The sequence below is a fragment of the Populus nigra genome, chromosome 18 (genome assembly GCF_951802175.1).
Source record: "Populus nigra chromosome 18, ddPopNigr1.1, whole genome shotgun sequence".
Classification (NCBI taxonomy): Eukaryota; Viridiplantae; Streptophyta; class Magnoliopsida; order Malpighiales; family Salicaceae; genus Populus; species Populus nigra.
Window position 1 is genome coordinate 2,764,142 of NC_084869.1, and position 69,881 is coordinate 2,834,022.

General features: G+C 32.9%; 8 protein-coding genes across 15 annotated transcripts in view; 6 read left to right on the plus strand and 2 right to left on the minus strand.

Moving 5' to 3' along the window:
- Positions 1 to 1,278, plus strand: part of LOC133678529 (uncharacterized) — a 3,957-nt gene extending 2,679 nt beyond the window's left edge. Inside the window, exons 3-4 of one of the 2 annotated variants that reach the window (XM_062100858.1) lie at positions 719 to 861; positions 904 to 1,278. In XM_062100858.1, the coding sequence (XP_061956842.1) occupies positions 719 to 861; positions 904 to 994 (234 nt within the window). In that variant the 3' untranslated portion in view covers positions 995 to 1,278. Of the gene's footprint in view, positions 1 to 718 lie in introns of both variants that reach the window. The other variant, XM_062100857.1, reaches the window with a different exon arrangement.
- Positions 1,279 to 1,936: 658 nt separating this feature from the next.
- Positions 1,937 to 16,594, minus strand: LOC133678528 (probable cyclic nucleotide-gated ion channel 20, chloroplastic). 3 transcript variants are annotated; one of them, XM_062100854.1, is made up of 13 exons: positions 16,185 to 16,592; positions 14,303 to 14,786; positions 11,901 to 12,092; positions 11,361 to 11,459; positions 10,735 to 10,872; positions 9,548 to 9,796; positions 8,896 to 9,168; positions 7,080 to 7,225; positions 6,107 to 6,184; positions 5,527 to 5,656; positions 5,033 to 5,279; positions 4,726 to 4,888; positions 1,937 to 2,296 (listed from the first exon to the last, which is right to left on the minus strand). In XM_062100854.1, exons 2-13 carry the CDS (start codon positions 14,768 to 14,770, stop codon positions 2,170 to 2,172), a joined length of 2,310 nt encoding a protein of 769 aa, XP_061956838.1. In that variant the 5' UTR covers positions 14,771 to 14,786; positions 16,185 to 16,592; the 3' UTR covers positions 1,937 to 2,169. The 3 variants fall into 3 exon arrangements, with proteins under 3 accessions (XP_061956838.1, XP_061956840.1, XP_061956839.1); XM_062100856.1 differs by lacking the exon at positions 16,185 to 16,592 and adding an exon at positions 13,314 to 13,354 and having other exon boundaries at positions 14,303 to 14,482; XM_062100855.1 differs by lacking the exon at positions 10,735 to 10,872 and having other exon boundaries at positions 16,185 to 16,594.
- A 1,960-nt stretch (positions 16,595 to 18,554) lies between these two features.
- LOC133678337 (mitochondrial import inner membrane translocase subunit TIM14-3-like) lies at positions 18,555 to 20,847 on the plus strand. The gene is made up of 4 exons (XM_062100632.1): positions 18,555 to 18,920; positions 19,090 to 19,167; positions 19,947 to 20,125; positions 20,500 to 20,847. Exons 2-4 carry the CDS (start codon positions 19,165 to 19,167, stop codon positions 20,654 to 20,656), a joined length of 339 nt encoding a protein of 112 aa, XP_061956616.1. The 5' UTR covers positions 18,555 to 18,920; positions 19,090 to 19,164; the 3' UTR covers positions 20,657 to 20,847.
- A 2,872-nt stretch (positions 20,848 to 23,719) lies between these two features.
- Positions 23,720 to 29,293, plus strand: LOC133678714 (bifunctional D-cysteine desulfhydrase/1-aminocyclopropane-1-carboxylate deaminase, mitochondrial). Of its 3 annotated transcripts, none has more exons than XM_062101175.1 (10): positions 23,720 to 24,146; positions 24,251 to 24,445; positions 24,530 to 24,640; positions 25,380 to 25,471; positions 25,805 to 25,897; positions 27,383 to 27,440; positions 27,521 to 27,634; positions 28,181 to 28,278; positions 28,709 to 28,958; positions 29,065 to 29,293. In XM_062101175.1, exons 1-9 carry the CDS (start codon positions 23,781 to 23,783, stop codon positions 28,911 to 28,913), a joined length of 1,332 nt encoding a protein of 443 aa, XP_061957159.1. In that variant the 5' UTR covers positions 23,720 to 23,780; the 3' UTR covers positions 28,914 to 28,958; positions 29,065 to 29,293. The 3 variants fall into 3 exon arrangements, with proteins under 3 accessions (XP_061957159.1, XP_061957160.1, XP_061957158.1); XM_062101176.1 differs by having other exon boundaries at positions 29,075 to 29,293; XM_062101174.1 differs by having other exon boundaries at positions 29,101 to 29,293.
- A 2,957-nt stretch (positions 29,294 to 32,250) lies between these two features.
- On the plus strand, positions 32,251 to 36,642 carry LOC133678536 (glutamate decarboxylase-like). Its single transcript, XM_062100878.1, has 6 exons — positions 32,251 to 32,849; positions 33,425 to 33,629; positions 33,969 to 34,169; positions 34,984 to 35,452; positions 35,621 to 35,673; positions 35,983 to 36,642. The coding sequence occupies exons 1-6, from the start codon at positions 32,764 to 32,766 to the stop codon at positions 36,472 to 36,474; spliced, it is 1,506 nt and encodes a 501-aa protein (XP_061956862.1). The 5' UTR covers positions 32,251 to 32,763; the 3' UTR covers positions 36,475 to 36,642.
- Positions 36,643 to 39,504: 2,862 nt separating this feature from the next.
- LOC133678234 (mitochondrial import inner membrane translocase subunit TIM9) lies at positions 39,505 to 40,542 on the minus strand. The gene is made up of 2 exons (XM_062100491.1): positions 40,353 to 40,542; positions 39,505 to 39,887 (listed from the first exon to the last, which is right to left on the minus strand). The coding sequence occupies exons 1-2, from the start codon at positions 40,445 to 40,447 to the stop codon at positions 39,695 to 39,697; spliced, it is 288 nt and encodes a 95-aa protein (XP_061956475.1). The 5' UTR covers positions 40,448 to 40,542; the 3' UTR covers positions 39,505 to 39,694.
- Positions 40,543 to 46,941: 6,399 nt separating this feature from the next.
- On the plus strand, positions 46,942 to 56,250 carry LOC133678316 (eukaryotic translation initiation factor 5B). Of its 3 annotated transcripts, none has more exons than XM_062100604.1 (13): positions 46,942 to 47,125; positions 47,312 to 49,505; positions 49,602 to 50,176; positions 50,280 to 50,387; positions 50,470 to 50,570; positions 50,690 to 50,780; positions 50,867 to 50,977; positions 51,059 to 51,124; positions 52,573 to 52,632; positions 52,776 to 53,333; positions 54,792 to 54,911; positions 55,625 to 55,744; positions 55,839 to 56,250. In XM_062100604.1, exons 2-13 carry the CDS (start codon positions 47,369 to 47,371, stop codon positions 55,902 to 55,904), a joined length of 4,113 nt encoding a protein of 1,370 aa, XP_061956588.1. In that variant the 5' UTR covers positions 46,942 to 47,125; positions 47,312 to 47,368; the 3' UTR covers positions 55,905 to 56,250. The 3 variants fall into 3 exon arrangements, with proteins under 3 accessions (XP_061956588.1, XP_061956587.1, XP_061956589.1); XM_062100603.1 differs by having other exon boundaries at positions 47,343 to 49,505; XM_062100605.1 differs by having other exon boundaries at positions 47,343 to 49,505; positions 49,614 to 50,176.
- Positions 56,251 to 58,686: 2,436 nt separating this feature from the next.
- Positions 58,687 to 63,787, plus strand: LOC133678283 (DNA polymerase epsilon subunit B). Its single transcript, XM_062100564.1, has 13 exons — positions 58,687 to 58,921; positions 59,005 to 59,206; positions 59,503 to 59,656; positions 59,749 to 59,880; positions 60,314 to 60,391; positions 61,337 to 61,441; positions 61,566 to 61,646; positions 61,749 to 61,879; positions 61,993 to 62,087; positions 62,171 to 62,270; positions 62,535 to 62,649; positions 62,757 to 62,867; positions 63,282 to 63,787. The coding sequence occupies exons 1-13, from the start codon at positions 58,759 to 58,761 to the stop codon at positions 63,420 to 63,422; spliced, it is 1,608 nt and encodes a 535-aa protein (XP_061956548.1). The 5' UTR covers positions 58,687 to 58,758; the 3' UTR covers positions 63,423 to 63,787.
- Positions 63,788 to 69,881: the final 6,094 nt, after the last annotated feature.

Consider the following 69,881-nt stretch of genomic DNA (forward strand, 5'->3'; position numbering starts at 1 on the left):
TGTTGAGTTAGAGGGATGAATTGAGGGTAAAAAGAATCGCTCCCTGTTGCATATGTTTCATACCATTAATATGTACTTCTCCTACTTCCATTCTTTTTCCTAGTCCATCATTCTTTTAATTCTTACATTGCTTGTACACAAAAGTACATCTTTCATCTCTTAGATAGTGTTCGGATACTGTCGGGATAAAAGAGACAGAAATAGTGAGGACAAAGAGGACATGTCTCCTGTATTTCATGTTTTGAAAATATATAAATTCACTCGAATATTTTCTCAAAGACAAAACTATTTTATATTTTTGTCTATGTTTCTTCAATCAAATATATTTTTGTCTCTTTTGTATATATCATTTACGTTCTGAGACACTAACCAAATGCAACTTTAAAGAGTTCTTATTTTTACAGCAGCCTTAAAGAGTCCTTATTTTTAGAATGCCTCAATTCTACTTTTAACATTTTGAGAGGTGTATCTATGGACTTTTATCTCAAAATGAAAGCTAGTTCTTTTTACATATTTAATTTTGCCAGGTCATATTCCTGATGCTTTTCACATCTTCTTGCTTTTCAATAATCATTTTCACTGTTGCTTTTCAATGATCATTTTCACTTGTTTGAACCTAAAGTTAAAACTTATGTTTTTGTCCCCTCATCACCCTGCCAGGTGGCGTTTCTTAGTCTGATTCTATCCAAGGTTGGAATAACGTCCTACTGATGTGCAGGAGGCCACATTTGATGATTACCTTAAGCCAATCAATAAGCAAGCTGAGATTATAATGAAGACACAACTTGAAGGAGAGGAGAATTCAATGAAGGATATGATGAAGGCTATGCAAACACGGGCTTTGCTTGAGAAATATGAAGCAGAAAGAAAAGCAAATGTGAATGATGCAGATGCAGAAAGAAAAGAAAGAAAAGCAAATGTGAATGATGCAGATGCAAATCAAAGTAACAAGGAGACGGAACCCACCACCAAGCAGCACGCACAGATAAGATGACTAGATCTGGTTTTTGTAAATGCGTCTCTCTCCTTCCTTTGGTGACAATTTTTGGATGTGCTCATGAGTTTTGATACAATCACGTAAACCAACGTAAACCACCCTGACAGTCTGAATAATTGAGCCAGCATTTTATGACTTCTAGTTATCCTTATTGTACTTGGAATACATAGCAATGATAGGTGTTGCTACAAGAATGATTGTTGTGATTGATTTGCGTCTTGGGACAAAGGATTACGCTACAAATGATTGCAATGTGATGAATATTATTAGTTATGGACAAAGGGTGTTGCTATTGCCTCTCCAAATTTTACCTTTTATTATTATTGAACTGATAGAATTGCTCCCATATAGACAAGTAGACTATGAGGTATTTATTTTAGATTTGATGTCTTGATTAAAGCCAAAAACAATTACTTTGCTACTCTGTCTAAGCTAAAGTGAAACAACTACTTAGATTCTCCTTTTCTTTTCCATCTAAACACCCTCACCAGAGTCTCCATCAGTTCTTGTCTTTGATTCATCAACATTCTCGCAATGTCCAGGTTGATTATTGTCAATGATAACTCATGCCCAGATTTCTTAACCAGGTTTTTCTTTTGTGAAAGTTTTCTTACCAAGTTGTCTTCATGAAAGATAGAGAACCCACATCAAAACCGCTGCCTTGTTTGGTTTGAGATTTGTCTAATCATATATGTAATTGAGTCAGATTCTCAACAAGCCTTTATTTTTATTTGAAATGATACTATTTCAATTCTTTTTATAAAAAAATATTTGCTTTTGATTTTATGAAATGTGGACCAGGTTTGATAACGGCAAGTTACCCGGGTATAGATCGGTCTATATTTTTTTAAATCACAAGTTTGTTGAATGATCAAATCATAAACTAGAAAACCCCCAGCAACCTAAGCATGTTGACTGCAGGTTGAATATGAGGACATCTTTCTACAAGAAAAATAAAATTTTTAATAATATGGTTTCTAATACATTCATTATTCTGTTCCTATTGTTTCCTATTTCATATGTTGCCTTCAATTTTCATGGAAATGTTTTACCTTTAAGTACATCACGAAATTATTTAATTTTATTCTATTATATGCTAACCATATACATACATACATACCTATATATACATACATACCTATATATATATATATTAAAAGATACAAGAATATCTAAACCCTCGAGTTTGAAGAATGGTGTGATTGAGAGTTCTTGCTATGCTTCAGACGTTTCTGCCGATATCTCCAGGCAACTTGAATGAGGGTAGCAGCACGGGCTCTCCAGTATGGAGATTGATACCTGTCAGTCAGACAGAAAGCAAAACAAAGTCTGAATGAACAGAAGAAACCACTTGCTGTTTTAAGAGTTCTTTTCGCAACCATTGTTTTAAAAACAAATCCCCCCCCCCCCCCCCTGAAGTCTTAACTCAAAGCAAAATCATATTTATTCAATTTTTTACTTGAAATAAATCTTTGATTATAACACAAAGTCATGACAGGTAACTTCAGAATCTAGACTCTAATGCTGTTGGAACTTTAGAACCTTGGCTGATAAGTTAATCTGACAGCGATCCTAGCATGAAGATACATGATCAAGGCTGTGATTGTAGAACCATAACACCTTCACTGAAAGTTGAAGCCAGTACCATAAGCACTTTCCCTGCTTTAATTTCGTGATTATTCTTTGATGTTTGATTGACTCTTCTTTACAGGGAAAGGCGGCCACACACCCTCTTAATAAAGAAGGTGTTTACAAAACCTAAATCAGCAGCCAAATTACAGAAAATACTAAAAGATAAAGACATCAGACTTTTATTATGTACTAGACATAAAATACTGTAAATTATAACTGTGTAAATATGTTTTTACCCTTGCCAAAAAAACTAAGTAGGCCTGCATTTGGGGGTACAATTGTCCTTTCCAGATGATATACCCGTTATTGCAAAATTGATTGGGGACAAAATGATCCGGACATGTTTTTTTGTTACAGTATAATGATTATTTTGCCATCAAAAACAAAAAAAAAATTAAGCTTTTGATGAGGGGCTCGTCTTTTTTTTAAAAAAATTAAACAGTTAATTTATGATCATACCCTTAGAAGAGAGAAAATTAACAAGACCAAAGGGGCTTCTTTGTCTTCTTTATTTTTTAAAACAGTAAAAATGACAAAATTACCATTAGATTTCAAAAAAAACAAAGCTTGTTTGCAAGGATATTTTCGTCCTTTTGATATGATTTTGTTGTAGTTCTCAAGTGGGGTTAAGAGTAATTGGCTATTTTAACATACACAAATTATTAATTAAATTCAGAAATAGCTGGCACGTGCTAGCAAGTGAGCACTGCATGTGCCAAATTGCACCGAACACTACCTTTCAAGGCGGAGTTCAATATGCCTCATTATTTTCATCATAATGGTGAGGCGTGTGTTCGTAACCGTCACGTGGAGGAGCTACGACCACAAGTTTATCTCTCTCTACCTCTTTTCTCTCTCCTCCTAGAAAACTATGTTAGCCATTGCAAAAAAAAACAAAAAAGTCTGGCTATTTGTTTGTTAAGTTAAATTAGATCCACATTCTTTTGATTGCAATATATTTTGTCTTGAATCATTTATTGAGTTATTTTGTTTTTTTCAATTTTATCTTTTGACATTTGATTTTTATATCACATTAGTCCACATTTTTTTTTCAATTTCATCCCTCCATCTTTTAATTTTTTTTTTTATTAAAGCTATGTTTTCATTTCAATTAAACTCTCCAATCCCTCTAATTAATGTTTTTTTTCTCACCCTCATTTTTTTCAATCCTTTTATGTAATTAATTTGTTTTCTTGGCTTTATCTTTCAACATTTAATTTGTTGGAAATTCAGTTTCGTACAATCTTATTATTATGCATTAGTTTTTTTTTTAATATTGATTTTGTGATTATCTTCAAGTTTTTTCTATGAGTTTATCCCGATCTTATGACTTAGCTTATAATTTTTGCATGCCTTTTTTTTAATATAAGCTTTTTTTTAGTTTTCTTTCTATTTTATTTTTCAAGGTATTATTCTAATTCATCTATAATTGTTTTTATACAAATTAAGTTTATTTTTTAAAATAAAAAATGTTCATTTTTAAATTATATTGTTGAAGTGTTCAGTCTTGCATAATATTTTTTATAGTGTATATTTATTCAGTCAGTTTCATATGTTTATCTTTTAAATCATAGGTTTTTTAGAGTGTGAATTTATCTTTTATTTATTTACATAAATAAATTCAGTAAACACAATTGGATGCATATCTCATTTTTATGTTATGAAATATTTTGATCTTACTTGCATGGGCTTTTCAATTTCCATTCTGATTTTTTTATGTAAAAAAACACATTGAAGCAACTTACATACTCAGTAGTTTTTGAAAAAAAAAATTATAACCTGTGGCAAAGCACGGGTTAAATGGCTAGTCAAACTCTAAAATAACATCCCTTTTCTCATTCTTGTTTCTAAGTTTGTACACCAATGCATACTAACATGAAATTTTCTCCAATAAATGCATTTGATAAGCTCATCTACCTCCCCACCCCAAAAAAAAAAAAAAAAAAAAAGGAAGAAGATGTTATCTTTCAAGAGCATGCATAAGCCTCAAAGATGTTATAATCAGCATGCATGCAGTGCTTTCCTTGTAACAAAGTCAAACTGCTAAACTTATTAAACATGTATGCAAAAAATATATGTAAAGGCATCGAAATAACCTTATGGCTCCTTGGACGAGTGGATGGCGCAAGTTTCTTTCAAAAACGCTGGTGACTTCTTGAAGGTCTGCGGCACTGAGTGAAAATGCTTCTACATTTGTTAGGCACCTTACTGTCCTGCTACTAATCAAACGCTGTCCGGGAGTTTTGATTCTCCTTCCATCTGTGGAAAGAACCAAAATTCCATGCTCATGCTCTAATGGTGTTTACAGACGCCAACTACTGGAAGTTTGGCTTCCGAATAACTTAAAATGGTCTACAAAGAACTAAAATAGAATTCAATTTACTCTTAAGAATCATGATATACCTTTGAACACTGAGCTATGCTCAAGAAACCATGTGAGAAGTTCCTCACCACAAACATTCCCTTCGCCTAAGGCTACTACAGTGCCATCATGACCGATGCTTTCCAATTTTCCTCGCACGATAAAAACCATCTTCTCAACCAGTCCACCAACATAAAAAATCTCACTTCCCTTGATGTATATTTTTTGTTTTAATTTCTCACGGACAGCATCTAAGACATGGTCATCCATCAGGTTAAAAATCCAAACCTACACAATTTTGCAGATAAATGCATGGCAGGTTAGTCCAAAGTTTATGATTATGAAATCAGAAAGTCTATTTAGACAAAAAAAAAAAACTTGTCTTGCTCTTTTCCGGAGACAAACTGTTGAGTTTGATTGCAACCCTCAGCCAAATCAACTCAACAAGTTAGCAGCACTAAGGATCAGAAGGAATCAATGAGTATGAAGTACATAGCAAATCAATTTTATTGGCTTGGGATGTTTTATATCTTACTTTCTTGAGAAGTTCGAAGAGATGCCTTCTTATATCCCTCTGAAGGTCTTCCGGCAAATTCTCCATAAGCATTCCCTCATTTACACCTCTAGTAGCAGCCCAATGATACCGTTCAGCTTCTAACACTCTCCTACATGACAGCAATTTTATAAGTTACGAGATCCAATATCTAACATATGCCAAAGAATGCAACCATGCAAAGAAGTAAATTCTTACAAGCGCACAAGAAAAATAATAGGAATATTATAGATGGAAATGCAAAGAAGCAATAAAAGGGTATAGCAATAGGCATGACATAAATGAAAGAATATTTGCTTTGACACAGCAAAATGGTCCAGGAGGAAAAATATCACGAATTCCATTTCACTGAGCAAGGGTTGATGGAGATTACAAGGGTTTCTTTATTTATATGGAAGTGTATGGAATTTCATTACATTTCATCACAAAATCCATCATGTCAAGAAATATATTGTTAAAGTGTGTGTGCGCGGGCACGCGTGTGTGATGGGGAGAGAGGAGTTTACCCAAAAAAAGGGTAGAGAGAGAAAGAGATGAGAAGTTAAAAGAATATACAGCAGACCTTCTTAGTTCTTGTGGCAACCGCCGATGTCTCATCCACTGCTCAACGTCACGTCGTCTTAACGACATTTCTGACCTCCTAGAAGGGAGAATAGTGAACTGTTAATAAATAATGATTAATCAAGCAGATGGCATTCTAATCTACTTGCAAATACAAAACTAGGAATAGAAAACTAATTGGCGAATATGAATTGCATCATAATGCCGCCGCATCAAAATTGGCATGGAGGTTTTTTAAAATTTTCTTCTCAAGATGTAAATATTATAGACATCTATCTCATTTCTCACCCATCACTTTTGTCTTTGGAGATTTAAATTAAAAACAGTGTATTCCAGTAATGATGAACTTGTTAGAACAACAACAATTTAACAGCAGTAGCAGATGACATGGGCAGGAAGAAATAAAGAAGAATACCTGAAGAAAGAAATTGACAGGAAAAACTGCTATAGTTAGATAGTATAGGCAAGCTTTTAACGCGTCAAAATAAAGTTGTAACAGAGTTAGTTGGAAATCAGTTAGTTAGTTAAAGAATTGATACAAATAAGAACAATGCTGTAAATGAATGATCATTTTGGAAAATGAATACAATTTCTGCATTACAAAACTTCTCTATTGAGAGTTGGTGTTCAGCAGTGAAGTTATTTTGGTACTGGTTAATAATCCTACCTCTGGTTATTTTGAAAGAAACCATCACTATATAAAGAGTACATAAAATTTGGGAGAGATAGTGATGAAAAATATCTTTAAATCTGAACGCAGGATAGTCAGTACTTCGTCAAGCACAGCCTACAAATTTCTTCCTCGGTCATTTAACATGCACACTCTAGCCTAGGCCATCCATGCTTTCAAATAAGAACACTATTGAAATGGATGCACAATAATAACGTTTTCAAAAAAAAAAAAAAATCAAGTCATTATGAACAACTGAAGGTTTTTGGGTGACATTTGAGAGGATAAATTTCATAAATTATACCTCCGACCAAGAGATTGGAGAAAGTTCTGTATGTTTCCTATGAGAAAAGCAAAGAGCAAGAGGCCAAGTCCAATGATTGCCATGGTAAAGAGGACTTCCCAAACAAAATAGCTCGGTACTTGGTTTCCAGCAAGAGTACTGATTTGCTTCACAAAATTAAAAATATAATATTATGTCAGCAGAAAAACAGTTTAATTTGCACCAATATTGACACAATTATAAGATCAAATAGGTGTGTTACATGAAACGAAAGAGTTATTGAGAAGTAGCCCAAGAAATCAAAGGTTTCAAGATAACAAGGATTAAAATAAACCTAGTTTTGTAAACTCAAGCAACACCACCAAATGAAAAAGGAGGTGTTCTTAGCTTAGGTTAGAGAAGTGCATCAAAAGTGATTGATTACACCCATAGTTTCCACAAGCTAACCCGCACTCCGTCACAGGTCTAATAGTTTTTTTTCAATAAAAAGAAATTGAATACATGTTATTTTTAATTTTTTTTTAATATCAAATGATAAAATCTAAAAATAAAATAAGACAAAAAAAAAGATATTGACCCGCGTTAACTTTTCTAACGCGTAACCCGGGTCACTAGACTAGAAGCACTATACACGAAAAAACCACAAAGCTCAATCCCCAAAAAATCAAACAATAAAGGATGAAATCAAGAAAAAAAATCGATTACACAAAAGGATCTAAAATAAAAAAAAAATAGTAATTAAAAGAATTAGGGTAAAAATAAAAATAAAAAATAAATTAGAAGGCAACTATAAATTTTTAATTAGAGGGTTAAATTAAAAAAAAATAATTTTAACAAAAAAAAAGAACCAAACTGGAAAAATAATATACTATAAACTCTGATTAAATGATGAAATTAAAAATTAATAAGACTTTTACAAAAGGAACAAGAAAAAAAAATAGAAATCAAAATAATAAAAACCAAGTTGAAAAAAATAATATATGACAAATTAAAATTTAAAGACTAAATTAAAAACAAATAAAAATTTTACAAAAGAGTTAAGAAAAAAAATTAGAAATCAAAAGAATAAGGACTAGAATTGAAATATCAATAACAAGGAGGATTAACATATAATTTTCAGGGGATGAGTGAGAAAAGAAAGGGAGTGGGGGACCTCATCGATGACCAACCAACCAACCACCACTAACATGAAATGCACTAAAAGAAAGAGAACGTGGTGGTGTATCCAACGACATGACAGAAGGGCAAGCATTTTTTACCATTAAGAGGCACTGCACGTGCTGCCCATAGAGCTCGAGCACCTCCCACACACTAGCGAGTGAACAACACGCACCAGTAGCTTTTTTGAATTTAAAATTATTTAATCATCTTAAAATATATCAAATTGTACTCCATGGTTCTGGAATTAACAAAAACAATATGTGAAAAGACTAAAAATCCCGTGGACTAAAGGGTAAAGATATTTTTTTAATGTATTTTAAAAAATAAAAAGTTAAATACCCTTGGTCAATAGTATTAATTTTTTTTTATTTGAAGGCTAAAAAGGTCATTTTACTGTTGCTAAAAAAGAGAAAAGGTCACTTATACCATCGGTGAAATCTGTAATGATTAATCAACCATGTGAAAAGAAAAGACTAAACTAAGCCTTTGGTTTTTTCTTTGAAGGGATAAGAAGTCTATCGTGGTTTAAAGTTTTTGTTAATTATACAAGAGATGGAAAATTATGATTAGAGGAAGTATTTACTTGCTATTACTTGTTATGGAGAGAATTTCCAATTACATCATAATAGCTTAGGAAAAAGAAAAAAAATGATGTAAGATAGCATTATTCACATACCTGGAATCCCCAAAACAATGAATATATGTATCTGATGATGATATTTTTTCCGGTAAGGTTGACTGCTTTGGTATAGATTCCATAATCAAAACCATTTGGCGAACCACCCGTTTGAAAACAATTACTTGCATTGGGATTCTGTTTCCAGTTAGCCCATTTTGAATGAGACCCGTATTCTTCATTAGCATTCCCGCCTCCACAATCTATAAATTTCATGCATTCGTCTCGAAAACCAGTATAATGACAGGCATCACGAAGACATTGATTAACCCTCTGTTAAAAGAGTGGTAGAGTCATTTGAGTACTATCACTAACGCATCAGAATACAGAGCTAGTTTCAGATTTCGCTCAATTAGCCAAAAGAAGAAAGAAAGCAATATGCCGAAAAAGAAAACGATCCATGCAATGATAACGTGACAAAGAAAAGGAAATGTTATGCTAGTAAACCAAAATATTCCTTTCAATCTATCATTGCTTCAGAGGTTAAGAACTAGAGATTGAATATTATGAGGACATCGAGGGTGAGAACTGTGGAAAAAATGTATATGCATCTCTGGATGCTAGAGATCCAGAATAGTAACAGAGTTCATAATAGCTTCTGGATATTCAAAGGATAAGAAAATGTTTGAGAAATAAAGCTCAACACACTCACCTGCAACCCAAAGAGATACCAACATGACCCAATGATGTGACCAGACAGTATATAGGTGAAAAGATTTATAAAGAAGTTTGCCAATGCTGTCTCAAATATGAAGCCACTTGGAGACTGACCAATGAGAAGAGGAATAAACCTCCACAGCCTTGGAATGTACTGGACAAGAATAGCTGCCCGTAGAAGATTTTTGGCATTATTTGCTCCAGAGATTCCCAATCCCTTTGGTAGGACTACTAATACAATGATCTGCACGTGATTACCAAGAATATGGTATTAGATTCCAGTGCTAATTTATTAGACATAATTTACTGAATCTGGAAGAATACAATGTAAATTCCATTGAAACCATACAAGCAATCACATTATTTCATTTCCAGCATATGTGACGAACAAATTCAGAATACTGAATAGTTAACACTTCCATCAACCTCCAGCTTCTAACTCGAGTCTGTCACTCTAGTTAACTGTGAAGCCCTCCACACATGAATTCTTGTTTATTTTTCTTGTTAATTGCCATTTAATATTTTCCTAAAAATAGTCGCACTAATGTATGTCTAGTTCTACTCACACAACTCGCTTAGTTTTGCAATCTATTGTGATGTGATTTATAACAACACCAAGGATAGTCAGCTTCGAAAGTGGTTATCCAGATACTCTCCAAATCTCATTGTAGGAAAGAAAGATGGCACCTACATGTATATGACCAACAGTGAGATTAGGAGAGTGTTCATGGAGTCAATCATGAAGTGACTATCATAGCATTGCTCATTAGAGGCTGCAGCATTTCACACTTCACATTCGTTATCACTCCACCATTTTCAGGTTCTTACCAAGTCTTCATTTCAAATTGATGACATTATTTATCCTTCCAATATTAGGCAATCATACTCAGTGACGTGCTTCATTTCAAATTGATGACATTATTTATCCTCCTCATATTAGGCAATCATACTCAGTGACATGCTTCATGGCCCTAAGACCCAGTGCTGTCCCTGTGCCCGCCAGAATCCAAATTCATGTAATGACAAGCAATTAATTTCCACATCCTCAGCCAGGTTCAGAACTTGACGTTTAGATGCTTGTTATTTAAACATAAGAATATAGATACGACATGTTGTGTTGAATCCTAAGTAAAATTTATAAGGTCAATAGTTACCACGCTAGACAGAGAATGACTCACTAACCTGCGGGAGTGGTAATACCGCAAATAAGTCAATAAAGAAATATCCTCGGAGGTAGTGCTTAGCAATTTTCTTTGGATGGTCAACTAACTCTCCTGCACCAACCACTCTAGATTCAGGAGCAACATAAGCTAACCTAAACTGCAGAAAATAAATGAGAGTATTAATGAATCAATACTTGCAAAGAATAGTTTTCATATATCAGTCAAAGCTGGACTTTAAAAGAGCTTCAAGACAGAAGCAATGGAATTTGACAATCATACTTCAATAATTAAAGGAGCACAGAGACAAGCTCATCATTGTTTATAGGAGCTATTTTCATCACTGGGGTCATTTTATATGCCATCATGGGCTTCTTCACCTTTAAATTTTAATCTCAACTGTCATAAAAAGTTCTATGATCCTAGAAAGAAAGTTTTTGGCTAAAATTTCACATGATCTTTATAGCTTTAACTGTGTCAAGTGGTGTGTTACTTTTGAATTTATGGTTGACGTTACTACAAAGCCTACGATAAGTGATCTCTAAGTTCTAAATAAAAAGATTGACATCAGTACTAATGGAGATGACAGGACTAACAGCAGCTAGAAAGAAAGAAAGATAATCAGATTAATGTAAGGAGCTAGTGTACCTGAAGAAGTATGTTCAGTAAGTAGATGAGATCAGTCAAGCTCCTAAAAACCACAATTGTTTTAGTCAATGGCCAGTCAATAACTATGCAATTGTTTTCCTGCAACCAAAAATGAAAATAATGTAATTCCAAAAAAATACAAGCTAAAGTGTGAACTGAGGAGAATATCATATGAAATGCCTAAATAATAAAGCATTGAAGTCAAAAATAGATGAAGTATCTTAGCAATAACAGCAGCTTTTGAGCAATTATTATGAAAGTTTTTTTCAAATAGTTGTCTGTGGAATCTGGAAGTTCTATACAATCCAAGTAAAATCATGATCAGACAAAGACCTCATCATGGACCCTCTCAGCAATAGAATATCCATGATTAGAACACAGAAAATTGAAAGCCCTAAAACTTAACAAAATTGCTTAAAAGTTGCTAAAATCATGGTTTCAGAGCTGTATGTAACTGCATGTAACTGCATAATCTGTGAACAGTGCTATTTAACGCCACTCTAGCTATAAATTCTGGAACTATATGCAAGCTAAACATACCCGTTGCACCCATAGTAGGAAGAAAAACAAGGGATCGATGAAAATCGCCACCCAGCATGAAATGACAAAAAATTTGTTCCACTTCTGAACCACTTGAGCATGAGGATTCATAACTCTAGGAATATACAAGTTTATAACATCATTGAATCTCCTTGCCCAACCTTTAGCATCTCCATAGAGAACACTATGAAACTGCAAGAAGCACAAAAGCAGAAAGTTGGTGAACACATTGAGGCAGGTCCATAAAATTATTATAATATATAATAATCAAGACATGGGACAACATTATAAAGTAAAGCCAATCACAGGATACTGAATATTGTTTCCTACTCGTAGAATTAGAGAAGATACACAATTCACCTGCAGTTGGAATATAATTTTTTTGCAGGTAGATGCTGAAAATTTTATTTTATTTTAAGCCCATGTGACTGAGAAAGATTATTGAAAGAGCACACATAACTTTTCTCTCCGACGCATTCCCACAAGGGAAACACTGCTTCTTGATCTGGTTTGAAACTAGTCAACCCCTTCCATAAAGTTCTTACAAATCTACTTGGAGAAAAAATAGGTTTGCCTAGCTTCCTAAGTTAATCATGGCATAGGAACTTGCCAAAAAACTAAACACCAGTCTAGGTCAAATTTTGTGAATGCATCAACTCATCATCTTCACCATATGCATATAAGCTGTCAAAATCTCCAAAACAAAACGAACCTATTCTCTTAAAAGCTATCATAAAAATATAATAAATCTTGAACTTTGAAAAGCCAAAAGGTGAACTAGTGTTTCTTCTTCCTCCACCAAATTCCTCCTCCTTGAACCATGGTTTTCCCCTCCATCATGCCATAGTCATTAAAACCAACCAACAGAATGTCAAAGATCAGACCTTGAGCTTCTGCTGCCACTTATTTATGCCGTGGAAGAATTTAACTGATTACCAGGGTAAATTTTGCAAACAAATTCATGCAAATGAACATTCCAAAAGGCCACAAGAACTTAAATGGTTCCCAAACAGTTAGGGCTACATCCAAAGAAGAATGCAAACAGATGAATTTCAGATAAGCACATAGATAATTTCCAATTCAATACCAAAAAGAGAATATGAAATTCAACTACTTCCCAGCCAACAAAATAAGTCTATAGTCAACCATCATTATTAGGTATTATAAAGCTCAGTACCCACAGAGCATATGCAACTGGAGCTCATAAACCAAATCCCCCTCAGATAAATACAAGTTTAGTACTCCACAACCAATACCTAACTACATATACTTAAATCACAGTCCTCGATATAACATTTTTCCTTTTCAATTAGCTCAATTAAAAGAAAATATTGCTCAAAATAAGAGGAAACTGGGACACAATATCTCTGATGACATATAACACCTTTCAACCATAAAGAATATGAACATTACCTCCACTGGATCTGCACAACCTCTATTACCACCGCTTTTTCCTTCATGACAGCATCAAAAATTATTATCATAATCCCATTCCACCACTTTGTCGCCACTAAAAAGAACGGCCTCGAGAGTATGGACCAATCACCATTACAACTTTTATTTTAATTTGTGAGATTCATCACATCATGAATTCACAAGATTTCATCTTTTCACCAAGTGCAACCAATTTGGGATAGCATGTCAAGGAAACGAGAAGCCTTCTGCAAGATTTTTATTTCTAATCCCACTAAGCAACTAGGTATCACTTTCAAAGAGATGGCAATGAAATAATGGCCTGTTGTGAAAAAACTGCAGCAACTATTGATAAACATTGCAATAGGAGAGAAACAAAAAAAAACACAAGATTTAACGTGGTTCGGCAATGTCTCTACATCCATAGGAGCGAGGAGTTTTTATTTTTTACTATGTCAAAATAGGGTTACATGGTATATATTTATAGCAGACCCTAAACTGTCCAAGGAAACCTAGCTGCCTAAAGAATCCTAATTGTTCAAGAAGTATTAATAACTTTTACCCCTGTATCGTACCACGAGGGCATTGCCCTCGCAACCACCAACCTACTAGTTGTCTCTAGCAACAAAACATGAAATAAATCCTAGAGAGGCAGATGTTGTCATTCCGCTCCAACATCTGCCTATACGCCACAAACTACAACATAACCCACACTCGCTATGTTGATAACTATAGAAGTCATCATGAAACCAAACTAGTGATGGAGAAAATCCTAGTTTTATGATAGAATTACTCAACAAAAGTGACCAAGTAAAAATATATGCAACAAAATAGCCATTTATGGCTGAAGTCTTAATCATAATCCATATAGAAACTGGTTCCTCCTGTTTGAATAATGAAGGGCAACAAGAAGTAGCAGTAAAAATCCAGGATATCATAACAGCAACTCCAGAAGCTATAAGAATTTTTCTATTAGAACAAAAGCATACCCTGGAATCTTTGGAATGGTAATTCGATGGGCATGTTGTGCAGTAAGGATCATTGCACATCCCTAGTTGCCCAGACCTCATTAAGTGGGCATTTGTAGTAGTATACATGTCATCCCAGTCATTCGGATCCATTCCTTTAAAAGATAGATATCTTTCTGGCTTGGGTTCCACCTTTTTGTGAGCTGTTACACCATGATTTGCCAGGAATAGGTTTTCAGTGTTGCGGTTGATATATAGAGGACCGCTCATTTGTACCAGTGGAGCTTTTCTTTCACTACGCAGTGGACCAGTATAGCCAACAAGATTGGTTTCAAAACCATAGGACTCCATGGAATTCACAGGAATAGAAATTGATGCACTTTGAGTCCTGGAAAGAAATGGCGAAAATCGAGAATCCACCTCTTCATCCACTAACTTTGGATGAGTGTCTGACAGCATTGATACATCATCTTTTTCATGGTCAGCCATTTCTTATTAATAGGGCCTACAAAAGGAACAGAAAATGAAGACAATATTCAATACACATAGATGCATGTCCAATTAGGCAAGGAAAATTCATGAAGAAACACACTGAATATTTTTATTCACAAGAGCAGGAACCCAAAGGTGGGAGAAGAAAAATAAGAAATGCAGGCGAAACACCAGTTGCTCCTATGCTCGTAATGATTTGATGAATTCATGAGATCAATAAATCATTCTTAATAAATAAAAAAAGGTCATTCGGGCCAAACATGTTCAAGCAGAAAAATTATAGTTTAGTTTAGTTCCCATGGTTTTAACCTTTGGTGAAGTCGTTCAGCTTACTGAAGTAAAGCTCAAAAGGTTACATTTAACCAATGGAGTACTTACCATATTGCAATGGTTCTAGCTACTACCACTTGATCTATCAAAAACTTCCAACTGAATTTATGTCTTAATGCAAATGTATCAAAAATTGCAACGGTTCTAGCTACTAGCACTTGATGTCTCACTTAACAATCACCACCATCAAGCAATTTATCTTCGAGATACTTAAATTTTCCTGCGCATTTGAGAGATTAATCTCTATACTGCAACTTCCCTGGAATGGTTAAGACCTTTTCAAGCAACGTTAGGGAAGTTTTCAGCACTCAAGCCATCCAATGATTATTTTTGCTCCACAACTCATGATAAGCGTCAACCTTATTGACTAATTTTATACTTTCGTTATGTCACTCAATCTTGAACAAACCAAGTGACCATCCTATTGATAATCTGCAGCTGATTACTTCTTAAATCCTAACTTCACCAAGCGTTTCTATGTTGTGTAAAAACATCATTAACCAAAAGGACTTCTAGCAGACTCTATAGTGCTTACGTTGTAAGCAAAAAACTTAAAGACCTAGTTCAACATAGCATTACTGTAATAGTTATAAAACCCATCCTGGCGGATCAACCTGGCCCAGAGCTTAGCCTAGGCATGTTGTACTTGGAACCCTTTTTTATATTTGTAAAAAAAGAAGGCTTAAAAAAAAACGCATGAAACAACGTTGCTTCAAGAGATTTTAAAGAAAATCATAGCTTGGATGATCCGCCAACCCGTGCCTCAGGCCCGGTAAACCCTGGCTTTCGTCTTATAACAATGATTATTACTGTTAGCATTTTGATTAGAAAGCTCATGACAAAGCAGAGTATAACAATTCACAAATTTATTAGCTAGTTTTACACAATATTGATGCATTTAGATGAGACTGCCCGTATATGACTAGAACAGATATCCAATTTGACTGTAAAAGAACAAAATCATTCATGAACAGCAAAGGGTGTTAAACGTTTAAGCTAAATTACTGAAACCCACTTAAGAACTCACTACACAAAAACAAAAACAAAAACAAAACAAAATAAGTACAAAAAACGCACAAACCTGCTGTAACTCAGAAGCTAAGAAAACCAAACTGCATCATCTAGCAACGAGCAAAGCAATTCAAGCTTGAAAGAGCAGTTCAGAAAGAGAGAAAGAGAGAGAATTCTATGAGACTTCGGAAGAGACAGTGAAGACTTTAGTTTAGTGCTGCGTCAAGGGAGAGGGGATGACTTTTAGCCCACTGGCTTGCCTTAGTAGCCCATTGTACAAGGCATAGTAAGAACAGACAAGAATTTAATGAACGCTCCCACCTTAACAATGATACTTTATTCTCTCTATCTTATTCGTTGGCTTGTGTCATGCCAGATTGCCAGTTATTACCTGTCAACTACTTACGACTTGTTCTTAGTTGACTCTTTAGTAAAATAATAATCGTTCACATTGGCTTTGCCGTCAGTCAGCATTGGCGGGTACCATCTTCTCATGCTCTACCATGGGGAGGGTTTATCTCTCTCTTAATTTTCTTCAAATATTGTGAAATTTGAAGAAGGTAGTAGCTACTGTATTGGCGGATACTATCTTCTTGTATAGTTTTTGGATTGTGGTTTATCTATATTTTTTTAAGAAAATATTTTTAAATTTTATTATTTTTTAATATATTGATGTTAATAATAAATTTTAAAAAATAAAAAAAATATTATTTTAAATGAGAAGCGTGGAATAAATTAAAATTTATTAGTAAAAGTTAAGAATTTTAACTTCTGATTTAATCAAATTTTTACCTCAATTTTGTAACAAAATCTTGATATAAGTTAAAACTTATTTCTATAAGTTATAAATAAAAATGAATATAACTAAAATGGTTTTGTAGAAATGATACCAAACAAAAACAAAAAAATATGTAGTTGAGAATTCAAGCTTAATCATCAAAATACTTTTTAAATTATTTTTTATTATATAAGGCATTAAAACATTTTTTTTAAGATAATTTTGATAGTTTTGATGTGTTAAAATTAAAAATTAAAAAAATATAAAAAATAATATTTTAATATATTTTTAATTAAAATTTATTTTTAAAAATTATTATTCATCACAATTCAAAAAAACTCAAAGCCTAAAGCCACAAAATGAATTTTTTTAGATTTTGATTATATTATAATATAAAAACATTTTAATAGTAGATATCATCAAACACGTTCAGATTGTGTAAGGAGAATAATTCTAAGAAGTATCTTAATTGATCAGATTTTGAATTTATTCTTTAATAATCATGAATTTAAATTTTTTTATGATCATTGAAAACTTATATAGTTATTAACTTTATAACCTTTAAAATTAGTCGAGATACGTATAACTTAACCCGAATATTCAAATTAATAAGATAAAAAAAAAAATTTGAGATATCAGGCATTCTTGTGTTTGGTACGCCGAGAAATCTTGAGTTTCTAAAAATCTCGAATGCTCTAGCACATTCGATTGCCCAGGAAATATGATTCCTCCCTGAAACGTAGAGAATTTGAGATGTCATGATATATAGTTTTTTAAAAAAAAAAAATCAAATACTCTCGTATTAATTTTATATTAAACTAACTAGAATACCCTTTTTTATTATTAATAACAACGCAAATACTTTCAGTAACTAGTTCATAGGAACTTGTTAGGAATTTAATTTTGGACACTTAATATATATTTTGATGAGTTTAATCTGATACCAAGATTATTAACAGTATATTACGTAATTTATCACTACATATATTAATTTATTTGATAGTTCTGATTTTATAAAATTAAACATACTATTATATTCATTTAATCTCTTAGTTTTATGTACATGTAAAAGTGTCAAAATATATATATATATATATATATATATATATATATATATATATATATAGAAAACAGATATCTTATCATCAAATTAGATACCTTAACTGTTAAGGATAGAATAGTAAATCTACCCGCATTCCTCAATGAATTTTCACTAATCAACCATGCACAATAAAGATGCATTATTAATAATAAAAAAACAAATAGAATCCTAAGAGGTAGCTAACTGGTCAGATTTTGAGTTTACTCATGTTCAAGTTTTTTTAAAGTCTTAAAGGTTTGTATGGTCATTAATTTTAGAACAAGTTAGATTAGTTGAAATACACGCAAGTTGACCTGAACATCCATATTAATTAAAAAAAATATTATATTTTTATTAGCTATATTCTCAGCAATTACATCTAAAAAAATGAAAGTTTATATAGAGACATGTTTATTATTTTTTACATATAATGAATTTGATTTTCTCTTTTCTACACTTGTTTATTTTAAAAAATAAATAAATTCAGTAAAATAACTAAAACGATAGCCATAATTATTTAGACAGAAATATTTTCCCAAAAGATCACATACCAAACACCCTCAAAATCCAGCACCCTCGCCCAAATTGGGTTAAGAGAACAAGAAAGCCGGCCTCTAGAAATAAAGGCCCATCGCCACCAGTTCTGAGTTCATTATTTTGTCTCAAGGGTTTCTCCAGATAGAAGAAGAAGAAGAAAAAAACACGCTAGCTTGGGATTCAGAGGCGGTTGCCGTGTTTTTGTCATGTTGCTGTCTTGTTGCCCAAGTTTTAACATAGCATTATAAAAGTATAATGTAATAAAATTCTCCAGAAACAGAAACACACCAAGTTTCGAACTTTCAAATTGTCTTCCAGGACCTTCACTTTATTTTTATTTTATTTTGTAAATAAAGTGCCATTTCTACTTCTTCTTTTAAAGCTTCAAGCTTAACCAGCTGTTAAACAAGGTTGGTTTCTTGCTTCTTTTTGTTTTTTTGTTTATCTGGGTTTTGGATTAGAATTGAAGAAGTTTCGTTCGTTATATTGTTGGTTTGTTTTAGTAAGTATAGGAATAAGAATGTTGTATATATTTTTGCTTTGTTCGATTTTAATTCAATTTTGCTTTGTTGATTGCAGATTTTTGGTGCTGTTTCTTAAGATCGTTACTTTCTTTTTAAAAGTAGCAGAGTTTTATTACAATATATAGTAATAATGGTAAGGATTCTTAGCCATCCTTCTCCTTTCCTTTCTTTTACAGTGGATATATGTACTATAAAGCCCGAGTCTTTTGAGGTGTTTGCTAAATGGGTTGCTTTTATTTTGACCATTGAATGAGTAATTGAGCATTTCACAAGCCTTTGTCTTGATGTTTCCGTTGATGGTTTTAAAGTTTAAAGTGTTTTTAATCTTATATTGCTTTTAACCTCAATATGCATTTTCATTCTTAAAGCCTATCAAACGCTGGATCTTTGATATTGCTATGCTGGTTGAATCTCATATTCAGTTATATTAGACTGGCATTTCAAGAAGTCTCATCTTTCTTGCTTGGCATGCGAAGACAAATTTTGTTCATTACAGCACTTACATGCATACCGAGCCTATTCAGTTTTCACCTTGTTTAAATTGTAAGTCCAGCCACAATGTTGTTGTTGAGTAGACATAGTGCAGCAATCTCAGTGCTCAGCATTCTTGGCTATTAGACCATACACAAGGCTGCCCACGTGAACAAGTGGGAATGAGAAAAGAAAGAAAGAAAGAAAGAAATAGAGAAATAGTACTAAATTACATGGTTGTGCTCTCCAAATTATGAGCATTCTTCAATTAATGCATTAGATTTGCTAAAACTCTGATTATTCAATGTTTATTTGGGGACAGAAGCTGCATTTAGTTTGTGAACAGTTTGTCACCAAATAATATGGCTATTAGGCTGATTTAGCAGGAACCAGTTGGATGGTTTTCCACCTACTTCTGCTTAATTTGTTTCCTTTGTCCAGGAATCTCCTCTAGTGTTAGGTGCTACTGTGGCTGCCGCTGCCTGGAGTGGTAGGTTTTTAATTGGAGCATGGCAAGCATTCAAAGCTCGGCCTGTAGTTCCGCGTGTTCAAAGATTTTATAAAGGTGGGTTCGAGCAGGAGATGACAAGGAGAGAAGCAGCTTTAATTCTTGGAGTGAGGTAAACAGTTCGTATCCAAGTCTGATATTTATTTTTAGTTTGATGTATTCTGGGGTTACTAGCGAAGTGGTTATACATTTTCATTTTCACCTTATGCTAGTAGGCTAGCAGTAATGTGCTCGCTTGCACATTCCTAATTCATATTTACCGGATTCGGTAAACAATAGCATTTACATTGCTTCAGGCAATTAAAGGCGTAAAAATCAATTGATTTAAATTAACTTGGACAAATGAATGGTTTGGATGAACTCCCCCTTTTTTGAATTATCGGTTCTCTCTTTGTGCATTAGTACATAAATATCTTGTATCTTTTGGAAAATTTTCCAATTCACTTGCATGTATAAAACGTGTGCTGCTTTCTTCTTTTGTTTCAGAGAGAGTGCTGTAATGGAGAAGATCAAGGAGGCTCATAGGAGAGTGATGGTGGCAAATCACCCTGATGCTGGAGGGAGCCATTATCTTGCTTCAAAGATCAACGAAGCCAAAGAGGTCATGTCGGGGAAAACTAAGGTGGGCGCCTCAATCTTTTAGGTGATACACAAAAGATATCAATACATGATTAAAGAGTCTTTTTTGTTTCCTTGTAATCTTCATAGCTTGTTGTAATTGTCCGAAACATGACACTCGGATTTTTAAATTCTAATTTCCCCTGAGATGGGAGTTTCGGGATAAACTCTTGGTTGGTTGAGAAAAAAAAATTGGTGAAGTTGCAACATTCAACATTTCTTTTATTGGTTTCATAATAACTTGTGTTGTAAGGAGATAAACAAGAAAGATTGGTACTGATTTTAATCAGGAAGAGGCTCATCCAAATTTTAACATTTAAAACATAGAAACAGACGATCGGATATGGAATGAGACTGTAAAATTGCCTAAATATCCGAAAAAATCCAGACAATGGTATTGCATAATTAAGCATAACAAGATGGGAGTTGATCATAATCATATGTCAAATATGATCTCTTGGTTATCATTTCCTACTTAAAAGCCCGTTTGAGAACGTGGTTGCGGCTGCGGCTGCATTCCTAAAAAATTAAATTTTTTTTTTATTTGCTAAAATTTAATATGGTTTGTATGTTTTGGATCGTTTTGATGTGTTGATGTCAAAAATGATTTTAAAAAATAAAAAAACATCGTTGGCATGCATTTTAGCATGAAAAGTTATTTAAAAAACACCCGCAACCACACTACCAAACATGCTTTTAGAGTAGTTAGAAACAGAGTATTCCATTTCCAGAGACTGCAATTATCAGAAGTAGACTTGAATGCTTGTGCCAGTAGGATGTATCAAATAATTGTGCTTCAGGATAATGTTGCAAAAATTCTTCCATCTGGGCCGTACATATCTCCTCATATGTCATGAAGATGTGATCATATTTCTTATTATAAATAACTTGACAAAAAGTTCGGAAGAAAATAGAGGTGTCATGTATAAGAAATAGAGACAGGCACGTCAGAGAAATTATTTTGTTACAAACCAATCAGCAGGCGAATGCAGGCGACACCATCAGCGGGAAGCACTTGCCTTAGAGCACACTCTCTGAAAGGTGTTGATCCAAGTGGTTCACTGGCAAGTGAAGGGTAAAAGCCTTTTTTTCTTCGGCAATCTGCATTTTGAAGTACAAATTGAGCCTAAAAAACCCGAAAGATTGCTTGCTAATAGTCTGCCGAAAAACATATCTGTAATCCTAAAACCTTATCTGTCAGTTTAAATATAGAAATTCATCCCTCTTCAAATCTTGTTGGGAGATGACGAATATGTGATGCAGGAGGACATAGATGGAGTACTTCAACGAGAGCAAGCATGGCAAACATGCTAGGTATTGCCGGGGTTCCTAGAATCATCAGGACATGTGACGATATTCTGTTTAAAAGTCATCAGGAATAAAATTAAGATTAAATTTAGCAAATATCACGTCCTTTTGCTATTTCCTTCTAATGTTATGTAGTGTTATTAATATTGCTACAATCTGAATATATTGCTATAATGAATATTTTGTGTGGATAAGCAAAACTTTCCACCTCTTTTTTCATATTCTAACAATATATTCTATTATATTACATAATCATAAATGAACGATTAAATAATTCTTCATAACTTTTTACTTGTTCTCGATGATAAAAATCTAGTAAGTGATATTTTTCATCTTTACATAAATCAAAATATCCTTACTTGTATGGATAAATGGCATTAATCAAATAATATTTCCATGTGATAATAACAAGTTTAGAATTTATAAGTAATTTCATAAATAAAAATTAACAATGAAATTTAATTTTAACTTATGTAATTACTTTCCAGTAGTTTAAAAAAATTTATATTGAGATTATCAATAGACAAATATCATGTGCATCATTTTATTATCTTATCTAAATAAACATGAATTACATGTCAAAGTTATATGTAACTATTAAATTTTGCATGATTACATATTTTCTACTAGTAAATAGTATTTGAATTTCTTGAGATATATAATCATACATAAATGTGCTATCAATCATATCAACGCAATTCTACATGACAAACATTTAATATTATATTGTAAATAATTAACAACAAAACAATTTATTTTTGACATTAATAATTAAGAACAACATTTGTGATACATTGAAATGAGATATATATTTTGAATTCATTGCATTTTCTTGTAAAATGTTTCTAAATTAGAAGTTTTCTAATTTTATAATATTTACAACAAACAAACATATTGTCTTTAAAATTTTATTTAAACATCTATTAATAATATTTTTTAAATGTTAAAATCTTTCTTGAACTTTTATATTTGAAACACCTAGCATTATTATATAGATAAACATAGTTATCTTTTCAATAACACTCATTCTTTATGAAGATTTTAACCCATTCTAAGTTTTCAAATCATAGCACATTGTTTTTTAATTTAGTTTTTATTGTTTTGATTTTTAATTTTATTTCTTAGTTTTTTTTGTAAAATCTATTATTCTTTTCAATTTCACTCTTCAATTAAAATTTTATTTTTATTTTTTATGTCGATTTTGATCCTAATTCTTTTTATTTTTTTTGTTCTTTTGATAAATTGATTTTTTTTTTAATTTCACGCTTCAATCAAATATAAAATTTATTTGTATTTTAATTTTAATCTTAATTTTTTTAATTGCTATTTTTTAATCTTTTGTATAATTGAGATTATTTTTTAAATTTTATCATTTAATATTTGATTATTTTAAAATTGAACTTTATAAGTTTTTTTAAATAAGGTGTTTTGAGTCTAATGATTTAAGTTATGAGTTTGAAAAGTTAACGCGAGTTTTTTTAAAAAAATTTATAATTTTTTTTGTTTTTTATTAAGTTATTCTAATCTTAAGGTCTGGACGGTATTTTTTATTAAGATATCTCGCGTTGATTCGACCTGAATTACCAGTGTTACAATTTTGTCATACTAACTCAAGTTAATCATGACTAATTTTTTATGTCCTTTTTTAACCTTGTTTTTTTTAAGTTTTTGAATTTCAAATTAAATTTTTTATTATTTTAATATATTAATATTTAAAATAAATTTTTTTAAAAAAAATTCATTTCTGCCACACTATTACATTAGTTATAATCAATGGTCGAATAAGGAACAGATGATGACAAGAATTAGAGCAATGACCTGAGAGAGGATGGTCTGCTGAAATGCTCTGCTACAGGTGCTTCTACTCTTCCCCTAATTACTCTCTCATTCCTTCTCCAACCATCAGCAACAAAAACAAGAACTTGCTCTTCAAGACCTTTCCTTTTTTGTCCTCTCAAAAACCGAACTTCACTTCATCACTCTATTGCTCTCACCCTCTCTCTCAAATAATGGATTTGGACAACGAGAAGGATCAAGAATCAAGAAGTTTATTTGATTTCTTAAGCCAAAAAGCTTACACACCACCTTCATGGGCTTCCCTTTTGAATCCAATCCCTTCTCATATCTTCTCTCTTGGTCACCTCCCTACTCCTATTCACAAATGGAACCTTCCGAATTTGCCCACCAACACTGAAGTCTATTTAAAGGTAATCACTTTTTTATGATCAATTCAAGTTATTTCAAGAAATCCCACCATGAAATTTTGATTCTTTCTTTGTGATTTTGGGCGTAAATGGATTTGTTTATGTAGAGAGATGACTTGTCTGGGATGCAACTGAGTGGTAACAAAGTGAGAAAGTTGGAGTTTTTAATGGCTGATGCTGTGGCTCAAGGTGCTGACTGTATTATTACCATTGGTGGTATTCAAAGTAATCACTGTCGTGCCACTGCTGTTGCTGCTAAGTACCTTAATCTTGATTGTTACGTCATACTTCGCACCTCAAAGGTTAAGCCTTTGTTTTTCTATGTTATGCTGTGTTCGTGCGTCTGTTTTCGTTAGTAAGATGAATGATTTTGATGTGTCTTTCAGGTTGTTGTGGACAAAAATCCAGGATTGACAGGAAATCTCTTGGTGGAGAGATTAGTTGGAGCTAGTGTTCAACTTATTTCAAAAGAAGAATATGCACAAATTGGGAGTGTGGTTTGTTTTCATTACCCAACAATTCTTGATGCATGTGTATTGGTGAATGTCATGGTGTCATACATTTTTTTATGGCTTATGGATGACCTTTATCTTTACCCTGCCCTATTACTATTGTGCTTGTAGCATATCAAAATGTTGTTCTAGGGATATAAGAAAATGTGGGGACTCGTCAATCTAGGTAGAGAGGCTATTCTTTAACCTTGAATTGCGTCTTGATGTTATAAAAAATACAGCTTCCGAAATTGTGTTTAAACAATAGCATCTAATATGAGCTTATTCAGTTTCATCATTTATGCAAGCAATTATTTGAAATCAATCACCATCACCCTGTGACCTATCATGTATTACTTTCTTCCATTTATTATTTGTGGCTCACTTTTATTTTAGAGATACATGCTCCTGTGTCTATGTTCCTTGGTATTTTTGGAAGTTACACTGCATGAGATTCCATTTTTCTGCTGGAATATTCACGACTTGTTTGCATCTTCTGATTTCAGTTTCTTTTAAGGTTCATGAAATGGATCTATTCGCAGCTGTGAATTGAGTCTAATATTGTAGATTTGACATGGTTCTCAGTCTATAGCCTTGGAAAGTTTTCTTTAATTTTCTATTCAGAGAATGCATAAATTGATGTTTTTGTGTGATATTCATCCAATGCGTTGACTGTTAATGTGACTTTCAATTGGCTTACTGGAGGAACTGGTTTTGTGCACATTTATTCATCCTGTGGTATCAGAATCTCACCAATGATTTAAAAGAAAAGTTGGTGAAGGAAGGGAGAAAACCATATGTTATTCCTGTGGGTGGATCAAACTCCTTAGGAACCTGGTGAGTCTAGATAGCAAAAGTACTTCTCCTTTGCTATACCGTTTCAAGTTTGATGAACTTTCTACCTATGTTCATCACAAATTGAATTAACCCAATTGTTTCAAGTTGTTTACCAATGTCAGTATTGGACAATCATACCATTTGAACAAAAATCTTTTATACATCTTCCTAAATTGGTCTGTGTTTAATCTTGTGAAATCTTTGAAGCATTATTCTGTATCCATTTTGTGACTGCTCATTTAAATAAATGAACATACCTGTGTAAACTTGGTTAGCCCCTTTGTTTCTGCATGTAGCTAGTTTTCTTCTATAATTTAAGTTTATTTCATTCAGGGGTTACATTGAAGCTATCAGGGAAATTGAGCAGCAAGTTCAGGCTACTACAGGCAGAATAAAATTTGATGATATTGTTGTAGCATGTGGCAGGTTCCGCTCTATCCTATCTGTTAAAGTTTCAGAGAAAATGACATGCTCTTTATTGTTCTGTTTTTCTTCTTCTTGTTTTATTTATTTATTTTTTATTTCACTATAATGTAAAAACTCACTAATATAGATGAAAGTGTCTTTTCCTTTTTTTCATGGTAGAAGGATATGCAAGTGTATGTCCAATGTAAATTAAGACTATAATCAGATCTCGCAATCAATATATTTCTGCGCTGTGAAATGTGATATGGTACAAAAAATTATATCTCTTCAAGAGCACTAGTGGAAGAGAAGTTTTGAGGCAATAAACATTCTAGGCTCTAAATATATGGGGGCTAGTTAATGTTTCTTCCTGTTGGACCATTATTGCTTCATATAGCGTTTTAGGTAGCCTGTAGCATTATAAGAGCACCTTCTCTAGAAAAACCATGTATACTGTTTAATCATTTCTCTTAATTATAAGCCTGACATAATAGCATCCATTTTACAAAATCTCATCCATTTATCTATTTCAATAAACCATTCTATGATATGATCATGATTTGACTTCTGTGCATTGTTCAACTTAGGTGATTGTTATATCCAGAGTTTCAGTCAAGCCTCTTCTAAATACCACACAATCCCTAAACTTATAACTTCTCATCATAAGTGCCATCAAGGCTCCAAAGTTGGTCACCGTCAGCATATTCCAACTTAAAATCACCATTCCATTCAATATCCTTAGCTATCCGGCATCAGGCCTTGATGTGGTTGCACTAGCGCTGAATGTGTTCACTACTTCTGTTATTCCTTTTTCTAGAGCATTGTAAAATGAGTTTCTATATTCATTGCTGCTCTCTTCAAGTCACTTAATTGAGCTCAATTTCGCTGCTATCTGCAACATGGATGTCTTCACTGCACTTCATCACTACTATTAGGGGCTTTCTCCTGCGTCCCCATTTTACCTCATTGTTTCTGTTTTATCCTCACCTCCACTATCACATCTTCACTGTAACTTTAAGTTGGGCTGACGCATCTTTAAGTGGACAATGGTGAAGCATATATGTATGAGAACTCAGCTTAAACGTTGTCAGCCAAGATTTGATCGGTTGAAGACCATTATCACAATTATTTCAACTGTTGTCTTTCCTTTAATCTTAATTTGAATTTGAGATTATTACTGAAAGATAACAAAAAATCTGCAAGAGTATGAGATGGTTTTAAATTATGGTACAATACAAGCATCTGATCTGATCATTTTGATGTTTGAAGTTGCTGCTTATTACTGCAGTTAAACTTATTGAGTGCATTCTGTGTTAAATGTTGTTCACTAATGGGCTTTGAGCAGTCAAGCTTTTCGTGTTGACAGTTGATCAACAAGATACAAATTTTTCAGCATCAGAATATTGTTATTCTGCATGTGTAATCCAGAAAGCTAGAAACTCTTGGTGCTATAATATGCTTTTATTAGTAATAAAAAAAAATGATTTGTTTTTTATTGATTTCTAGTGGAGGAACAATTGCTGGTCTGTCATTGGGATCATGGCTGGGAACATTAAAGGCAAAAGTATGTCTTCCTTCCTATGAATTCTCATTATGTCCCTGACATATTTTTCTTAACTTTAATTGCATGTTCCTATCTAGTAGGTTCATGCATTCGCTGTATGTGATGATCCTGATTACTTCTACAACTTTGTTCAAGAGCTAATTGATGGACTCAAAGCAGGTGTTGACTCACATGATATTGTAAACATCCAAAATGTGAGTGCTTCATCACATCAGTGAAGTACATTTTCTGTGTTGGTTTGAATGCAACATATTATAAAGCAGTCACATATATTGTGATGAAGGGTAGTGTTTGTAACAATGTACATATAGCATTTGATATTTGGCTTGTTTTTCTCTTGCTTCTGTTTCTTCTTTGCTTTTTGGGATTGAGTTGGAGCTAGTTGAGATATCTTTTTGTAGGTGCATATATTTTAAAGGATTCAACTAGTTTATGTTCTGTTTAGTTTATTATGTGCATGCCATTGTGTAGTCACTTTCTGATGTACCTTTTTTCATATATTTTCACATCATGATTTTCAATAAATCTGCCAGTTCCTACTTTTTCCTGGAAATATATTGTCGCAGCTGCAACACAATGTTTCTGCTTTATTTTAACAACCGATGTGTGAATCTGATTCTCCTGGAAGTAAAAACTTGGTAGTTTTTGGCATAATGTTTCTGCATGATGTGTCAGGTTGTTTGGTTGAATTTAGAACAGGGAATAATTATTTATATGCCTTTTATTCTTACTGCTCACAGGCCAAGGGTCTGGGCTATGCAATTAATACACCTGAGGAGCTTAAATTTGTTAAGGAAATTGCTACCGCTACAGGGGTCGTTCTTGATCCAGTTTACAGGTATGGTACTCCTATTCTTTTGTATGATCAACAGTACTGGAGTTTTTCATGTCACCGTTTTCTTCTTCCCATCTGCCAAGCATTAAATCATCTGATATATTAACCACATAAAAAAGGCTTTTGTTTGTGGAGAATGAAATGGTCTTGGGCATAAGGATGCAAGTTTGGGCGTGGTTATGTTGCCATGTCATGCAAAAATGTTGAAGCGTGCGAACTGTTTTTAGACTTTCCCTTACATTATCCATTTTCATAAAAATACTCTGGCACTCACACTTTTCATAAAATTGTGTGAAGATCTAACATAATAGTTTATATAATTACAAGTTAACATCGAGCATACCTTCCAATTTAGCTTTAATCATGACGAATACAAGTGCTTAGTGTGAAGATCCTGAAGTTCACTGATGCTCTCATTGTGCTATCCTTGTAGTGGGAAAGCTGCTTATGGGATGATGAAAGACATGGCAGAAAATCCAAAGAATTGGGAAGGGAGAAAGGTCCTCTTCATCCATACAGGGGGGCTCCTAGGATTGTTTGACAAAGTAGACCAGATGTCTTCATTGGTTGAAAATTGGGGCCGGATGGAAGTCCAGGAATCTGTTCCAAGAAAGGATGGTATAGGAAAAATGTTCTAGTGAAGAAAATCCAGTTTGTCAGCTTCCTTCTCCTTTATTTTCTTGGTAATTCCCAAATTTGTGTTTCATAATGAAGCATGAAAACTATATGCTTGTATTCCTGTACACAAACACAAAAAAAAGAGGATTTAAATTGCACTTTTGTTTCAAGTCAATTTCAGGTAAAAAAGGATTGTGGTATGTGCAGGCTTTGCTGGACTGTTGAAAGTCCTGATTCAGCGAGAAAGACATCCTGTTATTCTTGTACGCAAGGATATGCTGCTAAATTTGAGTTCGAACCTGAACAGTTTATAAGGCAAAACTTTCTTTACAGTTGGAGAACCTGCTTGACTGTTGCTCGGGTTACTAAATAAGATTAAGCTGCCACTTATGCTTGTTCTGGTCATGGCATCATCAGATTTTTATCTTCAGCCTCGTCTTGGGAAATCTTTAATATAATCATCTTTATCTAGAAGAAGATTTCGATAATAGTTTATAATAAATCAGGGTCTGTCTGTGATTGTATTAGCAGTTTAAAGTATTTTTTATTTAAAAATATATCAAAATGATATTTTTTTTATTTTTTTAAATTTATTTTTGATATCAACCGATTAAAAATATAAAAATAAAATTTAAAACTAAAAAAATAAAAAAAAATCAAAAACAACCTTTAACCACAAATAACATTTAGCTCCCGTTTGTTTGTTGGAAAGTAGTTTTTTTTTTAAAAGTGAATTATGGGGAAAGTGAATTTCAGGAAAATATTTTTCGATGTTCGGTAGTGTAATGAAAAATAAATTGAAAAACACTTTTCGGTGTTTGATTATGTCATAGAAAATAAACTGGAAAATAACTTATTATTGTTTTATTTTTCTCAATTTTATTAAAATAATAAGGAACAAATCTTACAAATTAAAAAGTTGAATAAGAATGAAATTGAAAAAAATATAATTTCATAAATTATCTCAAATAAAATAAATAATAATCAAAATAATAGAGATCAAATCTAAAAAATTTTAAAAAATGAAAGATGAAGAAATTAAAATAATAATAATTAACATTTCATAAATTATTTCAAATAAAATAAGTAACAATCAAAAGAATGAGGACCAAATTTGATAGATAAAAAATTTCAATAAAAAAATAATAAGGAAAAGCAAATAACAATTATAAAAATAATGACCAAAATTAATATAAAAATTAAATTTTAAGAGATGAAATTGAAAAATAAATATTCAAAATAAATTATATATAACAATCAAAAGTTTGAGGATTAAATTTGATATAATCAGCAAATAATAATAATTCTAAATTTTTCACAACTTCCGGAAAGTGTTTTCCGTCCAAATTTTCTAGGAAAACACTTTCTTGAAAACCAAGCCAAATTTTCCTTTGACTGGAAAGTGTTTTCTGTTGACCAACTTTTATAATGAAAAACAAACACAGGAAAGTTTGGAAAGTGGTTTCCCAGAAATAATTTTCCAGAAAACAAACATAGTTAAAAAGAAAAATATTTTTCTGGAAATCAAACCAAATTTTTCGTTGACCTAAAAGTGTTTTCGTTAACTGGAAAGTATTTTTTGTTGATCAATTTTTTTAATAATAAATAAATTTAAAAAAATTTAAAAAATAATTTTTAAAAAATTTATTTTTCAAGAAATAAACATGACCAGGAGGGGTATATATTTGTTCATGGTAGGGATTGAGGAGAAAAGAATGAAATAAAACTTGGATAGCATGATGGCGTGAAGAGTTCATCTTGCTTGGCTGAAAATGCTAGCCAGCCTTGGAAGTACACGCCAGGGCCAAGCCGAATAAACTCTGCACGCCATTCGCTTTTTAATTCGATTCATATTTTTTATTTAAATATAGTTTTTTTTTAAAAAGGAGTCGACAGAAAAAGGCCTGACACAAAAGTGAATTGGCTATAATTTTGAAAAAGAAAAGGTGGAATGGCTGGTTTGACACCACGTCTGCTAGTCTATTAACTTTTTTAGGGCACGAGACGGGTCGCTTCATTTGTTCGATGTTGACATGTGAAGCTTACATTGCACGCGCTTAGCTAATTAATTGAAGAGATTAGCCGTGCCGTCTGTCTACTCGTTCTCCTCGTCTGACTAATTTATTTTCGTCCTTATTCATCAAAACATTTTATTTTCGTCCTTGATGATGCTGTCTTAGCCAAATCTTTCACTCTTTGTTCTCCAACAATGCAAGCATCTTGCAATATCCCACTCCCCACACTACTCTTTCAGGCCCTCGGGTGCAAGTTTTCATGTGTCGAGTTGAAGAATGTGTTTAAGAGCGTGGTAATAATTATTTTTTAAAATATTTTTTTTAGAAATATTTTAAAATAATATTTTTTTTATTTTTTAAAAAATTATTTTTAATATTAGCATATCAAAATGATCTGAAAATATAAAAAAATCATTTAAAAAAATAAAAAATTTCAAACTTTTTAAAAATATTTTTAAAACATAAAAATATATAATTTCGAAGTCTCCTTCGTCACATGAGCTTGGACATGGTTATTTATGAAAATCATCAGTTTTCTTGTAGCTGCACTTTTCTTCAATTCCAAATTTAGATGATGATAAATGAATCTATTCTCGCTACTAAAGCCAAGCAAAATGATTTGCAGCACTATAAATTTTAGAATTATTGAAAATTTATTTTAACAAATTAGTTTATATATATATATATATATATATATATATATATATATATTAACTCGTATATATTAAACTTCTTGTTGAGTAATAATCAAGAAAATGACTTAATTACGTGGAGGTTAGAGAAGCTGTAGTCATCTCAGTCGAACAAGGATGGGATGGATATCACTATCCTGAAATGGTCCTACACGCTCACTTGTCAATGTCTTGATATTTGCCCCTCAAGTCGTGGCTGTCTTTGCTCAGTACTTGTGCATTTAATATTATTTGTAATAATATTTTTTTGTTTTTAAAATTTATTTTTAATATTAATATATCAAAATATCTAAAATAAAATAAAATAAAAAAACATAACACGACGGCGTAAACAAATAGTGTAAAATATTATGGTAGTTTTCATTATTACAATTTAAAAATATTTAAGAAAATTATAAATTATATTTTTTTAATTTAAATTCTTACTATAATTTAAGATAAAAAATAAATAAATTGAAGTGATGAAAAATAAATAATTTTTGAAGTTATTGTCCGTCACATCACAACGCCAAAGGAATCTTTAATATTAATATTCATTAATGAATAAAAAAAGCTTTTATTAAAATGGATATCAAACAACATCCAAGTACAAAAACACAAATATTTTACTTATTTTTCTATAACAAGAGGTGAAGACTGAAGTCACCAATGATTTGAAGTTATTATGGTAACAATCATAAAAGGGAAACTCTCTTTTTTGTTTTAATGTTCAAACAATTTTGATTTATGATAGCAGAAGGGAAAAATGAAGGGTGTGCACTTGAATTTACCTCGACTCCAATCAAAGCCTGCACTGAGACACCGCCTCATTGAAGATAAGCAATGAGTAGCGGCTAAGAAACATTGTAAAAAGCATCTCTCCAGCATGAATTTTAGGATTTCTTGTCGGCAGTCATCAAAGAGGGTGGCCCATTACTTCGATCCCACTTCTCAGTACGTGGCCTTGTTTACTTGCCCTTCTAACCTTCAGTTTCCAAGGCACTCCATCTTCTAGCCATGTATAAATGTTTGTGATAACTCCCAGATTAATAATATTCAATCATTTAGAGTGTACTTTTTTTCACAGCATTTCATTTCTCTCTTAGATATTCTCTGAGTCTTATATCGAAGAATACTAGATTACTAGATACTATATAATTTGGAAATTAAGTGATAAGATCATCATGGTGATCTCTACTGCCGCAACAGATTCCGATGAGAATTTGTACTCCACTTTTGCTTCCAGATATGTACGCACTGCACTTCCTAGGTACGTGTTTTTTTCTATGCTTCTTTCCTTTTATCTTTTTGTTTTAAAGGAGGAACAGCTTAAGTATATAGACGGACAAACATGGGTGGAGGACTGTTCAAATCATTTCTCTGCATGAAAAGACTCATCTGATCCTTCATTGGGTTAATTTTGGGCTTTTCCGGTATTTGGTATGGACTAGATATGAGGAATAAAGGGACTTTCTTGTTTTTGTTTTTGGTTTTGTTCTCTTTGTTTCTACTGGCCTTGAACCATGGAGGTTAGTAGAGAGAGACCCTTGATCTTTCTTTGGTTTTATATGATCATCTCAAAAATAATTGCTAACGGTTTGTATACAAGATTCAGCATTGAGTATATGCTAATACCCTTTTGTAGCATTTTTGGTGTAATGGGACCTGGACTGTCATTTTTCTTATCATCTGGAAGATAAAATGGTTAAACTACCGAATTTTTACTTTGCTTATTTTTGTCAATAGAGTTTATGCTTTCCGCGTTTTGATTTTGCTGCTAGCACGTTCATGACTTTAAGCTACGAATATGTTATGCTAATTGTGGAGTTCTGTGAGTTGCTGCAGGTTCAAGATGCCAGAGAATTCAATGCCAAAGGATGCAGCGTACCAAGTGATAAATGATGAGCTGATGCTGGATGGTAATCCAAGGCTCAACTTGGCATCTTTTGTGACAACATGGATGGAGCCTGAGTGTAATGATCTCATCATGGCTTCCATTAACAAGAATTATGTCGACATGGATGAGTACCCTGTTACCACAGAGCTCCAGGTTTTATATATTTCTTATTAATGTTGGCTAGTAAAAGATCTAAGAAGAATTTGGTGATTATCATGCATTTCGTTATTTTCGGGCTGATATTCATCATTCACAGCAAAACCTGAGTGCTGTTAGCATGACATATTCAGTGAGTCAATGATCACGATTATAGATTAGCTTGTCTCTAGCATTGAGATAACTGCTCTTCGAAATGCGAAAGGACTTCTACGCAAATTCTGCTTTATAAAATGAATTTAGGAGTAACTAATTATTAACTATGGGGATTAATGGACATCAGCATTTTAAAAGATTATGACATTTATGTTTCGTATTTTAATTCTGATTCTGCAGAATCGATGTGTAAATATAATAGCCCACCTGTTCAATGCTCCTGTTGGGGAAAAAGAAACTGCAGTTGGTGTCGGGACTGTGGGATCATCAGAGGCAATAATGCTGGCTGGATTAGCTTTTAAAAGGAAGTGGCAGAATAAGAGGAAAGCAGAGGGAAAACCGTACGATAAGCCCAACATAGTCACAGGAGCTAATGTGCAGGTGAGTTTTTCATTAAGACAGTCATGCTTCTTAGTTTACAATTGGAATCTGGCCATAATGTCATTCATTTTTCTTCTGAAGAATGATATGTTGCTTTTGAACTCATGTGAACTGTGCGTGCTCTTCATGCTGTATATGACAGGATGTTGCTGCTCATACCATGTTTTTTGTTACCTTCAAGCACTAGTACCATACTTTTCTGTTCTTTATTCAGCATATTGCAAAGTGTATAGCTGCTGCATCATTAGCTCACGGTGCTGCATTAGTTTCCAATGTCACAATTCAAAAATAGAGAACAAGTTCAATCGATGCTTGATACAAGAACAGAAACATGCTCAAGTTGTACATTTCTTGAGCAAAAACTTTACAGTAGTTCTTTATATTTGCCAAGATTGAAAGCATTAATCTATTTCAATGTTGATTCACCACAGCTGGATCTTTTTTGTATGGGCTCATGTTTCACTTAAGAATTGATGTTTTTCTTCGTATATGCTTGCCAATTTCGTAAGAATTCTCCATATATGCTTGCCAATTTCGTAAGAATTAGGTAGTTTGTAGTGGTAATGGATTGAAAACATTGAAATCCTGAAGTAGAAAACGTTCCTGCTCTGCAAAGTCACACAGAAGAACAGGTGTTGCCAGGGCCTAGATTAGACTAAAATATAAGCAATAATTTCTTTATTAGTATCCAAAGATACAGTGATAGAGTAAGGGAATTATTGTAGCTTGAATTTACTGACATTATATACATCTACATTATGATATGGTCACTTGTAGCAGCAATGCTAAATGTTCCCTGTATTTCGTTGCTCAGGTTTGCTGGGAGAAATTTGCAAGGTACTTCGAAGTTGAGCTGAAGGAGGTGAAGCTGACAGAAGGGTATTATGTGATGGACCCAGTCAAAGCGGTTGAGATGGTGGACGAGAACACAATCTGTGTGGCAGCCATTTTGGGATCAACACTTACTGGAGAGTTCGAAGATGTGAAGCTTCTCAATGACCTCCTCTCCAAAAAGAACAAGGAGACTGGTTGGAATACGCCAATTCATGTTGATGCTGCCAGTGGAGGGTTCATTGCTCCTTTCATTTGGCCTGATCTTGAATGGGACTTTCGTTTGCCATTGGTGAAGAGCATCAATGTTAGCGGTCACAAATATGGCCTTGTTTATGCTGGTGTTGGTTGGGTTGTGTGGAGGACCAAGGAGGACTTGCCAGATGAGCTAATATTTCACATCAACTACCTTGGATCTGATCAACCTACTTTCACCCTCAACTTTTCGAAAGGTAAATTGGTTTATCTTTACATTTCTTGCTATCAACATGGAAGGTTTCCGCCGATGTCCACTTGAAATTAGATGGTTTGTTGCATTGAAACAGTTTAATATTGCAGCTCTGTAAATTTTTCAGTGTGCTTCTGTTACTAACCCCTTCTTTCTTCCATGTTTTTGTCAGGTTCAAGTCAGATAATTGCTCAATATTATCAGTTTATACGGCTTGGCTTTGAGGTAAATTTCTGTGTCTAGTGGAGAATCCTTGTAGTCATCATGGAACAGAAAAAATGGTGACCTTTTCTTATGCCCCGAGTTAATCCATGACTAGCAGTTCTTTTGTGGGGACTTAAACTTCTTCTTGATCCTTGTTCCCATGCTAATTAATATGCATTTTGCAACCCTTACAAGATCCCATTTAAAGATGTTGCTATGGAAACAACAGTTAATTTGATATTTGAGCGATTTTAGATAAGCTTTTTTTTTAGATATATTTTAGATAAGGCCCTGTTGTATTTTTCTCATTGTATGTTGACCTTGTATCAGGGTTACAAAAGAATAATGGAGAACTGCCTGGAGAATGCGAGAGTGCTGAGAGAAGGATTAGAAAAAACAGGGCGGTTTGACATTGTCTCCAAGGATAAGGGGGTGCCTCTAGTGGCCTTTTCTTTGAAGGACAGTAGCAAGCATACTGTGTTTGAAATAGCTGAGAGTTTGAGAAGGTTCGGGTGGATAATCCCAGCCTATACAATGCCTGCTAATGCCCAACACGTTGCTGTCCTCCGTGTGGTGGTCAGGGAAGACTTCAATCGGAGTCTGGCGGAGAGACTTGTCTCGCACATCGAGCAAGTCTTGAAGGAAACAGACTCACTTCCTAGCCGTGTCGCTGTTCAAGCATCGCACATTGTTACTGTTGACGAAACACAAGATAACATGGATGGCCAGAAGACTGTTAAAAAGAGTTCAAGGGAGATACAGGAGGAAGTCATCCTGTACTGGAGGCGGCATGCCAGTGACAAGAGAACTGGAACCTGCTAGTGCTCATCTGAGCATCAATCTCGTACTGCTAAAACATTATGGTCAACCTGGTGGTGGTTTGTGATATTAAGCTACTAGCATTTATGGCTCAGATTATCTTCTGGTGTTCTTTGTGCTGTACTTGAAACATCAGATTGAAAATCTTTAAATAAAACAGGTCTTCCTCCAGTCTCGTAATTCCCTGAACAAGCTGCCACCAGAAAAACCTGTGTGATTCTCACTGAGGCCAATCATAAAATAAAAATTAAAAAACTAAAACATATGGCAAATTCACAGTAGATACGTTTTTCTGTATTTACGATTTTGCCCTTTTCAAAAAAAATCAAATGCCTAGGTTTCCAGGTTTTTTAATTTTTTACATGGCTGATTATTCGGAGATATAAATATTTTTTTCAAGAATTTTAAACACGGTAAAATAACTTATCTCCCCTCTAAATCAAACTTTTTAAAAATTGTATTTCTATCTTTTCAATTTTTAAAATACAATAAAATAACCCTTCAAATTAAAAATAAATAAATTGTAAGTCTAGGAGTTTTTTTGGTCTTTTTACTCCGTTTGTTCTATTATTATTAGATTCACTAATGGAAATTTGTTTTTCGAGTGTAATTTATTTATTTTTACACTAATTTTATATTATTTTAATGAAAAAAATTATTAGTGCATGCACTAACATGTGTGAGGCGTTCACAAGCTTCTAGCAGCGCCTCCTAGTAGTAAAAAATACTATTATGTTGTGCAGTTGAAAGCATCACCAAATCCTCTTTATGTTGGTACAATATGTGTTTGGTAGTGGCATGATTTATCGCTTATTGGCTTTCTTCTTCTTCCTTATTCTCTTCTCTTTGAAAAGTCAAATGAATCCTTTTTGTTATTGATATTTTAATTTTATTTTTTATTTTTTTATTTTTTATTACTAGCACTTTTGTAAAATTATTAATTATTTTTTATCTTTTGTGTGATCTCTTCTTTTTATCAGTTTCATACCTTAGTGTTTGATTTGCAAAGGGTTGAGCTTTATTGTTTTTGCATGTATAGTGTTTACAATCTAATGACCCGAATTATAAATTTAAAAAGTTACAAGATTGATTTTTTATTTTTTTTACTTTTATTTCATCGTTTGATCTTAGTTTTTTTAAAAAAAATAATAATTTTAGTGGGTTAACTCAGGTTAAATCACTCTGAATTGCCGAAGTTACATATCTATCATACTAATTTAAGTTGACTTTGAATGGCTGGAGTTACATATTTATAATACTAATTCAAGTTGATTGCACTGTTTTTTTTTTTTTACCTAATTTCTTTCTTTCATGTTTAATTAGATATAAATTGAATCTCATTTTTCCACTCTTGAAAAAAAGATACTCAAGTTATCTTAATCATTTGTTTTCATCCATTTACTATTATTTTTTTTCATATAATTAAAATAAAACCAACTTAGCCTATAATTTGAGTCATAAAGATTTTTTTTTAAAAAAACATATCTAAATTAAAAAAAAAATAATAATAAAGACCTGCGAAACAGCAATTTGAATTGGTCTTTCGTAGCGTGTTATGCAATTCAAAAGTGCAGGTCGATCACGCTACATATCACATAATTCGAGAAGACTTTAAAAAAATGAGTGAGTCAATCTGAATCACGATAAAATAGGACTGCCCATGTGCTATGTCAAGAACAAAGAGATCTCACATGTTCAGACATTTATGCTTTACATAAAGGTCCAGACTTCTATCGAGCTCAGCCAAATATAAGACCCTGTTTATTTGCTAGAAAGTTGTTTTTTTTTAAGTGAATTCCGGAAAAGTGAATTATTTTCTGATATTTGATAGTATAATGAAAAATAAATTGAAAAACACTTTTTAGTGTTTGGTTATTTTATGAAAAATGAGCTGGAAAATAACTTATTAATGTTTTATTTTTCTCAAGTTTATTAAAATAATAAAAAACAAATCTTACAAATTACAAGGTTGAATAAGAATGAAATTAAAAAAAAATATAATTTCATAAATTATCTCAAATAAAATGAATAATAATCAAAATAATAGAAATCAAATCTAAAAAATTAAAAAAACATAAAAAATGAAGAAATTAAAATAATAATAATTAATATTTCATAAATTATTTCAAATAAAAAAAGTAACAATTAAAAAAATAAATATCAAATTTGATAGATAAAAAATTTCAATAAAAAAATGATAAGAAAAAAGCTAGCAATTATAAAAATAAAAACCAAAGTTAACATAAAAATTAAATTTTAAGAGATAAAATTAAAAAATAAATATTCAAAACAAAATATATACAGAAATCAAAAGTTTGAGAATTAAATTTGATATAAACAGCAAATAATGATATTTCTAAATTTTTCACAACTTCCGGAAAGTATTTTCCGCCCAAATTTTTCTGAAAACCACTTTCCTGAAACCAGACCAAATTTTTCTTTGACTGGAAAGTGTTTTTCATTGATGAAAAAGTGTTTTTCATTGACTAGAAAATATTTTCCGTTGACCACCTTTTTTTAATGACAAACAAACACATGAAAGTTTGGAAAATAATTTTTTAAAAACTAATTTCCGTGAAACAATCATGGCCTAAGAGAAACCTCGTTAAGGAATAATCTAGTATTCAAAACCCTTTAGCTTGCATTTCATCAAGAAGCAAAAGGAACACTAGATTCAACACAGACCTGATTTTTTACCACTAAACATTAGCCAAAAAGTTCATCCATCCATGCACAAAACGTCTCATTTGTGGCACCTAATTCATTGAAATACACGAGCCTTTATTTCTCAAACAATTTAACCATAAATATGAATAAAATAAAATTTGCCTCGTCAAGTCCTACAGATAACAATCAAATCATAGATTAAATATGAATTTGTTATGATTCAAGGATTAAAATTTACCAGCAATAAGGTCTCTGAAACGGTGGAACGAGCACCCGTATTGCTGCAGTGACAAAACACGTCTAGGTTTTTTTAGAATATTGAAATATAATCAGTCTATTTCTGAAGCGAAAAAAGGCTCTGTAGTGTTTTACAGAAATAAGAAAAGGATATGCATCAAAAAGCAACAATCATGAACCCTATATCGCTGCCATGTTTATTTCCCGTTTGGAATATTAGCTGATAATGACCCCAAAACAAAAGAAACAGGCAGATTCTACAATGACAAACAAAAAGGTTATTTTGTTCTTTCAAATCCAACCATTCTTGGGGCTTTATTCAATTTTGATCCGGGGTAGCTGCTCCTTGATTAAGCTCTGCAAATCTCATTCCCACACGCATGGAATGCTTCATGAACTTTTCAGCACATCTCATGACACAAGTCTCCTCTTGCTTCTGAAGAGATTTGCGTGTGAAGCTATCTACACAATCATTAAAGCATCTCTCCACGAGTGAATTATACATCTTCAAGCTGCAGGTACCCCACAGCCACAAAAATAAAAATCAGACATCTCTTTTTCATCGCATAATATAAAAAACTCAGAAATGGTATCCAATGACACCAGTTTTCAAGTTTTCGATAGTTAAACTTAAAGCAGCAAAATAGCTACAATTACTTGCAAGAACATCTAGGACATTACTTGCTACAACCAAATCACAACTGCTTGTTAAATCAAGAAAGGGTATGCTAATAATTAGCTAATGTAGTTCCCAAAACGTCCAAATGCAACATAAATGGTGTTGCAGTGGTTTTAAAGGAGAACATTCATCTGGGCTTCACATAATTAACGTCACATACAACGAAATCAAATCATGTGACCTTTTGGCGTGTAATAAGCCAGGATGTGAGGCCCCCCACTTGAGTAAAATGCAACAGGAACCACAAGAAAGAAACCGAGTTGAAAAGATTTCACAGATCTAAGCAAGGATACGTTACCTGTCGCGCAACTGAAGGTTTTCGATCATGGAAAGCATACGGGTCTGATCTTCTTTAGATAGACCTTCCATTCCTCCTAGCATGTCCTTGTCCATTGTTGATGGCTGATTTCAGAGATCTAGTTTGTTAGGGTTTTGGTTGATTTTGTGGATTCTGCACACTAGTCGTGGGTGGCTGTTTAGGGTTTTAACCATCTTCATTTTATACCCTAAGGGTTTCGGTAAGCATTGCAACGGCGTCGTTCTAATCAGCATGCTGACCTTTAGCTAGGTTAGTAATTTTTAAAGTGATTTTAACTTAAAATTATTTTAAAATTATTTTTAAAATTTTATTTTAAATATCAGCATATAAAATTTATACAAAAACATTATAACAAATTAATTTTAAATAAAAAAAATTTAATTTTTTAAAAAATAGTTTTTAAAACGCAAAAACAAGCAGGCTTTAAGTAACGTGTTTATCGTGCTGTGTTAATGAAAAACATGATTTTTTTTAAAAAAATAATTTTTGCTTGAAAATATGTTAAAATATTTTTTTATTTTAAAAATTTATTTTTAATATCAGCATATAAAAATTATACCAAAACATTAAAACAAATTAATTTTAAATAAAACAAATTTAATTTTTTAAAAAATAATTTTTAAAACACAAAAAAAACAGGCTCTAAGCAACGTGTTTACCAGGTTGTGCCAATGAAAAACATGATTTCTCTTTTATTAAATGATGTATTTCAGGGTTTTTTAAAAAAAATATGACTCTAAAACAACAATGATTGTGATTAAAAAAAATGGGTTTACCTTGATCCATCTAAGTATATTAGAATTGGATTGATTTTTTTAATTGGTTCTTATAATTATGATTGTATGAGCATTTTATTATAACTTGTAATGTTTTTCTATATATATAAATTAATAGAGGAAGTTTGATTTCTTTTATGTTGGTGTTTGAATAAAGAGAAGGAAGGGAAGGAAGTTAGATTTTATATACAAACAGGAGGAGAAGAAAAATATGAGAATTTAATGTTTTAATGATGTAAGTTGAAATTTTGATTTTATAATCTTGCTGATATTGCCTCTTTATAAAGACTTGAGGTTTCACATATTCATGAAGGACAAAACAATGATAAACTTTATTTTTAAGAGAGAGAAATTTATTTGATGACAAAGGCAATTGAATTTGTTGTCGTCGCATCTCTTTCATGTAATTTCTTTTCATGTACCATTAATTTCCCATTAATAATATTTCAAATAGTTAATGTCTATGATATAAAAAAAATAAAAAAAAATTGAGATAAAAATATGTTTTGTTGAAGAGAGAAGGACGGTAATAGAGATAGAGAAATAAATTTGTCCTTGGAATAATTTTAGAGTAATTTTTTATATTTTCAAAACATGAGATATACAGGGACATGTCTCCAGATACAATATTTTTTATTTTTTTTCTCTAAAATATTCATGTAAGAAACTCTTAGTTTTAGAATAATCCAATTAATCCATATAAGGATAAAAAAATTTATTATCTTAGTTTTAAAACTCGACTCGAAACAAGACCTACATCACAAGTCAGGAAGGTCAATCCCAAAAACTTTTTTAAAAACAATGTCATTTTAACCTAATTTTTTTTAGTTTTAAAACTTGAACTCTAAGCAAGACCTGAAACACAGGTCGGGAAGGTCAACTTCGTAAAGTTTTTAAAAAACAATAAAAAAATGTCATTTTTCTAAAAAAAAATCAACGAGATTTTGACCCAGTTTCTACCTCGGGGCAACCGAGTTCCAAGTTGACTCCATTTTTTATTGTATCAATCCTTCCTTTAATTTTCTTAAACTCGAACCCATTAAGACCTTGATCACTCGGGTCTTAAGTTGATACATAGACAATCATTCTATTTTATACATCATTAAACATATTAGATCAAAATGGGTAAACTTGGGTTAACCTACTAACACGATCAAATAATTGATATCTTTTCTCAAATGCAAGAGTGTCAAAGTAATAAATAACTCGGCAAGACCGGGATTGATCCACAAGGAGGTTAAAGATACAAAACCACAAATAATAAAAGAAATAAAGTTGAAGATATCTAAAAGATGTGATATTATTATAAAAAATTAACAAATATAAAAGCAATTGTCAAGGTTAGAGATCCCCTAATGATATTTCAAATAAGTATAGTATAAACTCTTTATATTACTCAATTGAAAATCACACACAAAGAAAGTTACAAGTGGATGATTTATCATTAATGACTCGTTTTAAGTTATTAATATGATCATATTAATTATTTTTATTTATCTTATTTGAGTGATGTCAACACTTGTAAATATTGTCAAGTATTCATGGAGCTAATTTATGCCAAGAACAAATCAAGATCCTTTCATAACACAAGTATCGGTTCTTCATGCAACAACCTATAAAAACATAAAGTATTTTGTGTTATGATTATGAGAAAACTTCATAGAAAGCAATAATATGAGTCAACCCGGGTTACTCTGCCAAACCTGCGACTCGGGTTATAAGATTGGAATCATTGTTGTCAAAATTATAAGTTGACTCGTAAAATCATATAATTTTACGAGACAACACTTATCAAACATGTAAATTAATATTAAAAACTCAAAAATTAATAAAATTAAACTTGACTCATGAAAAATCGATAAACTCGATCAAAATCATGCAACATCATGATTTTGCACTCGAGTTTACAAGTTTATAGGAAGTTCATGATTAGCAGCTTGAATGTTTTCAATCGTGAAAATTAGGTGCTCTTCCATCTATTTTGCCTGATCACCAAGATCAATATTATCTTTACCCACTTCTAAATAAGAAGAACTTGCTCTTTTTGTTCCCTCATGCATTGGATTCTGGATAGTTCCATCTTGTAAGCTTGACCTATAAATGATTTTACTGTGACCATATGTTATATCAAAGACATGAGCTTCTTGATTTGAATAGTAAACAAAAATTAGTATAAGAGTCTTTAAAGTCTCTAAATGGTTGATATATAATCTCATTATAACCCTTTAGGTTTTGCCTCTACAAGAGAAATGTTCTTACAAGGAAGATATCAACAACATCTTCTACATAGTAAAATTCATGTAGAAGCCTCCCTGTCTTATTTGCTTTTCATTTCTTTAGACTTTTAAAGATTGGTGAAGTAAATTGAGCTTGTTGGTTGTTTCGTATACTTGATTTCTTGAGTCAGGATTGATAATAATTACTTCTTCATCTAGAAGAAAAGCTAGGAATTTCTATATAAAAAACAAAGCTACCCATTTAGCATCCATGGACTAATCTCCATGAGAAAGTGAAAATAAATTAATACTATATAGAGTTATAGATTTCTTAAAGATACGGCAAAAGTAAATTAATCTTAACTCTCTCTCTCTCTCTCTCTAATAAAACCAATCTTTTTTATAGGCTTGAATGCTAATAAATTTTAATAGTGATGCAACTTGAAGGTTAACATTTTGCAGGATTTTAATGCCAAAGGCATATGGATTTCTTTTAGGTTTGTTAATTTTAATTTAATAAAATTTATAGACATAATTGTATTGCATTGTATTTTTAAGTTACTTAAACTATGTATGAATTTTTATTTGAATAATGTATTTTAAAGTGCTTGAACTTTTGTATTGTTCACTTTACTTTACTTTTGTTTTAATTATGTTATATTGTTATTTACTACTTGGCTAAAATTATCAAAATATAATTGGTTAAAAAACTGTACCTATGATTTTACAATCCAAATTTACATTGTATTTTCAATCTCGTATAAAAAAAAAGCATTTTTGACAACCTTGATTGGGATAACTCTATATAAAACAAATTAGAATAAATTATGAAAACCAATCTATTATTGAAGAATGAAATTGAAAAAAAATCAATCTAAAAAAAAAGACATGATAAAATGACCGGAGTCAATTTAGATTATTCCGCAAAACTTGTGATCCGAGTCATGAGATTAGAATAACCTAATAGAAAGTAAATCGAAAAGAATCACAAAGCCTACTTCCTAATCATCCTAGTATTTAATAATGAAATTGAAAAACATTCTAATTAAACAAAAAAAAACTCGAGTCAACCAAGTTAACGCGTTAAATGTACAACACAGGTCATAAGACCAAGATAACGACATAGAAAGTAAACCGCAACAAATCATGAAGCTCCATCTCTAATAAACTGAATGTTGAATGATATATAAAAAAGATTTAAAAATAAACAAAAGAAAAAAATTAGAAAAATGAATAGTGTTTTGTGAGGTGTTACAAGAAAATGCTAATTAAAAAATAACTCAAATCAACTAGATTAACCCGCAACACGGGTCATAAGATCGGAATAATCACGTAGAAAGCAAATTCCAACAAAAATACTCCCAGTCAAATGTACAATGACTAATAAACTGTGTGAAAATACAAAAACACATGTGACTCCAAGTCAAGTGGTTTTTTTAAAGGCCATAAACATCACTTGACTATTGTGGTGAATAATAGATTGTTCATATGACTACATGGAAACCTCCTTTTCTTTTTAGTTGTTTTTTTTATCAGTTTTATTATTATTATAATCATTGTTTTTGTTATTACTATTAGTATTAATATCATTACCACTAGTATCATAATCACCACCACCATCACCATCATCATCATTGATGTTATTATTATTATCATTATTATTATTGAAATAATAAAAAAATATAAACTTGATTTGAAGGCTTCTTCTTCCTTTTCTTATTCTTCTTCTACTACTACTACTATTATCATTATTGTTATTGTTGTTGTTTTTATTATTATCATTATCATAATCAATATCACCACCACTACCATCATCATTCCCACATCTTCTCATTGGCAAAGAGAAAGTTTATCATTTGACTACATTCACATTTGTTTTTGTCTTGATACTGACACACACTACCACCAATAATAATAAGGACCGAAGTTGATTTCTTGGAGTAGGAGAGATAAATGAATGGGGGAAATGAAGAGTTATTGGTAACAAGTCGACCACCTCTAGATACCACACATCACCAATAAAAGAAGATGACATAAAGAAGAACCAAATAAGATGATGAAAGCTCATTTTACACCACTAGGAGACACTTTACACGTTGCCCAAAGTGTTTGACATCTTCCATGTGCTGGCGCATGCTACTAGACACGTTCCAACAACTTTTTGCATTTAAAAATAATAAATTAAATGGTAAATTATGTTACAACTTTTAATCAAACCAATAATTAAAAAAAAAAACATGAGCAAAAGACATTAATACCCTTGTTTTAATGGCTTAATTTTTTTCTTTAAGGCCATGCACGTAATCTTATTGTATTTTAAAAAGGAAAAGGACAACAACACCCATGCCCTACAATGTTAGCCTTTTTTATCTAGGGGTATTTTGACTCTTTTACTATTCATAAATATATTAAATAGACAAAAATACCTCAAAATAAATTTATAATGACTAATGTACCATATGAAAAGATAAAAATACCACTGGTTCAAAGGCAAATAATTTTTTTTAAGAATGGCAAAAAAGTGACTACATTGTAGTGGTGAATAAAAAAATACGAGGGAAGTTACAATGTTTTCGCCTTTTATTTTAGTTGTTTTGTAATATATGTTGGTTTATTACAATTATAATTATAGATAAAACTAAAAACATTGTTCTTTCACTATAAATTATGTTATTATAATTCTTCTCACAATTCATTTTAGATTAAAATTATTATTATTATTATTATTATTATCATTTATTTATTGAAATATATGATTCTCAATTATTTTATTAAATACATGCATTAATTTAATTAAAAACAAGTCAACACAGCATGCACAATCATTTCTATATGATGATTTTTTTTTGTTAGACTTGCGGTAAATCACGAACTAACATGCTAGTATATATAAAAGAAGGTTTTTAAAGAATTTATAATATGTACAGCAATAAAAGCCTATATATTTTTTTATTTTTGAATGAGAATGGAGAAACTTTCTATAGAAAAACTAAAAAATAAATCAAATTATAAACAATTCTTACAAAAAATAATTATAATTTATAATAGTTTCAAAACTTTTCATCTTAATATTTTATATTTATGATAATCTAATTATAAACTATTAATTTTACCTTATTCAAACTAAAAATTATCATGATAAAAAATAAGTTTACAACGCTGCATTTTGTATATTTAATAATTTTTTTGTATAAAAAAAATACGATTCATCATTTTAGTTATTTTTATTTGAAAAATTAGAGATGGAAAATTTTGAAGAACTTTTAAAATGTGTTTTTCAAACTCAACAACACCAATTTAAAAAACTAAGAAAATTGTTTAAAAAAAAATGATGTAAGAGAATTGTCATGATAAAAAAAAAATATCAAAATCATAATAAAATTCAAAAGAACATTAATTGAGTATTTTAAAGTGCAAGAGCGATGGGATGACATTTGGATCCAAAAACACCTGTTTACAAGATTTAAAAAAAAAATGTAACGAAAAAGGAAAGTTAGAAACAGGAAATAGCCGGAGCAGCCCAGCCCATCCCAGCCAAGCCCATATTGAACCCTAGAAGGCTAGAAACTGTAACTTCATACACATCAAGTCCCCATTTTCTCCCTCTCTTCACTGTCTCTGCTCAATAATCTTTCTTCCCTGCTCTTCTCATCTACTCTTCTACACTAACAGTATAATAATTTCTAAATCATCTCATCTCATCTCTCAGTCTTTATAATCGCTTATTCAATCCGATTTTTTATCAGCATCATCGTCTCAAGTAAGCCTTCAGTCTATCTCTAATCACAAATTTTATCGTTAATTTAGATCTGATTACTTATCTATGCACGCAACGTACTTTCCTTCTGATTCATACCGAAACAAATATTTATTTATTTTTTAATTGTTTTCCTGTTAATAATAATGTGATTTTTTTTTACTTGTTCGGAATTTATGGTTTCATAAGAGAGGAATCGTGTTTTTTTTTTCTATTTTAGAGGGAGGTTAATTCGTGGAATTATCGATGGGTAGAAAGAAGCCAGCCGCGCGTGATGAGGAGAACGCTCCTGCGGGTGGTGGAGGGAAGTCGAAGAAGAAGGGGTTGATGATTGATGATGATGAGTATTCGGTTGGGACCGAGTTGTCCGAGGAGACGCAGGTTCAGGACGAGAAAGTTGTGATTACTGGGAAGAAGAAGGGTAAGAAGGGAAATCAGAAGGATTTTAAGGAAGAGAAGGGGGATGGTGAGGAGGAGGAAGTGCCGGAGGTTGTGTTTGCTGGGAAAAAGAAGTCGAAAGGGAAGAAGAGTGGTGCTGGTGGGAATGCTGGTTTTTCATCGTCCAATTTTGCCTTATTGGGAGGTGATGAGGATGATGATGGGAATGATGACGACGATGAGAGATCGGAGTTGACTGGCGAGAAAGATAGTGAGGAGGAGGATGAGCCTGTGGCAAGTTTTAAAGGGAAGACAAAGGGTAAGGGGAATAAGGGGAGTGGTGGTGGTAGTTTGTTTAGTGCATCGGCTTTTGATGCTATTGACGATGGTGAGATTGATGGAGAGGTGGTGGATAAAGAAGAGGATGATGATGACAATGACGTGCCTGTTATTGAATTTACAGGAAAGAAGAAGAAGTCGGCAAAGGGTGGTAAGAAGGATGCTGGGAGTGTGTTTTTGGCAGCGAGTTTCGATGGGTTAGATGAGAATGAGGATGACGAGAAGAAAGATGAGGATGAGGATTTTGGTGCGATTACTTTCTCTGGTAAGAAGAAGAAGTCTTCCAAATCTAGCAAAAAGAGTGGTAGTAATAAATTTAGTGCGGCATTGCTTGATGATGAGAATGATGAAGAGGCTTCTGTGTCTGAATCAGTGAAAACCAATGATGATGTGATTGGCGTTGAGGATGAAGATGAGTCGGTGGTTGCATTTACTGGTAAGAAGAAGAAGTCCTCTAAGAAGAAGGGGGCTAGTAATCATGTTTTTTCTGCATTGGGTGGAGAGGATGAGAGAGAAGTTGCTGAGATGGTTGAACCAGAAGAACCTAATATTGTCGAAGCTAATGATAGTAAGGTTACTAAGAGTGAAGCGGTGGCAGAGACTTCAAAGAATAAGAAGAAGAAGAAGGGTAAGAGTGGAAGGACTGCTCAAGAAGAGGATGATTTGGATAAGATTCTTGCGGAGCTAGGTGGGGGGGCATCTACTTTGAAACCTTCTGAACCACCTCCACAAGAGGAGAAACTTAATGTTCAGCCTGAACCAGTTGCAGTGCCAGATGCTCTGGTCGAGAAGGAGGGTGAAGAAGAAAAGGAAGAGTCTGCTGCTGCAAAGAAGAAGAAGAAGAAGAAAGAGAAGGAGAAAGAGAAGAAGGTAGCTGCTGCCGCTGCTGCAGCGGCAAAGGAAGAAAAGCTGGAGGAAGCAAAAGCTGAAACAAGTGAGCCAAAAAAGACAGATGCAAAGGGTAAAGCTGCTGAAAAGAAGCTTCCTAAGCATGTTAGAGAGATGCAAGAGGCACTTGCTAGGAGAAAAGAAATGGAGGAGAGAAAAGCAAGGGAGGAAGAGGAGAAGAGGAGGAAGGAAGAAGAGGAAAGACTAAGGCAAGAAGAACTTGAGAGGCAAGCAGAAGAGGCTAGGCGTAGGAAGAAGGAAAGGGAAAAGGAGAAACTCTTGAAGAAGAAACAGGAAGGCAAGCTTCTAACAGGGAAGCAGAAGGAAGAACAACGGCGGCTAGAGGCTATGCGGAATCAAATACTTGCTAATGCAGGCATCACTGTCCCTACTGCAGACAGAGATAATGCACCTACAAAACGGCCCAGGTACCAGACTAAGAAGTCAAAACCAGCTCACCATCAAGCAAATGGTATCAAGATAGAGGAACATGTAGAAGCTAAAGGAAAAGAGCAAGAGGAGCAGGAAGAAGTGCATGAGGTGGAAACCGTAGAATTAGAGAAGGCTGAACCAGTGGAGGAAGAGAAAACAGAAGTTGCTAGTGTACCTGAGGAGAATGGAATGGAGGAAGATGACGATGATGAGGAATGGGATGCAAAGAGCTGGGATGATGTAAATCTTAATGTTAAGGGTGCATTTGATGATGAGGAGGATTCTGAGCCTGAACCTGTCTTGAAGAAGGAAACAAAGAGTTCTGTTCCATCTTCTCGCGGTGCAGGTTAGTTTTTGCTTGATTTTCATGTTGGACTATCAAGTTTATGGTATCTCTACCAGTTTCTTTTGTTTTGTTTCTTTCATTCTTACACTATTGCAGCCCCTCCTTCAGATGCCAAGCCTGCAATTGCAGTCAGAAAACCTGTTACATCACAGCCAATGGATTCTCGTGATGTTGAAAATAAGAAAATTCAGACTGAGGTTGAAGTTTCTGACAAAAACAGGAAGAAAGACGCTGCTGTGAAAAATAAAGGAGCAGTTTCAGATGCCATCCCTAAACAGGGTGAAGAGAACCTGCGCTCTCCAATTTGCTGTATTATGGGCCATGTTGATACTGGTAAAACCAAGCTGTTGGATTGTATTCGAGGCACCAATGTGCAAGAAGGTGAGGCTGGGGGTATCACGCAACAGATTGGTGCAACATACTTTCCTGCTGAGAACATACGGGAAAGAACAAAGGAATTGAAAGCTGATGCAAAATTAAATGTCCCTGGTCTGTTGGTTATTGATACCCCTGGCCATGAATCTTTTACTAATCTACGGTCACGCGGTTCAGGTTTATGTGACATTGCTATTCTGGTTGTTGACATAATGCATGGCTTGGAGCCGCAAACCATAGAATCACTCAATCTTTTGAGGATGAGGAATACAGAATTTATTGTTGCATTAAATAAAGTTAGTTTTTTTTCTTCCAATTTAATATAGAGATAATGCTACAATGTTAATTTTTCCTTTTATTGATGTTAGGTTTTGTTCCTTTATCATTTCAATGTTTCAGGTGGACAGACTCTATGCATGGAAAGCACAACGTAATGCACCTATTAGAAAGGCATTGAAGCAGCAATCAAAAGATGTGCAAAATGAATTTGACAGGAGGCTCATGGAGGTCATCTACTATTTTTACTTCCTTCAAAGAGTTTTATCAATTTGCTCCTTTTGTTAAAATTTTGCCTTCCACTGGATCCCAGGTCATAACTCAGTTCAAGGAGCAAGGATTAAATACTGAATTGTACTATAAAAACAAGGACATGGGAGAAACTTTTAATATCGTACCGACAAGTGCAATTAGGTAAGAACAAGATTTCCTCGCTCTCCCTCTCATAACTAAGTTGAGATTCATTAACTTTAATATCTGCTCATCTTTTTGGGTCTTGCATTCTTTGTGCCAATGCTTTTCCTATATGTCAGTGGAGAAGGCATTCCAGATTTGTTACTGCTACTGATCCAATGGTCTCAGAAAACTATGATTGAGAAACTCACATTCAGAAATGAAGTGCAGGCATGTTCTCCTGTCTGCTGTGTCTTAACTGGTAGAATGCCTTAAGTTAACACTAATATCTGATTGTTGTTGGGTACCTTTGCCAGTGTACGGTATTGGAGGTTAAGGTTATTGAAGGCCATGGAACAACAATTGATGTTGTGTTGGTTAATGGTGTGCTCCATGAAGGCGATCAAATCGTGGTGTGCGGCTTACAGGCAAGCTCAGAACTTTGCTTTTCCTGAAGATTTGATGAAGTGCTAGTTTCTGAGTTATTGATGATTTATTTTTCTTTACAGGGTCCCATTGTTACCACAATTCGGGCTTTGCTGACACCCCACCCAATGAAGGAACTCCGAGTTAAGGTGTGGTTTTTTGTTTTTACCTCTGTTGTCCTTTTCTTTTTTCTCTCTACAGTTCTTATGTTGAATATGTGTGATCTGGGATTAATTTGTTTGGGCTTAACGCGTCATTGTGTTTGTCCCTGCATGTCAATAAATTTTCAATTTGCTATGTAATCTATTTTTTTGTCAAAATCATGTAATAGGTATCGATTATCTAATTCCCCACCATTAATATCTGACATGGAAAATAAAAATGGAATGGAATTGCACGTGTGAGATTTGTGGGCCCCGCATTTTACCAGACCAGACTGAAATTACAGGTTAAAATTAGTGACGTGTAATTTCAGTGTTTTCCTATTTTCCATGTCAGATATTATCGAAAGTGAATTAGGACTGTTACCTATTAGATGATTCTGACAAAAATCAGTAACACATACCAAATTGAAAAATTGTCAACCCAAAGGTGGAGTTGAGAAATTTTGACAGACACATGGGTGAAAGATCAGCTAAGCCAATATATTTGTAAAAAATAAAAATTCCGCATGACTTGAGAATTGTTGACTAGCATTCTTCTTGTCATATTTGCTCTCTTAAGGCATATGAACTGTTACAATGTCATAGTGCTCTCCTTTCCTTTTCTGAATAGACTAAAGATGACCAACCCATGAAGGACATGTATATCACTGACCTGTGCAATAATTGCTGGAAATTAAGACCAATTGTCATTATGCTATGTTGCTTCGACCCTTCACTTTGCCTTATAATACCCTTGTCCGACATGTTAGATGCATGTGTTCACACTGCATGCTTGTTAGTTCAACAAGCAAGTCAAATACTTGTCCCTTCGTCATAAAATAACTAGTTTATAGTGGTATTATGAACCAACTCTAGACTGGTGTCATGACACCAATTTTTAGATAGAAGATGAAGAAAGATTTGTGCATGACTCGTAAAGTAGAACCCCAACTTGGAAATAACTGTTTGAACCCAGTATTAGTGAGGGCTTTACCTGGAAAACCATATGAACTTTTCCCTAAGCAAGTAAAAGTGGATATCTGGTGACTAAAGGCACTAAGATCTCTTGGTGGCATCTCCTAATCTATTGAGTCTGTACAAGACTTGTTTGAGACAATCATTTTGGAATGTATACTATAACTTAATTACCATGTTCTCTTTCAATATTCTTGTTTCCAGTAGGGTTGAGGGCTGTTTTTACTTCATTGCTCAAGTGCTTCAAAAAAATCAGAAATTATTTTAAGTTGCTATACTGAATCGTGGGGAATGGCTGGGATCCTTGTATCAAGCTTTGGGTTTATGTGATCAGATTTTAGTGCTGCAACCTCTCCTCTCAGATTCATTGTTTTATTTTATCTTACTTTTCTATGGAATAGTAGAAATTGATGGATTGGATACTAATGTAGTGGTTTTGTTTTGTTTTCTATTCTTTTTTTTTTATTTTCTATTTTCAGGGGACATATCTTCACCATAAAGAAATCAAGGCTGCACAGGGTATCAAGATCACTGGGCAGGTGATTGTAATTTGCTAATCCTAGCAATAAAGACCAATTTACCTAATACGCATGGATAGCACATGCCTATGTAGAGATCTTTAGATATGTTTTAACTCCTGGTAGTAAATATCCTGGCTTTCTTGTGTTATTATTCCATGCAGGGCCTTGAACATGCTATTGCTGGAACTGGTTTATATGTGGTTGGGCGTGATGATGATGTGGAAGATGTCAAGGAATCCGCAATGGAAGACATGAAGTCAGTAATGAGTCGGATTGATAAAAGTGGCGAGGGAGTTTACGTACAAGCATCTACCCTTGGGTCATTGGAAGCGTTGCTGGAGTTCTTGAAGTCACCGGCAGTAAGCATTCCTGTTAGCGGTATAGGCATTGGCCCAGTACATAAAAAGGATGTCATGAAGTCCAGTGTAATGCTTGAGAAGAAAAAGGAGTATGCCACCATTTTGGCATTTGATGTTAAAGTGACACCTGAGGCTCGGGAACTTGCAGATGAACTAGGAGTAAAGATTTTCATCGCTGATATCATTTATCACTTATTTGATCAATTCAAGGCTTACATTCAGAATCTGAAGGAGGAAAAGAAGAGGGAAGCCGCTGATGAAGCTGTTTTCCCATGTGTTCTTGAGATAATACCAGAGTGCATTTTCAACAAGAAAGATCCTATCATCTTGGGGGTTGATGTTCTTGAGGGCATACTCAAGGTATTACTATATTCTAAGTTATTTTGTTTTGTTTCCACTTTCTCATCCTTGCATACATTGGTGAATTACTGGTCTCTCTTATGCCTTTTTCGGGCATAGCTATGGGGTGATGTCCTAGCTACAGTGTATAGGAGATCTAGCCTGGGGTCTTATCAGATAAAGCAGGCTGCTTTAGTATCTTACCAGGGTGCTTTTTTTCTTTGTTCTTTTTAATTCTTCTGTTTCACATGATGGTGCCCTATGAAATTGAACAGATGGGTTTCTTTTGCCTGGACAATGTTGCATGACTTTTGCTATAACCCTAAATCAATGAAGGATCATCTATAGCATATATAATTGACAGGGTCCTGTGATTTGAGGATTAATCAATGGCACTGTACCGTGATTTTGGGTTTGACACTAGATGAACTGCTGAGAGTTCATACCCTTTGGTATATCTGCAATTCGATTTGATCCTTTCAATGCCACACATCTTCTTTGATAGCAATATGTGTTTATACCCGATCCATATAACATGCAATCATTTAATATGTAGATTTTGATTAGGAGGATATGATCAAGTTCTCTGATTCATTGACCGAGCTAATTAAGGCTCGTATATATGTAACTCTGTTGTCTGAATGTTTTAGTACAATTATTTTTGTGGTTCATCAAATCCTGGTAGCACATTGAACCAACTAGGATTCTGCAAGATCTATTGAATGTTCTAAGGTGGTGTGAGCTTTTTATTTTGGATTTTAGGCATGCAATAATTTTCAAAGATTAAAGTGCTGCTAGTAAGTTGTTGAAGTAGTGTGCATGGGCTTAGCTGCAAGATTTTTTGCCTATATGGGATGCTACTGTCTAAATCATGTCGACACACCTTATTTTCGACAGCACTATAAAGTGATGCAGGTTGTATCTGTGCTTGGAAAATACTCGCTCTTTGTCTTGTGTACCTCTACATCACAGTTTCTAGGGATTGATCATTTAACTATCCATAAATTCTTTCTAAATTTTTTAGTTTGTGAGCTGTTGAGCTTTTTGGTTGGGTAGGCCTTTTTTATTCATTGTGATCTAGTTTCCATCCCATTTAAGCTATTATGGTGTAGAGCTCAATAAATGTAGTGAGACATTGTACTTGTTGCAATTTCCTTTTACTTTTCTTATTCTTTTTTGGCTACTGTCACTCTGTTTTCACCATCCTCTTACCTCAAATTCTCGATGTTTGTGCACTTGCTTGGCTCAAGTTACCAAGTATGATTGATTTGAGACTGTTGTTTGTGCAAAATGTATTGCCAAATTCACCGTGTTTTAGATATAAGTGGGGATGCTTTTCTGAGGTTTTGGGGGAAGTTTGTTATCCTTCCACGAATTTTGACTTGGGCTATAAATTTGGCTCTGTCAACATGCATGTTATTAGTTCTTTTAGGATTACATGCTTTACTGTCCTCTGATACTATTTGCTCTTTTACACAGGTTGGGACACCACTTTGTGTTCCACAAAAAGATTACATTGACATTGGCCGAATTGCTTCCATTGAGTTCAACAAAAAATCAGTGGATTATGCAAAGAAAGGCCAGAAGGTGGCCATTAAGGTACGGTACATCATTGTTGATTGATTGAAATTACTTGTTGCTTCATAAATATCATAATGGACATTCTATGTTTTAGTTCTGTTAAATAATATTCAAGACATTTTTGTTACAACTAGTAATTATTTTACTTTTTACAACATCAACTCCAGAAATGAACAAGCTATAATTTCTCTAGTTGAATTGTAAAATCAAGTCATCTTGTTTGATGTAGTTTATAAATTACTCCTCGAGAACTTGAAAGGAAAATTTAAAAGGAAAAGGCTAAAGAACATATACAGAATGAATATGCGAAAGGGGTACTTTTTTTCACTCAAGATAATTTGTTAGTAATTCATTAGAGGTTATCAGGTGTAGCATTAGGGTGCAGCTGCATGAATTTGTCATATTGTTAGCTTTCCTTAGGCTTAGATTATTATTAACCAAATAACTAAATGGATGGGTTGTTAATACCAATACTTTCTTCTCTCCATCCTTCCATTTATCATTTCCATTCTCAGAACAAAGTATTGAAAGCCAGTGTCCACGTGGCAGGATTAGATAGATGAAACTAAGATTCTCTCTGTTTCTACTCTCCCTCCCTCCCTCCCGCACCCTCACACCCACACGAGTGGGAGAGTTGTTGAGCTTAATAAACCAAATAAAAGTTGTTTTTCATGACCTTTTTGCACATTTTTGGAGATGGTCTTATTTGGTGCTCCTTTGTGACTATGAAGATTGTGGGAACCAATGCGGAGGAGCAGCAAAAAATGCATGGCAGGCACTTTGACAACGAAGATCAACTAGTCAGCCACATTACAAGAAGGTCAATTGATATTCTTAAAGTTAATTACCGGGTAGGTCTTTTTCAATTCTGTTTCCAGTTCTACCTTGTTCAATGCAATGCCTAATATTAATTATAATTGATAATCGTGTGTTTTCCATGCACAGGACGATCTGTCAATTGAAGATTGGAGGCTGGTTGTTAAATTGAAGACCCTTTTTAAGATACAGTAAGCATTAAAGTAGCATGATGATTCTGTTTATGATCGCAAATACTTTGAAGGGAAGCATCAAGGACGAGGACAGTCCTCATGTAAGATACAAAGGTTTTGTTGGGGGCATTAAAGTAGCATGATGGAACTGTGTGATTTTAAAATCACACAGTTCCATCGCATGCGTAGATGAGATTGGTGGAAGTATCAAGTCTTTGCTTGCTATTGCTACAGATCGAAGTTCGTTTGTTATCGAACGAGGAATAGTGTTTGTGTCTTCTTCTCTGAGATGCGGCCTGTATGTTTAAATATAACATGCAATTTTGCCATGTTGCTGTCGGTTAATAAAAGGATCCGAATTTAGTTGATTCTGTGATCCTCCGTGTCTTGACATATACACACACGGTCAAAAACTTGTGGTTTCTTCGGTATCGTTTTATATTTTCTGTTTTATGATTTTGTTTTCATTTTTTTTCTAATATATATAGATTTGTTTGTTGTCATTTTTTATTTCAATAAAATAAAACAGTTTTTAAAACCAAAAAAAAAAAGTGGTTTTCAAGATTGTTTTCACACTATTGAGCTTTGTTTTCTGGCCTGGCCGGGATCGGGTTTGGGCGGGGATATGGACAGGCGGGGTCCGATTTGAGGCGAGCATTGTGATGAGACTGATCTAGAGTGCTCAAGAGTCGCTTTGAGATTGGCTTCGAGGTGGATAAATATAGTGGTGTTGATCTAGAGTGCTTAAAAGTTGGTTTAGGATTGGGCTCGGAAATTTTATAATGTTTTAGTGGTATTCTAGAAGTTATGGTATTATTCTATAGTTTGTCAACAACTCTCAAAAATTCACCAATTGAGTGTCTTTGTATTTTTGTTTAAGAAAATGGTTTTTTATTTTTTTTATTTTTATTCAATTTTTTTATGATTTTATATTGTTTTGACATGTTCAATGACACATAAGATAAGTTAAGAAGTTTAAAGTAAATTTTAAAAAAATAAAAAATATATTATTTTAATACATTTTTAAATGACAAACATTTTAAAAATTAAATATTATTACAATTTTAAATATTATTTTTATCCCACTCTCTTTTTTTCTTGATTATTATTCAAGAAAATATTTTTTTATTTTTATTCAAGTTTTTTTATAATTTTATATTATTTTGATATATTGATATTAAAAATAAATCTTAAAAAATATAAAATAATTATTTTGCACCGTTTTAATTAAAAATTACTTCAAAAAATAATTACTATTATAATTTCAAACACTATTTTTATCTCACTCTCTTTTCATCTTAATTCCTTCGGAGAAAAAATAAAGTCACAGCCAGCCAAAACTCTACTTCTTCATAACCACCACCACCAAACCCCCTCCTCCACCTCGACAACTACCATAAGCCACCGCTCTAGTCACGCTTCAGTATTTATGGGTCTTGTACACTTATATAGAGGTACTGTTGAGTTGGTTTTTAAATATCAATATTAAATTCACAACATCAGTCTTGCTAGAGTAGATTATTTATACAAAAATTAGGTTTATGGAAATTAACTTTTTATATCTTAATTCGATATTTATATCATAATAAAAATCAAAGAAGAAACACATCTCTATCTCTTTTATTGTCTTTTGGTAAAAGATTAATTTTTTTTAAAAAAAAACCTAAAATTATAATAATAGACATTAATAAGATTTTTTTTTTGTAGCGTACAAACAATTGATGTTCAGATTTAAAAGAAGTAAGAAAAATACATAAATCAAATCATTGACCCCACTAGATTCAATAATCAAGTTCCATTTAATTATATAATAAAAAAACAATAAATAAATCATATCAAATAAAAAAAGATGGTTTTTATAACCTACACAACATTGAATGATGGTGAGATTGAAAGAATACTTCCCAAAATGAACAAAAGATTTAAAATTCAATTCTCAGACAAGACAACAATGAATGCTAATTTTTTTTTTAAAAAAATAACAAAAATAAGCAATTTAAGTTAATTCAAGTTAATATATTAGATGCGCAACTTGAGTCATTAAATCGGGATAACTTTATAGAAAATAAGTCGAAAAAAATATAATGCTTAGTTCCCAACAATTCAATTATGAAATGACAAAATAAAAAAAGTCAACTAACAAAGAAGACAAAATAATACTAGCAAACCCGTGCAAGTTCACCAAATCCTGCTAATCAGATTTTGTGACCAGGATAATTTAATTGAAGAAAAAATATAAAAAATAAACTACGTTCATATATATTATTTTAATTTTTTATATGAAATATTCAAACTCTAAATATAATTTTTTAATTTATTTTTAAAAATTGACCCGGATCACCCTTATAATTATGAATTAATTACTTATCCAAATCAAATTTTAAATCAAATTTAATAACTATACCATTATCATTCCACATTGAACTGGTTCATGTATAAGATATTTCCCGATAAATCATTACATGTGGATTTTACATACAAAGCATAAAGAAAATTGAGAAAAAACAAGAATGCAATAATGATCAATAGAAAGAAAAAAGAACCAAATATAATTTTTTTTTTACTATATTAAGGAAATTCCATTAATTATTTTATAGGATTTATACTTGAGAAAGAGACAAGAAAAAAACATAATCCTAAATGATTTTTTTTATAAATTTTATTTTCCTTAAAATACCAAAAAAATAATTAATAATATAAAAATTTTCTTCAGTTCCCCGCCTCCCAAACACACCAATTGATCAACTTTCCCGCCCAGAAGCCCCCCATCACACAAATAAATAAATACAACCCCGCCGCCGCAAAGTTAAAATTCCTTTTCCTCTCCTCTCCTCCCCTGCCCTTCCCTTCCATCTACCTTGCTCCAGAAACAGAAAATGAGCAGCACAGTTCGAAAACTAATACAAAAGAAATTCAAAATAAGAGGCTACACTCTCAAAATCGACGCTCTCGATCAAATCCTCTCCTTCACCAACCGCTTTCTCGGCGCCGAAGACGAAGCTCTCGATCTCCTTCTCGATCACCTCCAATCCCAATCCCGTAATTAAAACCAATCCTCATCTTTCAATTCTCCTAATCACATTTGATTAGTTAATTATTTTTTTAATTACTTTATTTTGCAGATAAATTGGGAGTGAGATCTTCGATCCTTGATAAAGAACCAGTGAGTCGTGCTATAACTGCTTTATTGGAAGCTGATGATGCTGTTGATGAAGATTTCATAGCTAACGGTGCCGTTTCGAGTTCGACTTCTGCTATTCGTGTTATTGATGCTTTTTTGATACCTAAATTTCGCTATGATCCAATCAAAAAGCAGTTTCATGAGTACGTGATTTTTTTTTATTTTCATTTTTGTTGCTCTGTTTGTAATTTTGGTATTTTAGTTATTATTTTTATATTAATTAATTATATTTTATGCTCCGCTATAGATCCCATGGATTATATCAGTGGGTTCTCGTGTTTAATATTTTAGTTTCTTTTTTCTTGATTGTTTTAAGTTTTTTAGGAATTGCATGCGCAATTTAATTAAAATGGGAATTGTTATTGATTTTGTTAACTATTGTTTTTTGGTATGATGGGGGAAATTTAGTGATTTTTTTCTTTTACTTCGGTATTTGTAGACATACAGGGGGGTTGCATGTACATGGTGATGCTTCAGCAAAAGCTGCTCTTTATAAAGATAGGTTTTTGTTATTGTATCAACGAGTTTTACGCGATTCACATTTTTCCAAGCCTGCTTTTCATACTGAAATGTCGCATTATGGAAGTTGTGAGGTGGGCTCCTCGTCTCCATTTATCTTAAATGTCTGCTTGTGTACTTCTGAAGTTCTATAGCGATATATTTTTTTGTATTGTATGCGCTGCAGATAGCTCCAATTCAGTCTCTGGTGGGGCAAATGGGGAGAAGATGGGTGATGGGTGTGATATCTCAGTTGGAGGATGGACATTTTTACTTGGAAGATCTTACTGCTTCGGTGGAAATTGACTTGTCTAAAGCAATATCCTTTGGACTTATTTTTTTTTCCATAATGTTTTATCCATAACTTGAAACTGAAATCTATCCCCATCCTGTCCTGTAAACTTGTTACTTGCCAGACATGCTTAAAGAGGAAATTGTATGCAATTGCTTTTAAATTTATTCTACATAGTTACATTGATATCGGCTTTTCTTGGATTCTTATCGTTCTTGGTCCAGGTGATTATTGTATTATCTAGCTGATCATATATGTGGGTTCTTGCCTTCTCATGAATGACTTGAAAAGCAATGAAAAGGTTAATTTATTATGTAAAATGTCAGACACAACGGGAACATGTTATTTTTCCAGACTTGCTAGTTTATGCTTTATTTTTCCACCGGATCATATGAAGTTAGCTGCTATGGCAACGGTCACATAAACTATATAAAGTGTTAATTTCCTTGACAAGTAATACAAAGTAACTACAGGATTTTTATCAGAGAACACAATAGTTGTTGCAGAAGGTGAGATGCTCGTGAATGGTATTTACCAGGTTAGTTTTATTTTTCCTCTTGTTGCATGCCTTAACCTGTCCTGGTTCTGTTATTTCCTTTCTCTGAAGATTTCTACATGCTTTAGTTTTTTTCCAACATTGGGATATTATCGTATGTTAAAATGCTCCCTCAATATATGTCATAGAAGGGCCTTTGCCAAAAGTTGATTGTTGCTTACATAACTGCTATTGAAAAATTCTCCTATTTATTTTGACTTAAAAATATGCATCCTTGGCATTTTAACTTGAACTGTCTTTGGAAGCAATCGGATCAGCTCCAAGTTGCATCTTTATGCGTGTATTGGCATTTGTACAATTTGCTGTTGGTGTCGATAGTTTATGCCATCTGAAAATTAATATTAGTCACCTACAACCCATCAATTTTCTTCTTGTACTCTGAAAGTTTGAACTCTTCAGCCATTGTTGGTTTGGTATAATTCCTACTAGGCCATAGGTTAGCATATTTGATTTTTAGGTTTCCTTTGTCGAGAATTGTAATGCTGAATCCATTGCTGCTAATTATATAGTTTGTGGATCCAGAGATGAGTATAATGTTCTGATGCATGCTATCCCTTTTAAAATGTAAACATGCTCTCACATTGTTCTCATTATAATGGAAATCGACTTTTTAGAATCATCAAGATAACCAAAAAAAGTAGAAGTTAATTATTAAGTGTGCTCTCTGTAAGTCAGAGTCAGGAGTATAAATCTCGTGCCCACAAACAATGATCTACCAATTTATTCAAAATAACTGAATTGTATAATCTCTGATAATTTGGATGCTTCTTTCCTTGGAAAATTGGTGGATCACCTGTGTTTGTCACTAGTTTTGACACAGTTTCTATGAAGTCTTTACATGCGCAGATATTAAGTTCTGCATGGTCTAAAACTTGTTGATTGTCATTTTATTGTCTGTGATTAACTTGTCTCTCTACTGTGATGAAGGTAATTACTTGTGGGTTTCCTCCATTAGAGGAAAGGGACAAGTCTCTCAAATCACTTGCGCAGCATGATTTCTTTGGTGGTGGTACATTAACAAAAGAGGAGACTGTATCCTTAATTAAGCTTGCACTCATTCAGATTACAGAAGAAATATTATTCATGGTTCTGAAATTTCTAGCAGTAGCTCTAAACTATGTTGCATTGATAGTGCTATTCCTATACACTTCAATAGCTCAGACTTGCAGAGTTGGAAAAGCGATCTCTAAATGACATGTTTGTCATACTCTCTGACATCTGGGTAGACAGTGAAGAGGTGATTCATAGTCTTTGAAATATGTACATTTGTCATGTTCATAGATGTGCGCATATGCTGTCCAGGGACTTGATCATAAAAATATTTTTGTCCTTAGAGAAGGCTATGGGAAAGCTGGAGACCGTTCTTGATGGTTTTGAGAGTCAAGAGGTGGTTCCTTCCTTATTTGTTTTCATGGGGAACTTCTGTTCTCACCCATGCAACCTTTCCTTTCACTCATTCTCAAGCCTTAGGTGAATGATCTTTATACAAGAATAGTTATTTAGTTCTCATCAGCATTACTTTCTGAAGAAAAAAAAATCATGTTGTCTTGACTGACGAAACAAAACGCCACGCAAACATGCAGATCACAGTTTGGTAAGCTAGGGCAAATGATTGGAGCCCATCAACGGCTAAAAGAGCATAGTCGGTTTATGTTTATTCCTGGTCCAGAGGACGCAGGTAGAAAAACGATGATAGCTTTAAATCTTTTGATGTATGGTGTTACATAACATGAGAATGATCAGCATTTTGACTTGTTTCAGGCCCGTCCACGGTTCTACCGAGATGTCCTTTACCAAAGTATTTAACTGAAGAGCTTCAGAAGCACATTCCTAATGCCATATTTGCAAGCAATCCATGCAGGTTAATCTTTCTTGCCATTGTATGATTAAAAAATGGTAAAGATATACTAGCTATGTCCATAGCACATCCTCCAAGATCCACCTTGGTTGATTTTCAATTTTTTTTTCACCTTGAATTTTCAGCACCATTTAACTTTAAAAGCGTTAGGGACTTCGTTTGAGCACACTTGAAATCTTGATATTTATGGTGCATAATGTGCCGTTCCTATAGCTGCTGAGGAGGGCTTAATGTTTTAATACTACTGTGCTTTTCATTTAACTGTAGAGTCAAGTTCTATACCCAAGAAATTGTATTCTTTCGTCATGATCTGCTGTATAGAATGCGTCGTTCATGCCTGATGCCTCCTTCTACAGAAGAGACTGATGATCCTTTTGAGCATGTACTTTTTTCTCACCTCTCAACCTTGTCTTTTTCAAACACTAAACTGATATTATGTCTTGAGAACCTTCATCAATGAAACTAATAAGGTTTTACTTTGTTATGCAGCTTGTTGCTACCATAACCCATCAAAGTCATCTATGCCCACTGCCTCTTATTGTTCAACCAATTATTTGGAATTATGATCATTGTCTACATCTTTATCCATCTCCACATACGGTATGCTCATGTCTTTTTATTTTTTCTTTGTTGCCGCCCTTTACCATTCTCTCGCCTTGTATTGTACATTAGGAAATGCCATAACATTCCCCTCTTTTGACCTTGCATGTAGTATGGAGCAATGCTTGCTTCAATACATAACATCGTGGCTCTAAAGAGATCTGAGAATTTTGATTGATCTATTTGGTTGAAATTTGACGACTTTAAATTCTAGAAAATCTTGAATTTGACCACTTTAAGCTGAGTTTCCGGAGCAAAATTGTTTGGCTTCATCAGTGGAAGGGCTTTTATATATTGTATACATGTTTGGAGACAAGCTAAAGCAATTACCTGTCAATTTTAAACCAAAAAACAGTCCTTGGACCTTGGACAGCAAGAAATTTGATTTGACAATTATTTCATTCTCATGTACAGATAGTTTTAGGCGACAGAAGTGAGCAGAAGGCATTCAAATACACAGGAATCACTTGTTTCAACCCTGGATCCTTCTCAAATGACAGCACTTTTGTAGCATATCGTCCTTGCACCCAGGAAGTCGAGTTGTCAGCCTTGTGAGTATCAAATGATGTTCTTTAGCAGATGAATATGTTCCAAAATATGAAGTCGGCAAAACCACATCATGTCATTGTCACTTCAGATTGGTCAATATTGAAGTTCACACCTTATAAGTAATAATTTGTCCCATCAGTCACCTGTAGAGTTTTTTAAGCAGCTGATAGTGTGTTTTAATTATATCGCTTTGTTCATCTGGTGTAAACTATTTGTGAGTACAAACTCTCCTAGTCAAAATGTATTAATTTTTCTTGTAGAATTAATGTGGCTCTAACCACTTGGACATGTTCCCCGCTAGCTTAGCGTTAAGATTACTACGTCATGGCATTCTTTTGGAGTTTATAATTGTTTTTTACAGCTCTATCTCAGTGCTCTCTGTGACTCTTCTTTCTCTACTGTCGATCAGTATTCTAAGATCTTGTTCAGTTTCGTAATGTGTTCCGAAAGGTCATGATTTGAAATAACCCCACATTGCTACCACCTATGGTTGTTGGATTTTCTGTTAATGGGCATTTTATTAGTTTCTTCAAGTATAAACCTGTGGTCCTCGGCCTAAATTAGATGACCCCAAGCATGATCAATTAGCACAAGTTCAACTAATGCCTTTTCCCCCCTTTCAGAATTTTAAGCCTCGGCGGGGCTTGCAAGCCTTGCATGATTTGTTCTATAATTTAATCTGAATTTTTTCATGATAATTTAATCCGAATATGATAGATATTAACTCGATCTGAATTAGAAAGTTTTGTTTTTTTATGAATAATCAATATTTGTATTATATAAATATATACGTAAAAAGTATTGTTTTTTTTTAAAATTCAATATAGTATATAATATATCAATAGTGGCATAATACACATTATTTATAATTTTATCATTTAATATATTATTATTATTATTATTATTATTATTATTTTTTGTTGAATGATAAATAATAGCTGGAAAATAGATATTTATATGGATTCTTTGAAACCAGGTCAATAATAATGTATATCTAAATTTATTTTCTGACGAGTAAGAGATGAAGAGCTGAGATTTGACTATGTGCTTCTTTTCAAGATTTCAAGTTGACTCTTACTTACTAGGTGCAAACAATTTCATAGGGTCATTGGACTTTTTTGATAAAGTTCATGAATTAATTGTGGTGCCCTTATAGAAAATTCCTTGTCGAGGTCTCGTGTATTCGTGTATTTCCAGGATTAGTTGGATTTTGACCGGTATACCTAGTACTAATCCAAAATAAAAATAAAAATAAAAATAAAAATGGATAGGGCATGGTTTTGATCAGATAGAATAAGTCCACTCTTCATATTTTTTTTTGATTAAGTAAATATTTGGATTAGCTTGTACTTTGATTAATTTTACAAATCTTGAAATTAATGATTATATAAATCTAAGTATGCTTTTCATTTTAATTATGTACTTGGCAGTCATGGTTTAATAATAACCAGCTGGTTAATAGATAGTAATTCTATTAATTTAAATTCCGGCACCTCTCAATTATTAGCTCTCATCTCAACTATACCGTTTTGTAATATATTGCATTGATGAAGGATCTTCTGGTCTTTACATTGCTTCTTTGTCTCTTAAGTAACACCAGGCAGGGGCGTGTCTATAGTTCTATCCCTGATGAGCAAACCTTGTCGGCTTAAAATGTTGTATAGTCCTTGCACTACGCTGGTCTTCTTTCCTTCATCGTCTTCTTAGAATCAGATAGGAGCTTGATAATTAAGTTAAATATTGGACGGACTGTTTTTTTTAATCCTCTGGCTGCATAAGGGATTGAGCTCATCTTTATGTAAACATTGATGAGCAGAAAGACATAATTAGCAAGTGAATGAAATAAATGTTCTTATGCACCAATGGGTGTTTCAGACGTTGAAGCACTCGCACTTGAGACAATACCTAGCATCATTGGTTTTTGACCATCGAGCTCAGACATTGTTTCGAATGGAGGACTGTTGAAGGCTTCCTTTGTCTTCACGGAGACCTTGCATAATAATTTCCAGCTTTGTGGAATAAACTGTTGTTTTGATTTGGACATCTTGAACTACTCCGAGCTAGCTTGAAAGTGGCCAACGGAGGAGAGTGAACGTGCGGCCATTTAAGTGGCCTGTGGCTGCACTCACAAGTATCATTGACGAAGATTGCTGATGCTTTCCCTTGCGATCCTAGCTAGATGGGGTTCTATCTTATGAATACAATCTCTGTCTGTCTGTCTGTCAGACTTAAACATGACAAAATGCTGCTATCATCTTAGACTTTTTGAGCTCAATCAACACTTGAGCCGAAAGATAATGCTTTCAGTGCTTTTGTTCTTTATGCTATTGATAGACTTTCCTACTTTATACCGTCAAGTTTTCTTCAAAATCACGCGAAGATCATAGTGGGAAACTCTAATTTGTTTAAATTATCTCTTTAGATGACGGCTCGTGTCCATTTCCCCTTGTATCGGCTTCAAATACACCTTCTTCTAATTCTTGGTTAAATTACAACTAGAATATATATATATATATATATATATGTATGTATAATAGTAGATGAAGCACTTTCATATCTTTTTTTGTCCTATTATTGTCGTTAAATCAAAATAACATGAGTTAAAGACAGAAGTTGTGCCTCATAGTGACGTACATATTATAATGAATGTCTTAATATTTTATTTGATTAATGAGGAATGAGACAAAACAAGATATAAGAAAATTTATTTTATTCTAATTACATGTATTATCATCAAATTTACAATTAATTAATGTTTGGAATGATAAATAAAGATTATTATTCACTTTATTAATGAACATTTTTTTTGAGCTAACTTAAAATGGTATATTTTGTGCACTCATCAAATTAAATCATATTAAAAAAGAATTTGAAATCATAGTAAAAAAATAATTATAATTCATCTCTCTTAATATATATATAGAACATGTGATGATATCTCTTCTGATCCTTTTTATTCGAGGCACGTGTGAAAAGGCATGTGGTTTTTATCAGAGAATATTAATAACGCAAAGGTGATATATTCCATCAAGGCTAGCTAGTGTACAAATTAATTCAAAGGAATGTGTATACATTCCAACAGTTCGACTTCACATCCCTCTCCTCTACCTAATTATACCCACAAGCTCAAGAGTAAGTTGTACTCAAGAGTAGCATTTTCTCATGCTATTTCTACTTTCATCAACCAAAACAATCCTTTTACTTCAATATTCTTTATCTTATTAATTAAACGCTCTCAAACATTGAAGAAATTAAGAGGCTAATATCCAATTGGAAATAAACGACAGTGACGTCTGGGAATTATAAGATGAACAGAAGGGAGAAAATATTAGCAAAAGTGATGTTTGGAATACATGGTTTTGACGCGGATTGGTAGGTGCCCTCTTGTGTTAAGCTAAAGAAAACCTCTTCAAGTAGTTCTGAAGCTGGCTATTGGCGGTTTTTATAGTTGAGCAGTTCATAGATGACTTGTGGCCCCAGAAACCGTTAATCTCACATTAGGTAATTAGGTGTCAAATCATATTATAACTTGTATGATCATATCAGACAAGGAAAGATCCAACGTCCTTGATCTTGTTTAATTTCATATATCTGCAACCAATGCCCGAAAAGATCACAAAAGGGAGAGGCTTTCATCCATTAATTAGATGCCCCATAACAACATTCTCCACATGACCACTTGCCTGGATACTCAACCAGCTGATTATCAGATGTCCATTATAACGAAGAACGAAATATTTATATAGCCTACCAGCTCGGGAAGATCTTCGCACCAAGAAAAAAATAGAGCTAGGAATATATAAGCATCAATTGAGCTGAGAAGACCTTTTCTTCTGGGATTGAATGATATTTAGAGACTGCGGCGACAAGAAACTAATTGTACAGATGGGAGCTCTTGTTAACATGCAAGGTGTGCAAGAACAGTTGAAGTTACCCCAGAGACAAAACAAGCTTCTGGGGACAAGCAAAATCTCTGCTGGTGCTAAAAGAGTGAGTAGGTAAAACAGGTTAACAGTCAAGAAAAATGTCTATTTATAATGAAACAGTACTACTGTATAGACTGTCAGTAAATGTTTTTATTTCTTAAAAAACATTCAAGTGATGCCATACATGCATGAACATGGACCTGTAGGTCGACTGATCTAGCACGGCCTCTTACTGTGATTTTGCTCCATTTGGATAGTTTTTGTGGGTTCCCAGGGATTCCATTTTAAAATCCTCAAGGTCAGAAGACTTGAAAAGAACATGGGAGAGATAGGGAGGGTGCGTGTGTGTGTTTTTCACAGGTGAAGAAAACGGCCGAGTAAGTAGATGAGAGTCACCAATCTCTTGGGAAGAGGTTTTCCTCGTGACATAATGGTAGGTGAAGGATAGGAGATGGCTTTCCCTGATCAGTACTTTTTTAACAAGCAATGGTAGGCCAACAGTCAACAGAAGACACCGCCTGTCTTTATTGAATATAGATAACTGAATTTTAAGATTTTGATGATTTGAAATGAAGGCTAATGCTGACAAGATCTCTTGAAGGTACAATCTGTAAAAGATGGGATATTGAGCGTTGGAAACAAAATTACAAGGTTCCTCATCAAGCCAAGCTCAAGATCCCACCTCACCTCATTCTTGGTAAAATTGATTTTAGACATTAACCAGGTTTATATATATACTTGTCCAGCAGATCCACCTTTTTTCCTAAAAAAATCGATGTTCACAACCACCGTGTTTAAAGAAAAAAAAAAAGTCGATGATTTGGGATATTGCTAGAACCAAAAGTTTTAAAAATTGATTTTATTTTAATTAGACAATAAAAAAAATTAATTGTGAATAATAAAATCAGAAAAAAATAAGTAAAAGAAGAATATCGACCCTCATTAACTCTTCAAACTTGTGATTAAGCTCATTAGACTAGAAGCACTATACATAGAAAAACCGTGAAACCCAATCCTTAACAAATCAAATGTTGAAGGATGAGATTGAAAAAAAAAACTATACAGAAGGACTTAAAATAAAAAATAGTAATTAGAAGAATAAGGATAAAAATAAAAACAAAAACTAAATTAGAGGGCAACTATAAATTTTTAATTGAAGGGTGAAATAAAAAAAAAACCTTTAACAAAAAGAGAAAAAAAATATGAACCAAATTGAAAAAAATAATATATAACAAATCTGGATTGGGGGTTAAAATTGAAAACTAATAAAAATTGTATAAAAGAATTAAAAAGAATTAGAAATCAAAAGAATAATGGCTAAAGTGGAAAAACAACACATGGCAAATCAGGATTAAGAATGAAATTAAAAAAAAATCAAAACTTTATAAAAAGATCAAGAACAAAATATTATAAATAAAACAAAGAAGAACCAAGTCCGAATGATAAAAAATATGAGGGACTACCTTGAAAATTTAAAGGGTCAGACACGAGAACCAAAAAGAAAAGAAAAGAAAAGAGTTATTGACGCCAAACTAGATGCCCATTGATTACACACACTAGCCATGGATGGAGGTGCTAGATGAATCAGACACCGACTCAAAAAGCTCTATTTAGCCACCAGATGACATTATATGGGTTGCCCAAAGACAGCGACCAACATTCACGCGCTGAGGCATGTCTTTGCATTTTTCTTAATAATATTTATTATATAGTAAGGTATAAATATGTCCCTCACCCCACTTAATAATAATAAAAAAACCAAAGTGAAACAATGAAAATGACCCAAAGCTAAAGTATTTTTTATTTCAAGGGTAACAATGTAAATTTGTTATGCATTTTAAATTAAAAACACCCCCAATGCCACACTTAATTTTTTTTAAAAGGATAGTTTTGTATTTTCATTATTAAAAACAAACAAAAATTCCCTATTAGACTTATCAACCAGGCCAAATGATTTTGTAATGAAGGAAGAGACTATAAATTTACTATTATAATTCACATTACTACAAAATCACTATGAACTTTACCATTATGTTTTAGTTTATTTTGTTTATATATATATATATATATATATATATAACTAAAAACAAAAAAAAATGATTCTACTGTAAAAAAGTCTATTAAGGTAAAGTTTCATCAGAAAAGATAAAGATATTTAAGATAAAAAGGATGTTATCTTATCTTTTTTTTTTTTAAAAAAAAAATAAAATTCAATTTAAATTGTGTCAGAAAATTTATCTAAAAATCTTTATTTTCATTTGTCTAATTAAATACGTTTTTGTTTGTTTTTTTATTATCTATCTTCTACATTTTGAAATACTAACCAAACACAACTTGATAAATTAAGCCAACAACCTAATTACCGTTTACACTACCAAAACTATAAAGGGCACAATGAAATCAATGTACACCCAAATACAAAAACTATACTAAAAGTATTTTTTTTTGCCCTTTCAAGAAAAAATGATATGCTTTGGGGTTGGGGATAATTCAGTCTTTTCTCATGGCTTATTGGTTATTACAAGATTATATGATGATA

Bases quoted from the DNA above. Each gene is read 5' to 3' on its own strand.
- LOC133678714 (XM_062101175.1), top strand. From the start codon at position 23,781: ATGCTCTGCTACAGGTGCTTCTACTCTTCCCCTAATTACTCTCTCATT. The intron at 24,446-24,529 runs GTTAAGCCTTTG...TGTGTCTTTCAG, and splicing joins TCATACTTCGCACCTCAAAG to GTTGTTGTGGACAAAAATCC. The intron at 27,441-27,520 runs GTATGTCTTCCT...CCTATCTAGTAG, and splicing joins TGGGAACATTAAAGGCAAAA to GTTCATGCATTCGCTGTATG.
- LOC133678536 (XM_062100878.1), top strand. From the start codon at position 32,764: ATGGTGATCTCTACTGCCGCAACAGATTCCGATGAGAATTTGTACTCC. The intron at 32,850-33,424 runs GTACGTGTTTTT...GAGTTGCTGCAG, and splicing joins GTACGCACTGCACTTCCTAG to GTTCAAGATGCCAGAGAATT. The intron at 33,630-33,968 runs GTTTTATATATT...CTGATTCTGCAG, and splicing joins CTGTTACCACAGAGCTCCAG to AATCGATGTGTAAATATAAT.
- LOC133678234 (XM_062100491.1), bottom strand. From the start codon at position 40,447: ATGGACAAGGACATGCTAGGAGGAATGGAAGGTCTATCTAAAGAAGAT. The intron at 39,888-40,352 runs GTAACGTATCCT...GGGTACCTGCAG, and splicing joins AACCTTCAGTTGCGCGACAG to CTTGAAGATGTATAATTCAC.
- LOC133678316 (XM_062100604.1), top strand. From the start codon at position 47,369: ATGGGTAGAAAGAAGCCAGCCGCGCGTGATGAGGAGAACGCTCCTGCG. The intron at 50,177-50,279 runs GTTAGTTTTTTT...TCAATGTTTCAG, and splicing joins TTATTGTTGCATTAAATAAA to GTGGACAGACTCTATGCATG. The intron at 53,334-54,791 runs GTATTACTATAT...TCTTTTACACAG, and splicing joins TTCTTGAGGGCATACTCAAG to GTTGGGACACCACTTTGTGT.
- LOC133678283 (XM_062100564.1), top strand. From the start codon at position 58,759: ATGAGCAGCACAGTTCGAAAACTAATACAAAAGAAATTCAAAATAAGA. The intron at 61,647-61,748 runs GTGATTCATAGT...TCCTTAGAGAAG, and splicing joins TCTGGGTAGACAGTGAAGAG to GCTATGGGAAAGCTGGAGAC. The intron at 62,088-62,170 runs GTAGAAAAACGA...GACTTGTTTCAG, and splicing joins TCCTGGTCCAGAGGACGCAG to GCCCGTCCACGGTTCTACCG.
- LOC133678528 (XM_062100854.1), bottom strand. From the start codon at position 14,770: ATGGCTGACCATGAAAAAGATGATGTATCAATGCTGTCAGACACTCAT. The intron at 11,460-11,900 runs GTATGTTTAGCT...TTTTGGTTGCAG, and splicing joins TCCTACTATGGGTGCAACGG to GAAAACAATTGCATAGTTAT. The intron at 9,797-10,734 runs GTTAGTGAGTCA...AATCACGTGCAG, and splicing joins CGGTATTACCACTCCCGCAG to ATCATTGTATTAGTAGTCCT.
- LOC133678337 (XM_062100632.1), top strand. The intron at 20,126-20,499 runs GTAAACAGTTCG...CTTTTGTTTCAG, and splicing joins GCTTTAATTCTTGGAGTGAG to AGAGAGTGCTGTAATGGAGA.